We start from the raw sequence: 64,818 nt of genomic DNA on the forward strand, positions 1-64,818 counted from the left end.
CAGCAGTGTCATCACTGATAGGATCAGCAGTATCAGCAGTAACATCACTGATAGGATCAGCATTATCAGCAGTATCATCACTGATAGGATCAGCAGTATCAGCAGTAACATCACTGATAGGATCAGCAGTATATGCAGTACCATCACTGATAGGATCAGCAGTATCAGCAGTGCCATCACTGATAGGATCAGCAGTATCAGCAGGGCCATCACTGATAGGATCAGCAGTATCAGCAGTAACATCACAGATAGGATCAGCAGTATCAGCAGTGCCATCACTGATAGGATCAGCAGTATCAGCAGGGCCATCACTGATAGGATCAGCAGTATCAGCAGGGCCATCACTGATAGGATCAGCAGTATCAGCAGTAACATCACTGATAGGATCAGCAGTATCACCAGTAACATCACTGATAGGATCAGCAGTATCAGCAGTGCCATCACTAATAGGATCAGCAGTATCAGCAGTAACATCACTGATAGGATCAGCAGTATCATCACTGATAGGATCAGCAGTATCACCAGTAACATCACTGATAGGATCAGCAGTATCAGCAGTACCATCACTGATAGGATCAGCAGTATCAGCAGTAACATCACTGATAGGATCAGCAGTATCACCAGTAACATCACTGATAGGATCAGCAGTATCAGCAGTGCCATCACTAATAGGATCAGCAGTATCAGCAGTAACATCACTGATAGGATCAGCAGTAACATCACTGATAGGATCAGCAGTATCACCAGTAACATCACTGATAGGATCAGCAGTATCAGCAGTGCCATCACTAATAGGATCAGCAGTATCAGCAGTAACATCACTGATAGGATCAGCAGTATCATCACTGATAGGATCAGCAGTATCACCAGTAACATCACTGATAGGATCAGCATTATCAGCAGTACCATCACTGATAGGATCAGCATTATCAGCAGTGTCATCACTGATAGGATCAGCAGTATCATCACTGATAGGATCAGCAGTATCAGCAGTAACATCACTGATAGGATCAGCAGTATCACCAGTAACATCACTGATAGGATCAGCAGTATCATCACTGATAGGATCAGCAGTATCACCAGTAACATCACTGATAGGATCAGCATTATCAGCAGTACCATCACTGATAGGATCAGCAGTATCATCACTGATAGGATCAGCAGTATCATCACTGATAGGATCAGCAGTATCACCAGTAACATCACTGATAGGATCAGCAGTATCAGCAGTACCATCACTGATAGGATCAGCAGTATCAGCAGTACCATCACTGATAGGATCAGCAGTATCAGCAGTAACATCACTGATAGGATCAGCGGTATCAGCAGTAACATCACTGATAGGATCAGCAGTATCAGCAGTAACATCACTGATAGGATCAGCAGTATCATCACTGATAGGATCAGCAGTATCAGCAGTAACATTACTGATAGGATCAGCAGTATTGGCAGTAACATCACTGATGCGATTGGGAGTATCACCAGTAACATTACTTATAGGATTGACAGTATCAGCAGTAACATTACTGATAGGATCAGCAGTATCACCAGTAACATTACTGATAGGATTGACAGTATCAGCAGTAACATTACTGATAGGATCAGCAGTATCAGCAGTAACATCACTGATAGGATCAGCAGTATCACCAGTAACATCACTGATAGGATCAGCAGTATCACCAGTAACATCACTGATAGGATCAGCAGTATCATCACTGATAGGATCAGCAGTATCACCAGTAACATCACTGATAGGATCAGCATTATCAGCAGTACCATCACTGATAGGATCAGCAGTATCATCACTGATAGGATCAGCAGTATCACCAGTAACATCACTAATAGGATCAGCAGTATCAGCAGTACCATCACTGATAGGATCAGCAGTATCAGCAGTACCATCACTGATAGGATCAGCAGTATCAGCAGTAACATCACTGATAGGATCAGCGGTATCAGCAGTAACATCACTGATAGGATCAGCAGTATCAGCAGTAACATCACTGATAGGATCAGCAGTATCATCACTGATAGGATCAGCAGTATCAGCAGTAACATTACTGATAGGATCAGCAGTATTGGCAGTAACATCACTGATGCGATTGGGAGTATCACCAGTAACATTACTTATAGGATTGACAGTATCAGCAGTAACATTACTGATAGGATTGACAGTATCACCAGTAACATTACTGATAGGATTAGCAGTATTAGTATTGATAGGAGTAGGATATTTAACAGTGGAGCCCAATCAGCAGGAGAAGGCAGCTCAGTAGAAGAGCTTTACAGTAGCAGCAGAAAATGTTGGGGGGGTGGTTGAAAACAGGGAACACACACACACACACTTATAAAAATGTATGACATGAATGCACTGTAAGTTGCTTTGGATAAAAATGTCTGCTAAATGCCCATGTACTGATTATATTAAAATTATTGCTCTTAGTATTAGTCATAAAATCTTCAAAATGCTTAGTACTTAAATTAATTATATGACTGTTATTTCATCACCTGTGATGTTTCATGGTAATGTTGCAAGTTATTGATGACATTATAATTATGATTTATCATGCAACAGTGCAATATTCCATTGAAAAACAATTTACATTTTTGATTTTTTTGAGGTATTATGTATTTGTATGCATGTGTATGTATTGTAGGATCTGAAAAAAAAATTGTGTATACACATTGTAATACATCTAAAACAAACAATAATATCCATGTTAGCCAAGTCAAATTGCCCCTTTAATAATGACTTGAATTGTTTGACAAAGACAAGACTGGGGAGCAAACAAGACATGCCTTATAAACATCTATCAGGCCCTGATGAGAGCAACTCTTGATTGTGGATGTCTAGCAGCAGAATCACACTTAAAAAATATGGATATGGACCAAGCAAACCCACTTCTGATTTGTATTAGAGCTTTTAAATCATCACCAGTATCTGCATTACAGACAAATGCCTTTGCGTATCAGAAGGATTTGTCTAATGGTGACATATTGGATACATATACAAGCTCATGGAGCACATTCCTGAAATACAACATCTTACAAGAATGGTCAGAACATGATAGAACTAATTTATATAGTTTCAGATGGATAGGGAATGTAAAGGGACAAAAGGTAAACCTTTCAGCTACAAGTAACCCCCACTGTGCCAATATCATCAGTACCGCCCTAGAAATGAATATATTTAATCTACATTATGTAGTTGAACATCTTAGAATTACTGGGTTAATTGGTTGATGGGCAACGGGTAACAGAAAAAGAGTAATAAGGGGAGGAGAAATTGTAAAAGATACCTAAAAAGATGACAAGAACTGAGGTGATGGATCTGGATAAAGAAGGACAAGGCGACTTGAAACATCTTCACTTCTATATTTTCAACTGCTACTAGATTATCAATGATAATCTTAAATCTATAAATAACCTTATTACTACGTTTATTTATTTATTTTTTAGACTTGTTGTGTAAGCAACATCGAGCTTGTGCAGAGGCAGCAGCTTTTGCACGAGGAGAAATGGAATCCCCTGGTTGGGCCTGGGTTCTCCTAGGTTTTTTTCTCCATGGGAGTTTTGGGTTCTTTGTCACCATTTGCATACTGTTATGTACTGTTTGCCAGGCCGGGGGAGCTGCTATAGAATACAGAATAAGAATTTTTAAGTTTTACTTAACTATATTGAATATAGGAATTTATAGTCTATTTAATAATTTTCCTGTGTTTCTCTCTCATTTATCTTAAATTGGATTGGATTGGATTCAATTTATTGTCATTACACATATACAAGTACAGTCTAACGAAATGGATTTAAGAAGAAAAATACAGCATAACATGAGGAAAGTGGTGAGAAAAACAGATACACATACTACACCATAGACAAGACTTGCAACAGTGGAAGATAATCCAGCTCCGGCAAGCAGCCATGCAGTCCAGTGCCATTATGGCGCCGCTCACAGACCCTAATCCAATCAGCACAAGACCTGTTATCATGGTTCCGAATGGGTAGATATCTTCGATGTAAGATATCTTCAAAGGAAGATTTGATATTGGTCTGTAGTTAGACAGTAAGGTTTTGTCTAGATTGGCCTTTTTTAGAAGAGGTTTCACAACTGCATTTTTTAGGGACTCTGGGAAAGTTCCTGAGAGCAGTGAGGTATTAACTATTTTTAGGAGATCTGCTTCCAAACAGTTAAACACTCTTAAACACTCTAGTTAAACACTCGAGTTCCTCTTAACCTAACAAAGAGTGTATTAGAGCTTTTTAACTGTAGGACATTACCTTCACTCCTCTAAGAGGATTGGCTTTATCGGGGAATCCTGTTCACAGATAAATTGGCATCCCATTTGATGATCTCTGTAGCCACGAGTTAAACTAAATTTCACAATGAACATTGAGTTCATCATTCTTGGGTATAAAAGGTGCATTGGCAAAAGACTCAGGGAAGCTTCTGTAACCAGAACTTCCTACATTGCAACTGTGTGTGTCTCGATTTTACCAGGTATGATAAACTTTGTGGTTTTATTTTATAAAAATTAAGTTAATAATCTTTGCTTAGTAAATTATTAATTTCTTTGTATACACATTCTATGATTTTAATTAATGTTGTGCCTGCCTGGTATAATAAATTGTTATTGTTGATATTATCTGAATTCTTCAAATTATGTTATTACAAGTAGATTGAAAGGAACCTGTTCTGTTACCGCAAAATCGATGTGTCAGGATAGGATGGGTTAGTTTATACTAGGTTTTTTAAAGGAGCATTGCTAAAGCTCACAAGATTTCCACCTATCATCTGGCCTAGCCCAAGGCAGAGTCCTCACGGCCGGGCCGAAAACCGTGTGAGCCCCCTTGGCTGGTCCCAAGACAGAGTGAGCCCCCTCGGCTGGTACCAAGACAGACAGAGCGAGCTCCCTCCGCGGGACGACCCGGGGAGCAGACCGCCGACAACACCTAAGTCCCCACGGCTGGTCAACCCGAGGGGAAAATGCCATGCCGCTCAAAACCTAAGTCCTTTCAGGTTGACCAGCTGTTTGGTCGTCCGGAGGGCGCGGTCTGAAGTGCTTAGCCCGAAGAGGGGTGCTTAAGTCCGGGCCCACAGGGACCAGATGGTGCGCCAGGTACCTGGCCCTAAGCCTAAGTCCGCGGAGGAGGCGAGGCCGGGCCTGGGTGCACTAGACCCGGGGTGAGGTTGGGAGAGGGCCGGAGATCCGTGCCCGCGAAGACGGCAGTACCTCCCCGGGAAAGGCGCTCGCTTCACGGACGCTAAGTCTTGGGCGTCCCGCCGGGGACATTCGAGCGTGAATACCTCCGGCTACGGGCGTCGCAGCGGGACGAGGGATGTGTCGTCGGAGAGGTCTCCCTCGGGCCTTTTGAAAGAACAGCGTCTCGCCTCTCCGCGCACTTCCGTCGCGGAGATACTGACCGGTGAATGTGTGTTTTTCGATCCGATAAAAGCGCCTCTTCCTCGGCGTCCGCCAGGTGCGTTCCGGCGTCGATAGCTCCGGCCGCCTGGGTCGCAGCGGGACGGGACAGGTGTCTATGGAAAGGTCTGGCCGCGGCCTTTCCAACGAGCTGTGTCTCGTGCCTTAGACTCCAGGGGTTCGGGAGATAGGATTTTTCAAACCAGCCTGGGTACCGGGAGCCCTAGCTCCGGCCCCCGGTGTCGCAGCGACTCGAGTCGGGCGTCTTTCGAAAGGTCTTTCCGAGGCCTTTCCAACGAGCCGTGCCTCGAGCCGCTGGGCCGAGATCCGGCTACCGGGAGCCCGTGCACCGGCTACCGGGAGCCCGTGCACCGGCTCCCGGGCACGCAGAGACTTCGGGCCGGTGTCTTTCGAAAGCCACAGTCGAGACCTATCCAACGAGACCCGAGTCGAGCCCGAAAGTCTCGGGGATCGGGAGATATGATTTTTCAAAGCAAACGGCTACCGGGAGCCCGTGCACCGGCTCCCGGGCACGCAGAGACTTCGGGCTGGTCTCGCTGGAAAGCCACGGCGGAGACATCTCCAGCAAGCCGTGTCTCGGGAGCTATGGTTTAAAAAACCCTCACGTTTCGGGACTTAGGAAAAAAGTGGAAAAAAGCGGAGCGTTTAAAAAATCAGCAGCGGCCGGCTGATTTTGTCCGGGTTAGGTGCACCCCCTCGGGCACGGGCTCCGCGGAGGTCCGCTGGGTCGGTTCAGACCTCCGTGTCCGAACCGCAGTAAGTTTACAAGTGTTGTGGACTTAGGAAATATACGGGATGAAAAAAATCTCCGGAGCTCCGGTAAAATCAGTGGCGGCTGGCTGATTTTGTCCGGGTTTGGTGCACCCTCTCGGCCACGGGCTCCTCGGAGGTCCGCTGAGTCGGTTCAGACCTCCGTGTCCGAACGGCAGTGAGTTTACCAGAGTTGTGGACTTAGGAAATATACGGGATGAAAAAAATCTCTGAAGCTTTTGAAAAATCAGCTGTGGCAGGCTGATTTTGTCCGGGTTTGGTGCACCCTCTCGGCCACGGGCTCCGTGGAGGTCCGCTGAGACGGTTCAGACTTCCATGTCTGAACGGCCATAATTCCCATAGACTGGTGGCTTTCAGACCTATAAGAACACGGACTAGGAGGCTCTCCGGAGCTACTGAAAAATCAGCTGCGTTTGGCTCAAACCAGCCGACAGGTGGTCACCTGAGCGGACTGGGTGCTGATGAGGACCGCCAATGGCATCCCAAAGAACCGTGTCTGAACGGCCATAATTCCCATCGACTGGTGGCTTTAAGACCTATAAGAACACAGACTTGGAGGCTCTCCGGAGCCTCCTAAAAATCAGCTGCGCTTGGCTCAAACCAGCCGGCAGGTGGTCACCTGAGCGGACTGGGTGCTGATGAGGACCGCCAATGGCATCCCAAAGAACCGTGTCTGAACGGCCATAATTCCCATAGACTGGTGGCCTTCAGACCTATAAGAACACGGACTTGGAGGCTCTCTGGAACCTCCTAAAAATCAGCTACAGCAGGTTGATTTAGACTGAGTTTGGGGCACCCTCTCGGCCATGGGCTCGGTGGAGTTCCACTGAGGCGAAGCGGATTTCCCATGTCTGAACGGCCATAAGTCCCACGGACTGGTGGCCTTCAGACCTATAGGGGCAAAGATTGGAAGGGCTCTCCGGAGCTAATGAAAATCACCTGTGGATGGTTCATGGCAGCTGTCAGGTTGTGACCTGTCCGGACTCGTGGGCGGACTCGCTCCGCCATGAGAATCCGAAGAACCGTGTCTGAACGGCCATAAGTCCCACGGATGTGTTAGAGCTTGATGTGTGAGAGAGAATGAATATCGTTTACCCTATGCCTCATCAAACTGGGTCTGCTTACATTATGTGTTTTGGTGTACCGAGTGTTGGGACCTTAGGTGCTAGGCCATCTGGGTTTCCTGACATTAGGTGTCAGGGCCTCTGGGTTTCCTGACATTAGGTGTGAGGGCCCCTGGGTTTCCTGACATTAGGTGTCAGGGCCCCTGGGTTTCCTGACATTAGGTGTCAGGGCATCCAAAGTCCTGACCTTAGGGTAAGAGTTAGATGTGAGAGAGATATATATAATCGGTTACTCTACGCTCCCTCGAATCGGGTTAACTTGTATTGCGTGTTCTGGTCACCCAACTATCTTGATCTTTGGGTGTTAGATCCCCAGAGTTTCCTGACACTCGGGATAGGCCATATGGGTTTCCTGATATTGGATATCAGGCCATCTAGTGTCCTGACCTTAGGTGATAGAGCTTGAAGTGAAAGAGTGTGGCGTTCACCCTCTGCCCCTTTCAAGTAAGCCAAACAAGTCCCTGGGTATTTTAATCTCCAATCAGTACACGGCCAGTGGGATGCATATATATGTGAGTATATATGTGACCAGCTTGAGACTCTGGGTAAATCTAAACAATTCAGCCGACATGAAACCGGTGCTCCCGTTCAGAGGAGCTGTGGTCAGGACCCAGTGTTCTCATGAAGGATATGTAGGTCCTTTCTCTTAATGCCCCTACACTGAACTGGTATGGGGCTTTCCCGAGTGGGCCACTTTTCTGAGCATATACACTAGGACCCAACAGACCACAGCCCCCCATGGAAGTTATGCCACCGTATAGTCTTTATAGTGTATCTGACTAAAAACTGCCTTCGATGCGCTCACACGGATTTACCTCCTCTGGGGAAACATATACATATATACAATCATGGTAGAATGAACTTACCCTTTATTTGGTTTAAAAAATGATTTATCTTTCTTCATTTTCTGTAGTCTTGTGTCTCACGTCAAGTCCTCTCGGGAACTGAGTCCCTAACTTCTTAATCCAGGCCCACTCCTTCTTTAGCCTATCTCTTTTACTCCAATCGACCCCATGCTCCAACCCGGTCACTCTCATGTTCTGTACTCCGTGCCTAACGAAGTGGGATGTGATATGACCTTTGATCTTTTTCTCAGTTCTGACGCTCTACCTATGTGCATTCATCCTGGTGTTTATGGATGTGCTAGTCTCCCCCACATACCTCATCCCACATTTTCTGCAGTAATTAAGTAGACACAGTTGCTTCTGTTTAGGGGAACATTCCGTGGGATCCGGCAAAAGATACCCTGCTACCCGGTTCGAAGGCTAGCAGGTAGTCGTTCCCTGGTCCTATTCTTAATCCTCGCTGGCTGAAGTTTGCTGTGAACTAGGAAATCTCTGAGATTTTTGCCCCTGCTATAGGCTACCAGCGGTATAAAGGCGTCCCCAGACCAGGTCTCATCTGCCTTGTCATGGAATATGCGTTTTATCTTTCGGGCGACACTCGCATGGTATGTAGAGTAAGGAACCACCAAAGGTACGATTCGTTTATGTTGATCCGGCCGCTGTGGACCTCCCTCCTTCTCAGCCTGTACCTGGCGCCTCATTATATTCCTCAAAAAGGATCTGGAATATCCTCTTGGCTGTAAGGCCTTAAAAAGAACCTTCCTTGCCGCCACCTCGTCCTCCCGTCGGGTACAAATTCTGTTGAATCTAATCGATTGGCTTTTAACTATACCCTGGAAAGTGTGTTTGGGATGATAACTGTGTTTGTGTAAGAGCGCATGTGTATCCGTGCTTTTAAAGAAGACCTTGAGGTCAAGTTTACCGGTGTCCTGGAAATTCGGGCCTTTAAACACTGTCACATCTAGGTAATCAATCTGGTGTTCCGACAGGGTAAAGGTTAGCTTAATCGATTCATGATGGCTGTTCAGTCTACCCACGAAGTCGTGAAATTCCGGCTACGAATGTCCCCATAGTACCCAAATGTCATCCAAGTATCTAAAATACTGGAGCGGATTAATAGGACACTTTGCTAAGGCCTCATTCTCCCATTGTGCCATATATATGTCAGCATATGCTGGCGCAAACTTCTTGCCCATTGCCGTACCCTTAACCTGCAGATAAAATTCCCCATTAAACTCAAAATCGTTTTTGGTTAGACTCAGACGCAGTAGGTCAATGAGTGTGTCTTCCGGTCTATCAATGCTTGGGTATTTATGAAAGCAGGCTCTAACTGCCTTCAACCCCTTCTCGGTCTCTATATTTGTGTACAGGCTCGTAACGTCCATGGAAAAACTTTACCGGCTGCTTGATTACCAAGGCTTTAATTTTTGCCACGAAATCCCCGGTGTCTTTTATATAGCTACTGTGTCGAGTGGACAACGGATTGAGATAGTAATCTATGTATTCTGCCACCCGATAACTCTCGCTCCCACAATCCGCCACAATAGGTCTACCCGGTGGCATATCCTCAAAAGGCCACTTATTCTTAGGTTTGTGAATTTTTGGCAAGAGATAGAAACGCCTGGGTCAAGGGACCTCCATCCCCACTAGATAATCTCTCTGCCTCGGCTCCAGGTAGTGCTGAGCCACTAGGTTATCTAACAGACCTCGAATTACTGGGATCGAATTTAGGTAAATCGGTGCGTCAAGCTTTTGATAATATTCCGTGTCCCCTAACTGTCTCAACGCTTCCTTGACATATTGTGCTCTATCCATGACAACCACAACAGCTCCTTTGTCAGCAGGTTTAATAACAATTGAAAAATCATTACACAGTCTGTCCAGGGCCTCCTCGTCCCCCCTGGACAGATTGCCGGTAGGTACCGTGTGCCTGATAGCTGGAGGCCTGTACCTGTAGTTCCGGCATATTAAATTCACTTACTCTGGTGCTAGGAATAAACGTCAGCCCTTTCTGTAATAAACTGAGTTCCCCTTTATTTAGCTGAATTAGTTTGGAGAGGTTAACTACTGTACCGTCCGCTTGGTGTTGGTGGGCTCCTCCGTAGTTTAGGACATCCAGCCAGGACCTTGCCATGGCCATGGCTGTCTCGGACGTCCAGTGTGTCAGGTCCCGCTCGACCCTAAACTGTGACCCTGGCAGAGGAGGGCGAGACACTCCAGTCTCCTGGATGTAGTGGTTCAGTGATCTCAGTATCTCTCGTTGGGCTTTCGGGAGCCCGGTCGAGAAGTTAATTATTGGTGTCCGCACTCTGGCGTTGGGGAAGCGCTTCTCCGCTGCGGCCAAGGTCCCCACGACCATCTTGCGGAGGGATAAACACGCCCTAGCCCCCCTATCATTTATCCCAACCCGAAATGATGATCACCAGGGTTTCTGGGGATGTCGGTGTGTTGGCTGCAACATCCACAGGATGTTGGACCACTGAGCCCCCGGGTAGGACACCAACTGCACCTGGTTGTCCCCCAAGTCCGTGATCCTGCCGATGTTTGAATCACCCAGGATCAGAATCGGCCTCATGGGGTTCAGGGCCCACCTAGCCTTCTTATTTCCGTGGTGGTCTATTGTCATGTGTAGACTCTGTTTCGGCCCTCCCATCTGGACCGCTACACCTTCGGGTTTGCTCAGCTCGTCAGGTAACACCCCCACCCTTTTAGTAGCCCCCCTCTTACTGGGGCCCAGCAGCTCATTATCTCCCTTCCTTTTATCCCCCGGTTCTCCCTCCCCCTCTTCCCACGAGTCACTCAATAGAGCTTCCTCCTTGTCCCGGCAACCCCAGTCTGAGGTTCCTGAACCGCTAAACGAGTCTCCGCTTGGGGTAAATTTTCCTGAACCGCTATACTAGTGTCCGCTTGGGGTAAATTTTCCCCTGGGTTGGGTCCTCCTTGGGACTGCACGGAGTTCCCTGCCCCCTGCGTTTCCGTACTCTCCCCATCACTCCGCTTGGAAGGCGCCTGTTGCTTCCTTAAACGCTGGGGCAATGGTGTCTGTTCCCCCAGCAATTCGGCTCGGACCTCGGACCGCACTTGGTCTACAATCTCGGCCCTGAGTTCCTGTCTCAATTCTACCATCAATTCTTGTCTCAGCTTCTCCCTTTGTGCCGCCTCGGCCTTACTCTCCCCAGCTGTGGTCACCTCCATCCCGGTGCCCCCGGCTTCAGCCGGTGCCCTCCTGGCCACCACCAGAGCCCGTATTTCTGCCTCAGCTCGCTGCACCACCCCCTCTCGTGCATGAGGGAGGTTTCTGCGTAGCCACTGTTTGGCCACCTCCCAGGCTCTCTCTGCCTCCGAGAGGTCCAGAGTGCTCAGTTCCCTATGAAGGCCTCTCAGGGTCTCTTCATAATGGTCAGCTAGGATTTGTCGGCTGGTACCTAGCCAGTTCCTGGCGTTGCCTCACAGCATTTGGGTCATACCCTCTGTAGGCTGTGCCGGTCTCACCAGCTGTTCCAGCCATGCTGCAGCCCTATTTAGTGACCTTGGACCGGGGTCCCTTTCCGTCTCCGCAAGATGGTGCTTAGTTTTCAGAAATAGGAAAAGGACCCGGACCACCTTTTTAAAGGTTTCTTCGCGATCCATGATACCACTAAAAGAATATGAAAACAACCGTCATCAGCCAATGTCTCAAATGAAAATGTATGCATAAAGCCTATCCTAAACGCAAAAACCCAGAGGGGACTAATTCCAATCACCCGCATTGTTTGACTAGGTCGACCGACGGGACTGCGCCAGTGTAGGTAGGTCAGCAAACAATGCATCCCCCACCCTGATCTTAATCCCTCCTCAAAAACCAAGACACATACATACAAATCACCCGCATTGTTGATGAGGTCGACCGACGGGACTGCGCAAGTCGACCTAACCCTCGCCGGACTTGGCGTAGGGCTGCTCACCCACCAGATCCCTCGGAGGAGAACCCCCAAGGGACCAGGTAGGTCAGCAAACAATGCATCCCCTACCCTAATCCTAACTAGTCCTCCCAGAACAATGTACATCCATACACATCATCCACATCATCCAACTTTTTCTGGGGGAATCCCTGCACAGGGTTGATTCCTGGTGATGGATATGATATTCTCGCCTATCCTCATTCACCTGCTCTTAAAATTATGCTAATATTTTGTTAAGGAGCTCCGGGACCACATAACTGATTGTTAGAAATACACTTGTGCCATCACCTTCTTGAATTCTCTTTTTTTTGGCACATCTATCTTTGTTCTCTAATTTTCTTATTCAAGTTCTCTTCCTCCCTTGTTTTAGGAATCAGATCCTGCCAATAGGTGGGTCAATCGGTCCACCTGGTCCCTTCTCCCTATCTATAGGCAAGGGAGGCAACACAACTTTTTCTTCGATGAAAAAAGTATGAAGCAAAATATGAAACTGCCAAATAAAAATGAATTGAAGCCAATTGTACAAATGAATGAGTTCTCCAAACAAATGCACAAAAGGCACTGGATATTACTGGACATTTCAGTAAAGCCATTTTCATACAGATGTCCCTGAAAATATGCGGAAGGTGTCCCGGGATGACGGGATCGGTTGTTTTGGTTTACAATGCCAGTGACCTGCAATTAAAAGGCAATTATTTTGTTTTACTTGATTTTGTTTAGAAAAAACAAGCATGCTCAGGTAGGCTCGAATCAGTCTTTTAACGAAAAAAGGGCTCTTGTACATCAAGAGACGTACTTTTAAAGATTGCTAAACGTTCAAGTTAATTTAAGTGCTCTAGCATTGCAATTTTGTGTTGATCGATGAAGTCATTTAAAACTTGCTGCATATAGAGGCGACATAGCCAATTCTCTCTCAATTTCAGTGAACATGCTCAGGACACATACAAACTCCGAATACTACAGCGGATATTTCGGACCGCTGATCGAATCTCTGGTAGACCTCTACTGTTATCACTGCAAGAACTTTACTCATCCAGAGTGAGAGAATAAAATGGCTCGCAAGATCTCGCTAGACCCCTCACACCCAGCACACTATCTCTTTGAACTGCTGCCGTCTGGTCATCGCTACAGAGCACCAAAACAGCCAAACAAAGGACAAGTTTCTTTCCACAGGCCATCTACCCCATGAACAGTTAAACAGTTAAATGTTCTACCCACTGTGCAATACATATGTGCAATACTAAACTACTCACTCACACATTTATTATTATTATACATATGTTACTGATTTAATATATATTATAGCTATCCCATTACCTTACACAATTTTTATAGCACCTAATATCTTGTTTATATGGCAGATGCATAAAATATAGCATCCGGTTCTCCTTTGACATGTATTGGTTTTTTCATGTGTATTGTCTATTACATATTCATTTTTTATTATTTTGTTACCTGTGTCTTGTCACTTTTTGTGAGCTGTTTAGTAAATGTATTATACTACTACAGTATTTCTATGTGGGGAATTGTGGACAGACTTATCCCACATGATAATCTTGCAATATAGTCTACTTACGCTGCTGCCACTAAAGACTACGCTTGCTATTGTTAATGTATATAACAGGTATCATATAGTTTTGGCATGGCAAAGAGTTAGACAGTAAACAGAACAGTGTAGCGATAGCAGCAGAGATCATTCAGGAATGGGATAAGCCGAGATGACTGTAGAAATTACGTTTTATTTTGAATTAAGAATGACATAGAAATTCACAATGCTGATGATTCCCCTCACGTTAATTCTGCAATCGTTATACTGGTAGTACACCGACAGTTGAAAAAAAACGGAATTTAGCCCTTTGGTACATAAGCACAATAAAAAGGCTGGCAGCAGATCAAATCAGTCCCGACTCCCTAGTCACCGGGATTTTCCACTCCAGTCCGTGCACGCTGTTATCAAGTCATACACGTTTAAATACAGCATATATGTAACAATACGGACAATGTATATGAACACAAGCGATCATTACATAGTATAAAGAAGAGGCCATTATCATTTCTTAGTATAACACAGATTTTAGACCGCCACTAGTCGCCATGTTAGCTCCCTGAATCTTAGTGCATAGCAAAACGTTAGCTCCCTGAATCTTAGTGCATAGCAAAACATGATTGGCTGAAGTTAGAACGCGGCCTGTTGGACAACAAAAGCAGAAGTTAACCGATTGGCTTGCGTAGATAGTGGGCTGAGTCCACCTATTTGTGGATTGTGCGCACGATTTGACGTTAGAAATGTTTCAAAATCCACAAATGCACAGAGAGCAATCCACAAATGCGCGCACTGATCCACAAATGCGTCTAGCGATTCACAAATGCACAGAAAGCGATTCACAAATGTGCAGAAAGCGATCCACAAATGTGAAGAAGGCGATCTACAAATAAATATAATTAAAATACATTTGTAAATATTTTTTATTTGCAAATGTCATTGTATTTATATGTGAATTCCATTTATTTTTGTGGAACGTCAAACATGTATTTATGGTTCGCTTTTTGCGCATATGTGGATTTAAAAAATGTTTGTGAAATTGTCTATATTTATTTGCGAATCGTAGTTTATTTATACAGAATAATGAAACAATTCTGATCCCATATTACTACGCGCTGCAGCCGGACGAATCCACTGATATTGCTGGGCAGGCACAGCTCCTCACCTATGTCAGATATCTGCGGAATCATTGAGGCGATTGAGGAGGATGTCCTGTTTTGCCGGCCTCTTCAGTTGCACACTACAGGAGAAGCCATTTTCAATGTCCTTAATATTTTTATCCTTGAAAATGGTTTGGCTTGGGACCGATGCGTTGGCCTATGCACGGATGGTGCGCAGGCAATGACGGGGCATGAGCGTGGCCTAGCTGCTCGGTTTCAGCAAGTAGCTCCACTTGTGAAATGGACACATTGCATGGTCCATTGCGAAGCACTAGCTGCTAAAAAAATGCCGGTTCTTTTTGACTCCGTGCTGAACCAATGCGTGAAAAATGATAAATCTTATCAAATCACGGCCGTTAAACTCTCGCTTGTTTGGGGTCCTCTGCCAGGAGATGGGGTCAGGGCACGAACAGCTGCTTCTGCACACTGAAGTTCGCTGGCTCTCCAGGGGGCGTGTGCTACAGCGGTTGTATGAGCTGCGAGAGGAGGTGTAGTGGTTTTTGACAGAAATCAAATCAGATCTGCCTAAGCATCTGGATGACACTATGTGGTTTGCATCTCTGTCCTATTTGGTCGATATATTTGACCGCTTGAACGGCTTCAACCTGTCTTTGCAAGGCTGCGGAACTCATGTTTTGCTCCTTGCAGACAAAGTGCACGCCTTCACTCAAAAACTAGACCTCTGGCATGGCCGCATCAGTCGAGGGAACTGCAACATGTTCCCCAGCCTTGCAGACTTTATCACTGATGCAGGCACGTCACACGATTTCTCATCCCTATTTCAATCAGCGTCTGAGCACCTGTCAGCAATGAGATAACAATTTGCGACGTACTTTAAAGAGGATTATCGTCTTTTGCGTGGGTTCGAGATCCGTTTGTGTGCACAGCAAACGAGCTATCAATTGATATGCAGGAACAGCTTATTGAGCTGAAGAGTAACAGTAGACTGAAGGAACTCTTTAACTCCTGCCCTCTGTTGTCATTCTGGGCAGCATTGATGCAGGAATATCCTGAACTCTGTGACGTCGCCTTGAAGATTCTCCTTCCTTTCGCGTCGACATATCTGTGTGAGGCAGGATTCTCAAAAATGACTGCCCTCAAAACGAAATACCGCAATTGTGCACAAATCGAGGATGATTTGAGACTTTGTTTATCAAACATTGAGCCAAGAATTGGGGATCTTTGCAAGGCAAAGCAGGTTCAGGTCTCGCATTAACATCACGTACCTGCAAGCTGCTGTTACAAAATGCAGATGATACCTACTATTAGGCCTAATAATAATAACAATAATAAAGCATTCATTAATATCAGAGCTCTGGTGCCAATTCCCAATTATAGCAATAGCCTAGTAATGATAATAGGCCTATACTGATGATAATCAGTCAAAGGTCGCGCAGATGTTTCTTCCCTAGGAGACATGGAGGTGATCCTGGATGACCACGTGATTTCCCGTATTGATAAACTGAATTCTGTGTGTGCTGATGTTTCTCTTTCTCTCCCTATTCCATCAGATAAGCACACCCATAATTTCATTCCAGGCCAACCGGTGCTGATTCGGAGTCTGAAACCAGTCGCCGTGGGTGAACCGAGATATCTTGGGCCAGCTGTAGTTATCGCTGTAACGAGAACTGGAGTGTTAATGGATCATCAACCGCAGTGGACATCTGCCAACATCCGCATCACCAATTGACATTGTAGGGCCTTAGAAGCCTGCCCTTAGTGTGTGACAGGGCTCTGGTGAGAGAGCTTGTGCCAGAAAGAAGATCCTTGCTCTAGTAGTGGGCAAGGGGGCCATCTGTCAGCTGAACATAGGGCCTGGGCAAATTTTGTCCCATTTATAGTTTCCAGATCACCCCTGAAGGTTCCCCTGTTATACATTTGGGTCCAAATTGTCCAATATGTCAATCATATGTCTGGTATTGATACTAGCCGGTGCACAAGCAATTAAATTATTAGATGAGGACGATTCATGGTTGGACCATGACGATCCACCACATTCATATGCCACAAACCTGTGGTGGAGATTGGCTAATTACACGGTAAAGTCAAGTGACATGAAAGGTAATTGTTATGTATGTACTCTATTACCACATAGTTCCCATTCTACTAGACTTGATGTAAAGGTGCCAAAGTTAGAATATTATGTAGATTGTGTTTTGTCTGCAGTTACTCTGCTTCTAGACGTACAGAAATGGCGCTCTCCAATACATTGTTCCAATCCTGATAATCGCACAGATAAGTTAATCATGAGTATGGATACTGTCCCGCAAGTTGTATCTCCTATGGGGAGAGTAATATCTGTGCCAAAGGGACTATGGTGTGTAGAGAGAAAGACAGAGAGAGAAAATGATCGAGGACAGATCCCATTGTCACACTGTAAGGAAGTGTGGAATATCTCAACGGCTGGAGGATGTTGTGTAAATTGTCTATTAGCATACATGGAAGATCGACAGCAGGCAAAGGGGCTGACAGAACTCACGCTCTCTGGAACAAACCTGTGCCTGGTAATCAAGTCCTTCAGAGGATTACTAGCAACTTCAAGGCAGATGTGGATTGGAACCCTTACACTGTCTGACATAAATTAGCGCACGGCCGTTTCCATGTAAAGCCAAGCCTGGAGTCTCCAGTGTATGCAAAGCAATGTCAGAACTGGGATTTGAACCCACACCTCCAGAGGAGACTGCGACCTGAACGCAGCGCCTTAGCCTGGAGTCTCCAGTGTATGCAAAGCAATGACAGAAGTGGGATTCAAACCCACACCTCCTCCAGAGGAGACTGCAACCTGAACCCAGCGCCTTAGACCGCTCGGCCTTCCTGACAGTGAGGGCGTAAAGCCTCTCAGCAACCGTGCACACACGACTTTCGGAATGACCCTTAAATGGCACACAGGCCATTTAGAAATAACGTCCTGCCAGGAGCGCAATTCCCAGATAGAGGGGACCTTTCCTCCTCACTTTTTGACACTTCACTCTTCGATTTGATGCTTATTTATAAACCATGAGGTCTTGTTTCTATTTTTTTGCAAGAATTATATATATTAAACAAAATGCATTAATGATCAGCCTGTTAAGAGCATTTCCTAATGAACCCTGTTTTAATTGGGAAGATTATTTAGAATGTGTTCTGGTATAAATGGCATGGAATGGCGTCATTTTAGTAGCTTTGTCAGTAATTTGCTCGCGATGAATCCATTTAAATTGTCACACTTTGTTTGTATGTTCAGTAGATATTACTTTAAAAGAGAATATTGACCGCTTTAATGGTGGGGGGGGCACGGTGGCTTAGTGGCTTAGTGGCTTAGTGGTTAGCACGTTCGCCTCACACCTCCAGGGTTGGGGGTTCGATTCCCGCTTCCGACTTGTGTGTGTGGAGTTTGCATGTTCTCCCCGTGCCTCGGGGGTTTCCTCCGGGTACTCCGGTTTCCTCCCCTGGTCCAAAGACATGCATGGTAGGTTGATTGGCATCTCTGGAAAAATTGTCCGTAGGGTGTGAGTGCGTGAGTGAATGAGTGAGTGTGTGTGCCCTGCGATGGGTTGGCACTCCATCCAGGGTGTATCCTGCCTTGATGCCCGATGACTCCTGAGATAGGCGCAGGCTCCCCGTGACCCGAGGTAGTACGGATAAGCGGTAGAAAATGGATGGATGGATGGACCACTTTAATTGAACAGCCCTGATTCACGGTAAGTGCTATGTTTATGGCTTCATGATCCCAAGGAGTTTCCGTCCCTTTACCTGTTTCATAAAAAAAGTGAACCCTACAGTCATTTAAACTAAGTCCTGCTCCTTATGCGATGCACTAATTGCGCTTTCACAACTCATATGAAATTGATGAAACAGGTTTAATAAAAAGTTTTGTATTTTTATGGTAGTTGTTACTTTTATTTTTATAAAACATTGCATGCCGAAATATCAGGCTATTCTGTCACTGAAATGAAAACGGTCAGACCAAAGTTGCACCACTGTGTCCGGCGGACGCTTCCAAAGAGTGTAGCGCACAGTAGATTCCTAAATTTTCTCAGATTGTATCACATCATGGTCACAAGCAAGAATATCCATTATTAGAACTCCCCGCAGCCTGTTTATATGTGAAGTTCCCTTCCAAAACAAACGTTTGGCCGAAACCAAATGGACATCTTACCTGTTATATCAACAAAAGGCCTAGTCTTTTCACTTTTAACCTTTGCTGTTTACTTAGACATGCCGTGGTACGCCTCGTTGGTGCAGTTTGGCAGCGCGTCAGTCTCATAATCTGAAGGTCGTGAGTTCGAGCCTCACACGGGCAGCGTGGTGGGAAATTCTTTGGAACTGACTGACTGGCTCTATTAAGGCGACACATCTTTCCGGCTCCCGCGTAGGAACGTTCACGAGCGGGTGCTCCCTGGTGGTCTAGTGGCTAGGATTCGGCGCTCTCACCGCCGCGGCCCGGGTTCGATTCCCGGTCAGGGAATGCGCTTTTGGACACCCTCTGGCTGTTTTCGTAGGACTATGAAAAAACAATAACGTTTGAAGGTCTCCAAGGCTTAAAGAGACGCTTTCTTCGAGCCGGATTCGAACCAGCGACCTAAGGATGACCAGTGAGATGCCTACAGTCCTCCGCACTACCAACTGAGCTATCGAAGGCCAGGATACCGTCTATCGTCTGAGCTATTTTTGGGCCTTGTCAGCGGAAGCCCTCGTGGCACGAAAAGGAGCTGAGGAGCAACGAGCCAGCCAGGAGTCGAACCTAGAATCTTCTGATCCGTAGTCAGACGCGTTATCCATTGCGCCACTGGCCCTCTTTGAGGGCACACAGGAAGAACGCAGATCGAGAACAGGCAAAGGGGCTGAAAGAACCCACGCTCTCTGGAACAAACCTGTGCCTGGTAATCAAGATTACTTACAACTTCAAAGCAGATGTGGACCTTACACTGTCTGACTTAAATTAGCGCACGGCCGTTTCCATGTAAAGCCGAGCCTGGAGTCTCCAGTGTGACATGCAAAGCAATGTCAGAAGTGGGATTCGAACCCACGCCTCCAGAGGAGACTGCGACCTGAACGCAGCGCCTTAGACCGCTCGGCCATCCTGACAGTGTGGGCGTTCGGCCTCTCAGCAATCGTGCACCCACCACTTTCGGAATGGACCCTTAAATGCAGCCGTTCAATGGCACACAGGCCATTTAGAAATAACGTACCGCAAGGAGCGCGATTCCCAGATAGAGGGGACCTTTCCTCCTCACTTTTCGACACTTCACTCTTCGATTTGATGCTTATTCATAAACCATGAGGTCTTGTTTCTATTTTTTGCAAGAATTATATATTTTAAACCAATTGCATTAATGATCAGCCTGTTAAGAGCATTTCCTAATGAACACTGTTTTAATTGGGAAGATAATTTAGAATCTGTTCTGGTATAAATGGCAGGGAACGGATGCATTTTTACTAGCTTTGTCAGTAATTTGCTCGCGATGAATCCATTTAAATTGTTACACTTTGTTTGTATGTTCAGTAGATTTTACTTCAAAAAAAGAACATTGACCGCTTTAATTGAACAGCCCTGATTTATGGTAAGGGCTATGTGTATGGCTTCATTATCCCAAGGAGTTTCCGTCCCTTTACCTGTTTCATAAAAAAGTGAACCCTACAGTCATTTGAACTAAGTCCTGCTCCTCATGCGATGCACTAATTGCGCTTTAGCAACTCATATGAAATTGATGAATCAGATTTAATGAAAAGTTTTGTGTTTTGTATTTTGTGGTTGTTGTTACTTTTATTTTTATAAAACATTGCATACTGAAATGTCAGGCTATTCTGTCACTGAAAACGGTCAGACCAGAGTTGCTCCACTGCGTCCGGCGGACGCTGCAAAAGAATTTAGCGGACAGCGATTTCCTATGTTTTCTCAGATTGCATCACAAGCATGGTCACAAGCAAGAATATCCATTCTTAGAACTCCCCGCAGCCTGTTTATATGTGCAGTTCCCTTCCAAAACAAACGTTTGGCCGAAACCAAATGGACAGCTTCCCTGTTATATCAACAAAAGGCCTAGTCTTTTCACTTTTAAACATTGCTGTTTACTTAAACATGCCGTGGTACGCCTCGTTGGCGCAGTTTGGCAGCGCGTCAGTCTCATAATCTGAAGGTCGTGAGTTTGAGCCTCACACGGGGCAGCGTGGTGGGAAATTCTTTTGAACTGACAGACTGGCTCTATTAAGGCGACACATCTTTCCGCATCCCGCGTAGGAACGTTCACGAGTGGGTGCTCCCTGGTGGTCTAGTGGCTAGGATTCGGTGCTCTCACCGCCGCGGCCCGGGTTCGATTCCCGGTCAGGGAATGCGCTTTTGGACACCCTCTGGCTGTTTTCGTGGGACTTTGAAAAAACAATAACCTTTGAAGGTCTCCAAGGCTTAAAGAGACGCTTCCTTCGAGCCGGATTCGAACCAGCGACCTAAGGATGACCAGTGAGATGCCTACAGTCCTCCGCTCTACCAACTGAGCTATCGAAGGCCCGGATACCGTCTATCGTCTGAGCTATTTTTGGGCCTTGTCAGCGGAAGCCCTCGTGGCACGAAAAGGAGCTGAGGAGCAACGAGCCAGCCAGGAGTCGAACCTAGAATCTTCTGATCCGTAGTCAGACGCGTTATCCATTGCGCCACTGGCCCTCTTTGAGGGCACACAGGAAGAACGCAGATCGAGAACAGGCAAAGGGGCTGAAAGAACCCACGCTCTCTGGAACAAACCTGTGCCTGGTAATCAAGATTACTTACAACTTCAAAGCAGATGTGGATTGGAACCCTTACACTGTCTGACTTAAATTAGCGCATGGCCGTTTCCATGTAAAGCCGAGCCTGGAGTCTCCGGTGTGACATGCAAAGCAATGTCAGAAGTGGGATTCGAACCCACGCCTCCAGAGGAGACTGCGACCTGAACGCAGCGCCTTAGACCGCTCGGCCATCCTGACAGTGTGGGCTTTCGGCCTCTCAGCAATCGTGCACCCACCACTTTCGGAATGGACCCTTAAATGCAGCCGTTCAATGGCACACAGGCCATTTAGAAATAACGTACCGCAAGGAGCGCGATTCCCAGATAGAGGGGACCTTTCCTCCTCACTTTTCGACACTTCACTCTTCGATTTGATGCTTATTCATAAACCATGAGGTCTTGTTTCTATTTTTTGCAAGAATTATATATTTTAAACCAATTGCATTAATGATCAGCCTGTTAAGAGCATTTCCTAATGAACACTGTTTTAATTGGGAAGATAATTTAGAATCTGTTCTGGTATAAATGGCAGGGAACGGATGCATTTTTAGTAGCTTTGTCAGTAATTTGCTCGCGATGAATCCATTTAAATTGTTACACTTTGTTTGTATGTTCAGTAGATTTTACTTCAAAAAAAGAACATTGACCGCTTTAATTGAATAGCCCTGATTTATGGTAAGGGCTATGTGTATGGCTTCATTATCCCAAGGAGTTTCCGTCCCTTTACCTGTTTCATAAAAAAGTGAACCCTACAGTCATTTAAACTAAGTCCTGCTCCTTATGCGATGCACTAATTGCGCTTTCACAACTCATATGAAATTGATGAATCAGATTTAATGAAAAGTTTTGTGTTTTGTATTTTGTGGTTGTTGTTACTTTTATTTTTATAAAACATTGAATACTGAAATGTCAGGCTATTCTGTCACTGAAAACGGTCAGACCAGAGTTGCTCCACTGCGTCCGGCGGACGCTGCAAAAGAATTTAGCGGACAGCGATTTCCTGTTTTCTCAGATTGCATCACAAGCATGGTCACAAGCAAGAATATCCATTCTTAGAACTCCCCGCAGCCTGTTTATATGTGCAGTTCCCTTCCAAAACAAATGTTTGGCCGAAACCAAATGGACAGCTTCCCTGTTATATCAACAAAAGGCCTAGTCTTTTCACTTTTAAACTTTGCTGTTTACTTAAACATGCCGTGGTACGCCTCGTTGGCGCAGTTTGGCAGCGCGTCAGTTTCATAATCTGAAGGTCGTGAGTTCGAGCCTCACACGGGGCAGCGTGGTGGGAAATTCTTTTGAACTGACAGACTGGCTCTATTAAGGCGACACATCTTTCCGCATCCCGCGTAGGAACGTTCACGAGCGGGTGCTCCCTGGTGGTCTAGTGGCTAGGATTCGGCGCTCTCACCGCCGCGGCCCGGGTTCGATTCCCGGTCAGGGAATGCGCTTTTGGACACCCTCTGGCTGTTTTCGTGGGACTTTGAAAAAACAATAACCTTTGAAGGTCTCCAAGGCTTAAAGAGACGCTTCCTTCGAGCCGGATTCGAACCAGCGACCTAAGGATGACCAGTGAGATGCCTACAGTCCTCCGCTCTACCAACTGAGCTATCGAAGGCCCGGATACCGTCTATCGTCTGAACTATTTTTGGGCCTTGTCAGCGGAAGCCCTCGTGGCACGAAAAGGAGCTGAGGAGCAACGAGCCAGCCAGGAGTCGAACCTAGAATCTTCTGATCCGTAGTCAGACGCGTTATCCATTGCGCCACTGGCCCTCTTTGAGGGCACACAGGAAGAACGCAGATCGAGAACAGGCAAAGGGGCTGAAAGAACCCACGCTCTCTGGAACAAACCTGTGCCTGGTAATCAAGATTACTTACAACTTCAAAGCAGATGTGGATTGGAACCCTTACACTGTCTGACTTAAATTAGCGCACGGCCGTTTCCATGTAAAGCCGAGCCTGGAGTCTCCAGTGTGACATGCAAAGCAATGTCAGAAGTGGGATTCGAACCCACGCCTCCAGAGGAGACTGCGACCTGAACGCAGCGCCTTAGACCGCTCGGCCACTCAGCAATCGTGCACCCACCACTTTCGGAATGGACCCTTAAATGCAGCCGTTCAATGGCACACAGGCCATTTAGAAATAACGTACCGCAAGGAGCGCGATTCCCAGATAGAGGGGACCTTTCCTCCTCACTTTTCGACACTTCACTCTTCGATTTGATGCTTATTCATAAACCATGAGGTCTTGTTTCTATTTTTTGCAAGAATTATATATTTTAAACCAATTGAATTAATGATCAGCCTGTTAAGAGCATTTCCTAATGAACACTGTTTTAATTGGGAAGATAATTTAGAATCTGTTCTGGTATAAATGGCAGGGAACGGATGCATTTTTAGTAGCTTTGTCAGTAATTTGCTCGCGATGAATCCATTTAAATTGTTACACTTTGTTTGTATGTTCAGTAGATTTTACTTCAAAAAAAGAACATTGACCGCTTTAATTGAACAGCCCTGATTTATGGTAAGGGCTATGTGTATGGCTTCATTATCCCAAGGAGTTTCCGTCCCTTTACCTGTTTCATAAAAAAGTGAACCCTACAGTCATTTAAACTAAGTCCTGCTCCTTATGCGATGCACTAATTGCGCTTTCACAACTCATATGAAATTGATGAATCAGATTTAATGAAAAGTTTTGTGTTTTGTATTTTGTGGTTGTTGTTACTTTTATTTTTATAAAACAAGAGACGCTTCCTTCGAGCCGGATTCGAACCAGCGACCTAAGGATGACCAGTGAGATGCCTACAGTCCTCCGCTCTACCAACTGAGCTATCGAAGGCCCGGATACCGTCTATCGTCTGAGCTATTTTTGGGCCTTGTCAGCGGAAGCCCTCGTGGCACGAAAAGGAGCTGAGGAGCAACGAGCCAGCCAGGAGTCGAACCTAGAATCTTCTGATCCGTAGTCAGACGCGTTATCCATTGCGCCACTGGCCCTCTTTGAGGGCACACAGGAAGAACGCAGATCGAGAACAGGCAAAGGGGCTGAAAGAACCCACGCTCTCTGGAACAAACCTGTGCCTGGTAATCAAGATTACTTACAACTTCAAAGCAGATGTGGATTGGAACCCTTACACTGTCTGACTTAAATTAGCGCACGGCCGTTTCCATGTAAAGCCGAGCCTGGAGTCTCCGGTGTGACATGCAAAGCAATGTCAGAAGTGGGATTCGAACCCACGCCTCCAGAGGAGACTGCGACCTGAACGCAGCGCCTTAGACCGCTCGGCCATCCTGACAGTGTGGGCGTTCGGCCTCTCAGCAATCGTGCACCCACCACTTTCGGAATGGACCCTTAAATGCAGCCGTTCAATGGCACACAGGCCATTTAGAAATAACGTACCGCAAGGAGCGCGATTCCCAGATAGAGGGGACCTTTCCTCCTCACTTTTCGACACTTCACTCTTCGATTTGATGCTTATTCATAAACCATGAGGTCTTGTTTCTATTTTTTGCAAGAATTATATATTTTAAACCAATTGCATTAATGATCAGCCTGTTAAGAGCATTTCCTAATGAACACTGTTTTAATTGGGAAGATAATTTAGAATCTGTTCTGGTATAAATGGCAGGGAACGGATGCATTTTTAGTAGCTTTGTCAGTAATTTGCTCGCGATGAATCCATTTAAATTGTTACACTTTGTTTGTATGTTCAGTAGATTTTACTTCAAAAAAAGAACATTGACCGCTTTAATTGAATAGCCCTGATTTATGGTAAGGGCTATGTGTATGGCTTCATTATCCCAAGGAGTTTCCGTCCCTTTACCTGTTTCATAAAAAAGTGAACCCTACAGTCATTTAAACTAAGTCCTGCTCCTTATGCGATGCACTAATTGCGCTTTCACAACTCATATGAAATTGATGAATCAGATTTAATGAAAAGTTTTGTGTTTTGTATTTTGTGGTTGTTGTTACTTTTATTTTTATAAAACATTGAATACTGAAATGTCAGGCTATTCTGTCACTGAAAACGGTCAGACCAGAGTTGCTCCACTGCGTCCGGCGGACGCTGCAAAAGAATTTAGCGGACAGCGATTTCCTGTTTTCTCAGATTGCATCACAAGCATGGTCACAAGCAAGAATATCCATTCTTAGAACTCCCCGCAGCCTGTTTATATGTGCAGTTCCCTTCCAAAACAAATGTTTGGCCGAAACCAAATGGACAGCTTCCCTGTTATATCAACAAAAGGCCTAGTCTTTTCACTTTTAACCTTTGCTGTTTACTTAAACATGCCGTGGTACGCCTCGTTGGCGCAGTTTGGCAGCGCGTCAGTTTCATAATCTGAAGGTCGTGAGTTCGAGCCTCACACGGGGCAGCGTGGTGGGAAATTCTTTTGAACTGACAGACTGGCTCTATTAAGGCGACACATCTTTCCGCATCCCGCGTAGGAACGTTCACGAGCGGGTGCTCCCTGGTGGTCTAGTGGCTAGGATTCGGCGCTCTCACCGCCGCGGCCCGGGTTCGATTCCCGGTCAGGGAATGCGCTTTTGGACACCCTCTGGCTGTTTTTGTGGGACTTTGAAAAAACAATAACCTTTGAAGGTCTCCAAGGCTTAAAGAGACGCTTCCTTCGAGCCGGATTCGAACCAGCGACCTAAGGATGACCAGTGAGATGCCTACAGTCCTCCGCTCTACCAACTGAGCTATCGGAGGCCCGGATACCGTCTATCGTCTGAACTATTTTTGGGCCTTGTCAGCGGAAGCCCTCGTGGCACGAAAAGGAGCTGAGGAGCAACGAGCCAGCCAGGAGTCGAACCTAGAATCTTCTGATCCGTAGTCAGACGCGTTATCCATTGCGCCACTGCCCCTCTTTGAGGGCACACAGGAAGAACGCAGATCGAGAACAGGCAAAGGGGCTGAAAGAACCCACGCTCTCTGGAACAAACCTGTGCCTGGTAATCAAGATTACTTACAACTTCAAAGCAGATGTGGATTGGAACCCTTACACTGTCTGACTTAAATTAGCGCACGGCCGTTTCCATGTAAAGCCGAGCCTGGAGTCTCCGGTGTGACATGCAAAGCAATGTCAGAAGTGGGATTCGAACCCACGCCTCCAGAGGAGACTGCGACCTGAACGCAGCGCCTTAGACCGCTCGGCCATCCTGACAGTGTGGGCGTTCGGCCTCTCAGCAATCGTGCACCCACCACTTTCGGAATGGACCCTTAAATGCAGCCGTTCAATGGCACACAGGCCATTTAGAAATAACGTACCGCAAGGAGCACGATTCCCAGATAGAGGGGACCTTTCCTCCTCACTTTTCGACACTTCACTCTTCGATTTGATGCTTATTCATAAACCATGAGGTCTTGTTTCTATTTTTTGCAAGAATTATATATTTTAAACCAATTGCATTAATGATCAGCCTGTTAAGAGCATTTCCTAATGAACACTGTTTTAATTGGGAAGATAATTTAGAATCTGTTCTGGTATAAATGGCAGGGAACGGATGCATTTTTAGTAGCTTTGTCAGTAATTTGCTCGGGATGAATCCATTTAAATTGTTACACTTTGTTTGTATGTTCAGTAGATTTTACTTCAAAAAAAGAACATTGACCGCTTTAATTGAATAGCCCTGATTTATGGTAAGGGCTATGTGTATGGCTTCATTATCCCAAGGAGTTTCCGTCCCTTTACCTGTTTCATAAAAAAGTGAACCCTACAGTCATTTAAACTAAGTCCTGCTCCTTATGCGATGCACTAATTGCGCTTTCACAACTCATATGAAATTGATGAATCAGATTTAATGAAAAGTTTTGTGTTTTGTATTTTGTGGTTGTTGTTACTTTTATTTTTATAAAACAAGAGACGCTTCCTTCGAGCCGGATTCGAACCAGCGACCTAAGGATGACCACTGAGATGCCTACAGTCCTCCGCTCTACCAACTGAGCTATCGAAGGCCCAGATACCGTCTATCGTCTGAGCTATTTTTGGGCCTTGTCAGCGGAAGCCCTCGTGGCACGAAAAGGAGCTGAGGAGCAACGAGCCAGCCAGGAGTCGAACCTAGAATCTTCTGATCCGTAGTCAGACGCGTTATCCATTGCGCCACTGGCCCTCTTTGAGGGCACACAGGAAGAACGCAGATCGAGAACAGGCAAAAGGGCTGAAAGAACCCACGCTCTCTGGAACAAACCTGTGCCTGGTAATCAAGATTACTTACAACTTCAAAGCAGATGTGGACCTTACACTGTCTGACTTAAATTAGCGCACGGCCGTTTCCTTGTAAAGCCGAGCCTGGAGTCTCCAGTGTGACATGCAAAGCAATGTCAGAAGTGGGATTCGAACCCACGCCTCCAGAGGAGACTGCGACCTGAACGCAGCGCCTTAGACCGCTCGGCCATCCTGACAGTGTGGGCGTTCGGCCTCTCAGCAATCGTGCACCCACCACTTTCGGAATGGACCCTTAAATGCAGCCGTTCAATGGCACACAGGCCATTTAGAAATAACGTACCGCAAGGAGCGCGATTCCCAGATAGAGGGGACCTTTCCTCCTCACTTTTCGACACTTCACTCTTCGATTTGATGCTTATTCATAAACCATGAGGTCTTGTTTCTATTTTTTGCAAGAATTATATATTTTAAACCAATTGCATTAATGATCAGCCTGTTAAGAGCATTTCCTAATGAACACTGTTTTAATTGGGAAGATAATTTAGAATCTGTTCTGGTATAAATGGCAGGGAACGGATGCATTTTTAGTAGCTTTGTCAGTAATTTGCTCGCGATGAATCCATTTAAATTGTTACACTTTGTTTGTATGTTCAGTAGATTTTACTTCAAAAAAAGAACATTGACCGCTTTAATTGAACAGCCCTGATTTATGGTAAGGGCTATGTGTATGGCTTCATTATCCCAAGGAGTTTCCGTCCCTTTACCTGTTTCATAAAAAAGTGAACCCTACAGTCATTTAAACTAAGTCCTGCTCCTTATGCGATGCACTAATTGCGCTTTCACAACTCATATGAAATTGATGAATCAGATTTAATGAAAAGTTTTGTGTTTTGTATTTTGTGGTTGTTGTTACTTTTATTTTTATAAAACATTGAATACTGAAATGTCAGGCTATTCTGTCACTGAAAACGGTCAGACCAGAGTTGCTCCACTGCGTCCGGCGGACGCTGCAAAAGAATTTAGCGGACAGCGATTTCCTGTTTTCTCAGATTGCATCACAAGCATGGTCACAAGCAAGAATATCCATTCTTAGAACTCCCCGCAGCCTGTTTATATGTGCAGCTCCCTTCCAAAACAAATGTTTGGCCGAAACCAAATGGACAGCTTCCCTGTTATATCAACAAAAGGCCTAGTCTTTTCACTTTTAACCTTTGCTGTTTACTTAAACATGCCGTGGTACGCCTCGTTGGCGCAGTTTGGCAGCGCGTCAGTCTCATAATCTGAAGGTCGTGAGTTCGAGCCTCACACGGGGCAGCGTGGTGGGAAATTCTTTTGAACTGACAGACTGGCTCTATTAAGGCGACACATCTTTCCGCATCCGACGTAGGAACGTTCACGAGCGGGTGCTCCCTGGTGGTCTAGTGGCTAGGATTCGGCGCTCTCACCGCCGCGGCCCGGGTTCGATTCCCGGTCAGGGAATGCGCTTTTGGACACCCTCTGGCTGTTTTCGTGGGACGTTGAAAAAACAATAACCTTTGAAGGTCTCCAAGGCTTAAAGAGACGCTTCCTTCGAGCCGGATTCGAACCGGCGACCTAAGGATGACCAGTGAGATGCACACAGGCCATTTAGAAATAACGTACCGCAAGGAGCGCGATTCCCAGATAGAGGGGACCTTTCCTCCTCACTTTTCGACACTTCACTCTTCGATTTGATGCTTATTCATAAACCATGAGGTCTTGTTTCTATTTTTTGCAAGAATTATATATTTTAAACCAATTGCATTAATGATCAGCCTGTTAAGAGCATTTCCTAATGAACACTGTTTTAATTGGGAAGATAATTTAGAATCTGTTCTGGTATAAATGGCAGGGAACGGATGCATTTTTAGTAGCTTTGTCAGTAATTTGCTCGCGATGAATCCATTTAAATTGTTACACTTTGTTTGTATGTTCAGTAGATTTTACTTCAAAAAAAGAACATTGACCGCTTTAATTGAACAGCCCTGATTTATGGTAAGGGCTATGTGTATGGCTTCATTATCCCAAGGAGTTTCCGTCCCTTTACCTGTTTCATAAAAAAGTGAACCCTACAGTCATTTAAACTAAGTCCTGCTCCTTATGCGATGCACTAATTGCGCTTTCACAACTCATATGAAATTGATGAATCAGATTTAATGAAAAGTTTTGTGTTTTGTATTTTGTGGTTGTTGTTACTTTTATTTTTATAAAACATTGAATACTGAAATGTCAGGCTATTCTGTCACTGAAAACGGTCAGACCAGAGTTGCTCCACTGCGTCCGGCGGACGCTGCAAAAGAATTTAGCGGACAGCGATTTCCTGTTTTCTCAGATTGCATCACAAGCATGGTCACAAGCAAGAATATCCATTCTTAGAACTCCCCGCAGCCTGTTTATATGTGCAGTTCCCTTCCAAAACAAATGTTTGGCCGAAACCAAATGGACAGCTTCCCTGTTATATCAACAAAAGGCCTAGTCTTTTCACTTTTAACCTTTGCTGTTTACTTAAACATGCCGTGGTACGCCTCGTTGGCGCAGTTTGGCAGCGCGTCAGTCTCATAATCTGAAGGTCGTGAGTTCGAGCCTCACACGGGGCAGCGTGGTGGGAAATTCTTTTGAACTGACAGACTGGCTCTATTAAGGCGACACATCTTTCAGCATCCGACGTAGGAACGTTCACAAGCGGGTGCTCCCTGGTGGTCTAGTGGCTAGGATTCGGCGCTCTCACCGCCGCGGCCCGGGTTCGATTCCCGGTCAGGGAATGCGCTTTTGGACACCCTCTGGCTGTTTTCGTGGGACGTTGAAAAAACAATAACCTTTGAAGGTCTCCAAGGCTTAAAGAGACGCTTCCTTCGAGCCGGATTCGAACCAGCGACCTAAGGATGACCAGTGAGATGCACACAGGCCATTTAGAAATAACGTACCGCAAGGAGCGCGATTCCCAGATAGAGGGGACCTTTCCTCCTCACTTTTCGACACTTCACTCTTCGATTTGATGCTTATTCATAAACCATGAGGTCTTGTTTCTATTTTTTGCAAGAATTATATATTTTAAACCAATTGCATTAATGATCAGCCTGTTAAGAGCATTTCCTAATGAACACTGTTTTAATTGGGAAGATAATTTAGAATCTGTTCTGGTATAAATGGCAGGGAACGGATGCATTTTTAGTAGCTTTGTCAGTAATTTGCTCGCGATGAATCCATTTAAATTGTTACACTTTGTTTGTATGTTCAGTAGATTTTACTTCAAAAAAAGAACATTGACCGCTTTAATTGAACAGCCCTGATTTATGGTAAGGGCTATGTGTATGGCTTCATTATCCCAAGGAGTTTCCGTCCCTTTACCTGTTTCATAAAAAAGTGAACCCTACAGTCATTTAAACTAAGTCCTGCTCCTTATGCGATGCACTAATTGCGCTTTCACAACTCATATGAAATTGATGAATCAGATTTAATGAAAAGTTTTGTGTTTTGTATTTTGTGGTTGTTGTTACTTTTATTTTTATAAAACATTGAATACTGAAATGTCAGGCTATTCTGTCACTGAAAACGGTCAGACCAGAGTTGCTCCACTGCGTCCGGCGGACGCTGCAAAAGAATTTAGCGGACAGCGATTTCCTGTTTTCTCAGATTGCATCACAAGCATGGTCACAAGCAAGAATATCCATTCTTAGAACTCCCCGCAGCCTGTTTATATGTGCAGTTCCCTTCCAAAACAAATGTTTGGCCGAAACCAAATGGACAGCTTCCCTGTTATATCAACAAAAGGCCTAGTCTTTTCACTTTTAACCTTTGCTGTTTACTTAAACATGCCGTGGTACGCCTCGTTGGCGCAGTTTGGCAGCGCGTCAGTCTCATAATCTGAAGGTCGTGAGTTCGAGCCTCACACGGGGCAGCGTGGTGGGAAATTCTTTTGAACTGACAGACTGGCTCTATTAAGGCGACACATCTTTCCGCATCCCGCGTAGGAACGTTCACGAGCGGGTGCTCCCTGGTGGTCTAGTGGCTAGGATTCGGCGCTCTCACCGCCGCGGCCCGGGTTCGATTCCCGGTCAGGGAATGCGCTTTTGGACACCCTCTGGCTGTTTTCGTGGGACTTTGAAAAAACAATAACCTTTGAAGGTCTCCAAGGCTTAAAGAGACGCTTCCTTCGAGCCGGATTCGAACCAGCGACCTAAGGATGACCAGTGAGATGCCTACAGTCCTCCGCTCTACCAACTGAGCTATCGAAGGCCCGGATACCGTCTATCGTCTGAGCTATTTTTGGGCCTTGTCAGCGGAAGCCCTCGTGGCACGAAAAGGAGCTGAGGAGCAACGAGCCAGCCAGGAGTCGAACCTAGAATCTTCTGATCCGTAGTCAGACGCGTTATCCATTGCGCCACTGGCCCTCTTTGAGGACACACACGAAAAACGCAGATCGAGAACAGGCAAAGGGGCTGAAAGAACCCACGCTCTCTGGAACAAACCTGTGCCTGGTAATCAAGATTACTTACAACTTCAAAGCAGATGTGGATTGGAACCCTTACACTGTCTGACTTAAATTAGCGCACGGCCGTTTCCATGTAAAGCCGAGCCTGGAGTCTCCAGTGTGACATGCAAAGCAATGTCAGAAGTGGGATTCGAACCCACGCCTCCAGAGGAGACTGCGACCTGAACGCAGCGCCTTAGACCGCTCGGCCATCCTGACAGTGTGGGCGTTCGGCCTCTCAGCAATCGTGCACCCACCACTTTCGGAATGGACCCTTAAATGCAGCCGTTCAATGGCACACAGGCCATTTAGAAATAACGTACCGCAAGGAGCGCGATTCCCAGATAGAGGGGACCTTTCCTCCTCACTTTTCGACACTTCACTCTTCGATTTGATGCTTATTCATAAACCATGAGGTCTTGTTTCTATTTTTTGCAAGAATTATATATTTTAAACCAATTGCATTAATGATCAGCCTGTTAAGAGCATTTCCTAATGAACACTGTTTTAATTGGGAAGATAATTTAGAATCTGTTCTGGTATAAATGGCAGGGAACGGATGCATTTTTAGTAGCTTTGTCAGTAATTTGCTCGCGATGAATCCATTTAAATTGTTACACTTTGTTTGTATGTTCAGTAGATTTTACTTCAAAAAAAGAACATTGACCGCTTTAATTGAACAGCCCTGATTTATGGTAAGGGCTATGTGTATGGCTTCATTATCCCAAGGAGTTTCCGTCCCTTTACCTGTTTCATAAAAAAGTGAACCCTACAGTCATTTAAACTAAGTCCTGCTCCTTATGCGATGCACTAATTGCGCTTTCACAACTCATATGAAATTGATGAATCAGATTTAATGAAAAGTTTTGTGTTTTGTATTTTGTGGTTGTTGTTACTTTTATTTTTATAAAACATTGAATACTGAAATGTCAGGCTATTCTGTCACTGAAAACGGTCAGACCAGAGTTGCTCCACTGCGTCCGGCGGACGCTGCAAAAGAATTTAGCGGACAGCGATTTCCTGTTTTCTCAGATTGCATCACAAGCATGGTCACAAGCAAGAATATCCATTCTTAGAACTCCCCGCAGCCTGTTTATATGTGCAGTTCCCTTCCAAAACAAATGTTTGGCCGAAACCAAATGGACAGCTTCCCTGTTATATCAACAAAAGGCCTAGTCTTTTCACTTTTAACCTTTGCTGTTTACTTAAACATGCCGTGGTACGCCTCGTTGGCGCAGTTTGGCAGCGCGTCAGTCTCATAATCTGAAGGTCGTGAGTTCGAGCCTCACACGGGGCAGCGTGGTGGGAAATTCTTTTGAACTGACAGACTGGCTCTATTAAGGCGACACATCTTTCCGCATCCGACGTAGGAACGTTCACGAGCGGGTGCTCCCTGGTGGTCTAGTGGCTAGGATTCGGCGCTCTCACCGCCGCGGCCCGGGTTCGATTCCCGGTCAGGGAATGCGCTTTTGGACACCCTCTGGCTGTTTTCGTGGGACGTTGAAAAAACAATAACCTTTGAAGGTCTCCAAGGCTTAAAGAGACGCTTCCTTCGAGCCGGATTCGAACCAGCGACCTAAGGATGACCAGTGAGATGCCTACAGTCCTCCGCTCTACCAACTGAGCTATCGAAGGCCCGGATACCGTCTATCGTCTGAGCTATTTTTGGGCCTTGTCAGCGGAAGCCCTCGTGGCACGAAAAGGAGCTGAGGAGCAACGAGCCAGCCAGGAGTCGAACCTAGAATCTTCTGATCCGTAGTCAGACGCGTTATCCATTGCGCCACTGGCCCTCTTTGAGGGCACACAGGAAGAACGCAGATCGAGAACAGGCTAAGGGGCTGAAAGAACCCACGCTCTCTGGAACAAACCTGTGCCTGGTAATCAAGATTACTTACAACTTCAAAGCAGATGTGGACCTTACACTGTCTGACTTAAATTAGCGCACGGCCGTTTCCATGTAAAGCCTAGCCTGGAGTCTCCAGTGTGACATGCAAAGCAATGTCAGAAGTGGGATTCGAACCCACGCCTCCAGAGGAGACTGCGACCTGAACGCAGCGCCTTAGACCGCTCGGCCATCCTGACAGTGTGGGCGTTCGGCCTCTCAGCAATCGTGCACCCACCACTTTCGGAATGGACCCTTAAATGCAGCCGTTCAATGGCACACAGGCCATTTAGAAATAACGTACCGCAAGGAGCGCGATTCCCAGATAGAGGGGACCTTTCCTCCTCACTTTTCGACACTTCACTCTTCGATTTGATGCTTATTCATAAACCATGAGGTCTTGTTTCTATTTTTTGCAAGAATTATATATTTTAAACCAATTGCATTAATGATCAGCCTGTTAAGAGCATTTCCTAATGAACACTGTTTTAATTGGGAAGATAATTTAGAATCTGTTCTGGTATAAATGGCAGGGAACGGATGCATTTTTAGTAGCTTTGTCAGTAATTTGCTCGCGATGAATCCATTTAAATTGTTACACTTTGTTTGTATGTTCAGTAGATTTTACTTCAAAAAAAGAACATTGACCGCTTTAATTGAACAGCCCTGATTTATGGTAAGGGCTATGTGTATGGCTTCATTATCCCAAGGAGTTTCCGTCCCTTTACCTGTTTCATAAAAAAGTGAACCCTACAGTCATTTAAACTAAGTCCTGCTCCTTATGCGATGCACTAATTGCGCTTTCACAACTCATATGAAATTGATGAATCAGATTTAATGAAAAGTTTTGTGTTTTGTATTTTGTGGTTGTTGTTACTTTTATTTTTATAAAACATTGAATACTGAAATGTCAGGCTATTCTGTCACTGAAAACGGTCAGACCAGAGTTACTCCACTGCGTCCGGCGGACGCTGCAAAAGAATTTAGCGGACAGCGATTTCCTGTTTTCTCAGATTGCATCACAAGCATGGTCACAAGCAAGAATATCCATTCTTAGAACTCCCCGCAGCCTGTTTATATGTGCAGTTCCCTTCCAAAACAAATGTTTGGCCGAAACCAAATGGACAGCTTCCCTGTTATATCCACAAAAGGCCTAGTCTTTTCACTTTTAACCTTTGCTGTTTACTTAAACATGCCGTGGTACGCCTCGTTGGCGCAGTTTGGCAGCGCGTCAGTCTCATAATCTGAAGGTCGTGAGTTCGAGCCTCACACGGGGCAGCGTGGTGGGAAATTCTTTTGAACTGACAGACTGGCTCTATTAAGGCGACACATCTTTCCGCATCCGACGTAGGAACGTTCACGAGCGGGTGCTCCCTGGTGGTCTAGTGGCTAGGATTCGGCGCTCTCACCGCCGCGGCCCGGGTTCGATTCCCGGTCAGGGAATGCGCTTTTGGACACCCTCTGGCTGTTTTCGTGGGACGTTGAAAAAACAATAACCTTTGAAGGTCTCCAAGGCTTAAAGAGACGCTTCCTTCGAGCCGGATTCGAACCAGCGACCTAAGGATGACCAGTGAGATGCCTACAGTCCTCCGCTCTACCAACTGAGCTATCGAAGGCCCGGATACCGTCTATCGTCTGAGCTATTTTTGGGCCTTGTCAGCGGAAGCCCTCGTGGCACGAAAAGGAGCTGAGGAGCAACGAGCCAGCCAGGAGTCGAACCTAGAATCTTCTGATCCGTAGTCAGACGCGTTATCCATTGCGCCACTGGCCCTCTTTGAGGGCACACAGGAAGAACGCAGATCGAGAACAGGCTAAGGGGCTGAAAGAACCCACGCTCTCTGGAACAAACCTGTGCCTGGTAATCAAGATTACTTACAACTTCAAAGCAGATGTGGACCTTACACTGTCTGACTTAAATTAGCGCACGGCCGTTTCCATGTAAAGCCGAGCCTGGAGTCTCCAGTGTGACATGCAAAGCAATGTCAGAAGTGGGATTCGAACCCACGCCTCCAGAGGAGACTGCGACCTGAACGCAGCGCCTTAGACCGCTCGGCCATCCTGACAGTGTGGGCGTTCGGCCTCTCAGCAATCGTGCACCCACCACTTTCGGAATGGACCCTTAAATGCAGCCGTTCAATGGCACACAGGCCATTTAGAAATAACGTACCGCAAGGAGCGCGATTCCCAGATAGAGGGGACCTTTCCTCCTCACTTTTCGACACTTCACTCTTCGATTTGATGCTTATTCATAAACCATGAGGTCTTGTTTCTATTTTTTGCAAGAATTATATATTTTAAACCAATTGCATTAATGATCAGCCTGTTAAGAGCATTTCCTAATGAACACTGTTTTAATTGGGAAGATAATTTAGAATCTGTTCTGGTATAAATGGCAGGGAACGGATGCATTTTTAGTAGCTTTGTCAGTAATTTGCTCGCGATGAATCCATTTAAATTGTTACACTTTGTTTGTATGTTCAGTAGATTTTACTTCAAAAAAAGAACATTGACCGCTTTAATTGAACAGCCCTGATTTATGGTAAGGGCTATGTGTATGGCTTCATTATCCCAAGGAGTTTCCGTCCCTTTACCTGTTTCATAAAAAAGTGAACCCTACAGTCATTTAAACTAAGTCCTGCTCCTTATGCGATGCACTAATTGCGCTTTCACAACTCATATGAAATTGATGAATCAGATTTAATGAAAAGTTTTGTGTTTTGTATTTTGTGGTTGTTGTTACTTTTATTTTTATAAAACATTGAATACTGAAATGTCAGGCTATTCTGTCACTGAAAACGGTCAGACCAGAGTTGCTCCACTGCGTCCGGCGGACGCTGCAAAAGAATTTAGCGGACAGCGATTTCCTGTTTTCTCAGATTGCATCACAAGCATGGTCACAAGCAAGAATATCCATTCTTAGAACTCCCCGCAGCCTGTTTATATGTGCAGTTCCCTTCCAAAACAAATGTTTGGCCGAAACCAAATGGACAGCTTCCCTGTTATATCAACAAAAGGCCTAGTCTTTTCACTTTTAACCTTTGCTGTTTACTTAAACATGCCGTGGTACGCCTCGTTGGCGCAGTTTGGCAGCGCGTCAGTCTCATAATCTGAAGGTCGTGAGTTCGAGCCTCACACGGGGCAGCGTGGTGGGAAATTCTTTTGAACTGACAGACTGGCTCTATTAAGGCGACACATCTTTCCGCATCCGACGTAGGAACGTTCACGAGCGGGTGCTCCCTGGTGGTCTAGTGGCTAGGATTCGGCGCTCTCACCGCCGCGGCCTGGGTTCGATTCCCGGTCAGGGAATGCGCTTTTGGACACCCTCTGGCTGTTTTCGTGGGACGTTGAAAAAACAATAACCTTTGAAGGTCTCCAAGGCTTAAAGAGACGCTTCCTTCGAGCCGGATTCGAACCAGCGACCTAAGGATGACCAGTGAGATGCACACAGGCCATTTAGAAATAACGTACCGCAAGGAGCGCGATTCCCAGATAGAGGGGACCTTTCCTCCTCACTTTTCGACACTTCACTCTTCGATTTGATGCTTATTCATAAACCATGAGGTCTTGTTTCTATTTTTTGCAAGAATTATATATTTTAAACCAATTGCATTAATGATCAGCCTGTTAAGAGCATTTCCTAATGAACACTGTTTTAATTGGGAAGATAATTTAGAATCTGTTCTGGTATAAATGGCAGGGAACGGATGCATTTTTAGTAGCTTTGTCAGTAATTTGCTCGCGATGAATCCATTTAAATTGTTACACTTTGTTTGTATGTTCAGTAGATTTTACTTCAAAAAAAGAACATTGACCGCTTTAATTGAACAGCCCTGATTTATGGTAAGGGCTATGTGTATGGCTTCATTATCCCAAGGAGTTTCCGTCCCTTTACCTGTTTCATAAAAAAGTGAACCCTACAGTCATTTAAACTAAGTCCTGCTCCTTATGCGATGCACTAATTGCGCTTTCACAACTCATATGAAATTGATGAATCAGATTTAATGAAAAGTTTTGTGTTTTGTATTTTGTGGTTGTTGTTACTTTTATTTTTATAAAACATTGAATACTGAAATGTCAGGCTATTCTGTCACTGAAAACGGTCAGACCAGAGTTGCTCCACTGCGTCCGGCGGACGCTGCAAAAGAATTTAGCGGACAGCGATTTCCTGTTTTCTCAGATTGCATCACAAGCATGGTCACAAGCAAGAATATCCATTCTTAGAACTCCCCGCAGCCTGTTTATATGTGCAGTTCCCTTCCAAAACAAATGTTTGGCCGAAACCAAATGGACAGCTTCCCTGTTATATCAACAAAAGGCCTAGTCGTTTCACTTTTAACCTTTGCTGTTTACTTAAACATGCCGTGGTACGCCTCGTTGGCGCAGTTTGGCAGCGCGTCAGTCTCATAATCTGAAGGTCGTGAGTTCGAGCCTCACACGGGGCAGCGTGGTGGGAAATTCTTTTGAACTGACAGACTGGCTCTATTAAGGCGACACATCTTTCCGCATCCCGCGTAGGAACGTTCACGAGCGGGTGCTCCCTGGTGGTCTAGTGGCTAGGATTCGGCGCTCTCACCGCCGCGGCCCGGGTTCGATTCCCGGTCAGGGAATGCGCTTTTGGACACCCTCTGGCTGTTTTCGTGGGACTTTGAAAAAACAATAACCTTTGAAGGTCTCCAAGGCTTAAAGAGACGCTTCCTTCGAGCCGGATTCGAACCAGCGACCTAAGGATGACCAGTGAGATGCCTACAGTCCTCCGCTCTACCAACTGAGCTATCGAAGGCCCGGATACCGTCTATCGTCTGAGCTATTTTTCGGCCTTGTCAGCGGAAGCCCTCGTGGCACGAAAAGGAGCTGAGGAGCAACGAGCCAGCCAGGAGTCGAACCTTGAATCTTCTGATCCGTAGTCAGACGCGTTATCCATTGCGCCATTGGCCCTCTTTGAGGGCACACAGGAAGAACGCAGATCGAGAACAGGCAAAGGGGCTGAAAGAACCCACGCTCTCTGGAACAAACCTGTGCCTGGTAATCAAGATTACTTACAACTTCAAAGCAGATGTGGATTGGAACCCTTGGTACATGCCGTGGTACGCCTCGTTGGCGCAGTTTGGCAGCGCGTCAGTCTCATAATCTGAAGGTCGTGAGTTCGAGCCTCACACGGGGCAGCGTGGTGGGAAATTCTTTTGAACTGACAGACTGGCTCTATTAAGGCGACACATCTTTCCGCATCCCGCGTAGGAACGTTCATGAGCGGGTGCTCCCTGGTGGTCTAGTGGCTAGGATTCGGCGCTCTCACCGCCGCGGCCCGGGTTCGATTCCCGGTCAGGGAATGCGCTTTTGGACACCCTCTGGCTGTTTTCGTGGGACTTTGAAAAAACAATAACCTTTGAAGGTCTCCAAGGCTTAAAGAGACGCTTCCTTCGAGCCGGATTCGAACCAGCGACCTAAGGATGACCAGTGAGATGCCTACAGTCCTCCGCTCTACCAACTGAGCTATCGAAGGCCCGTATACCGTCTATCGTCTGAGCTATTTTTGGGCCTTGTCAGCGGAAGCCCTCGTGGCACGAAAAGGAGCTGAGGAGCAACGAGCCAGCCAGGAGTCGAACCTAGAATCTTCTGATCCGTAGTCAGACGCGTTATCCATTGCGCCACTGGCCCTCTTTGAGGGCACACAGGAAGAACGCAGATCGAGAACAGGCAAAGGGGCTGAAAGAACCCACGCTCTCTGGAACAAACCTGTGCCTGGTAATCAAGATTACTTACAACTTCAAAGCAGATGTGGACCTTACACTGTCTGACTTAAATTAGCGCACGGCCGTTTCCATGTAAAGCCGAGCCTGGAGTCTCCGGTGTGACATGCAAAGCAATGTCAGAAGTGGGATTCGAACCCACGCCTCCAGAGGAGACTGCGACCTGAACGCAGCGCCTTAGACCGCTCGGCCATCCTGACAGTGTGGGCGTTTGGCCTCTCAGCAATCGTGCACCCACCACTTTCGGAATGGACCCTTAAATGCAGCCGTTCAATGGCACACAGGCCATTTAGAAATAACGTACCGCAAGGAGCGCGATTCCCAGATAGAGGGGACCTTTCCTCCTCACTTTTCGACACTTCACTCTTCGATTTGATGCTTATTCATAAACCATGAGGTCTTGTTTCTATTTTTTGCAAGAATTATATATTTTAAACCAATTGCATTAATGATCAGCCTGTTAAGAGCATTTCCTAATGAACACTGTTTTAATTGGGAAGATAATTTAGAATCTGTTCTGGTATAAATGGCAGGGAACGGATGCATTTTTAGGAGCTTTGTCAGTAATTTGCTCGCGATGAATCCATTTAAATTGTTACACTTTGTTTGTATGTTCAGTAGATTTTACTTCAAAAAAAGAACATTGACCGCTTTAATTGAACAGCCCTGATTTATGGTAAGGGCTATGTGTATGGCTTCATTATCGAAGGCCAGGATACCGTCTATCGTCTGAGCTATTTTTGGGCCTTGTCAGCGGAAGCCCTCGTGGCACGAAAAGGAGCTGAGGAGCAACGAGCCAGCCAGGAGTCGAACCTAGAATCTTCTGATCCGTAGTCAGACGCGTTATCCATTGCGCCTCTGGCCCTCTTTGAGGGCACACAGGAAGAACGCAGATCGAGAACAGGCAAAGGGGCTGAAAGAACCCACGCTCTCTGGAACAAACCTGTGCCTGGTAATCAAGATTACTTACAACTTCAAAGCAGATGTGGACCTTACACTGTCTGACTTAAATTAGCGCACGGCCGTTTCCATGTAAAGCCGAGCCTGGAGTCTCCAGTGTGACATGCAAAGCAATGTCAGAAGTGGGATTCGAACCCACGCCTCCAGAGGAGACTGCGACCTGAACGCAGTTTGTATGTTTTGTTTGTATGTTCAGTAGATTTTACTTCAAAAAAAGAACATTGACCGCTTTAATTGAACAGCCCTGATTTATGGTAAGGGCTATGTGTATGGCTTCATTATCCCAAGGAGTTTCCGTCCCTTTACCTGTTTCATAAAAAAGTGAACCCTACAGTCATTTGAACTAAGTCCTGCTCCTCATGCGATGCACTAATTGCGCTTTAACAACTCATATGAAATTGATGAATCAGATTTAAAAGTTTTGTGTTTTGTATTTTGTGGTTGTTGTTACTTTTATTTTTATAAAACATTGCATACTGAAATGTCAGGCTATTCTGTCACTGAAAACGGTCAGACCAGAGTTGCTCCACTGCGTCCGGCGGACGCTGCAAAAGAATTTAGCGGACAGCGATTTCCTATGTTTTCTCAGATTGCATCACAAGCATGGTCACAAGCAAGAATATCCATTCTTAGAACTCCCCGCAGCCTGTTTATATGTGCAGTTCCCTTCCAAAACAAACGTTTGGCCGAAACCAAATGGACAGCTTCCCTGTTATATCAACAAAAGGCCTAGTCTTTTCACTTTTAAACATTGCTGTTTACTTGCACATGCCGTGGTACGCCTGGTTGGCGCAGTTTGGCAGCGCGTCAGTTTCATAATCTGAAGGTCGTGAGTTCGAGCCTCACACGGGGCAGCGTGGTGGGAAATTCTTTTGAACTGACAGACTGGCTCTATTAAGGCGACACATCTTTCCGGCTCCCGCGTAGGAACGTTCACGAGCGGGTGCTCCCTGGTGGTCTAGTGGCTAGGATTCGGCGCTCTCACCGCCGCGGCCCGGGTTCGATTCCCGGTCAGGGAATGCGCTTTTGGACACCCTCTGGCTGTTTTCGTGGGACTTTGAAAAAACAATAACCTTTGAAGGTCTCCAAGGCTTAAAGAGACGCTTCCTTCGAGACGGATTCGAACCAGCGACCTAAGGATGACCAGTGAGATGCCTACAGTCCTCCGCTCTACCAACTGAGCTATCGAAGGCCCGAATACCGTCTATCGTCTGAGCTATTTTTGAGCCTTGTCAGCGGAAGCCTTCGTGGCACGAAAAGGAGCTGAGGAGCAACGAGCCAGCCAGGAGTCGAACCTAGAATCTTCTGATCCGTAGTCAGACGCGTTATCCATTGCGCCACTGGCCCTCTTTGAGGGCACACAGGAAGAACGCAGATCGAGAACAGGCAAAGGGGCTGACAGAACCCATGCTCTCTGGAACAAACCTGTGCCTGGTAATCAAGATTACTTGCAACTTCAAAGCAGATGTGGATTGGAACCCTTACACTGTCTGACTTAAATTAGCGCACGGCCGTTTCCATGTAAAGCCGAGCCAGGAGTCTCCAGTGTGACATGCAAAGCAATGTCAGAAGTGGGATTCGAACACACCCCTCCAGAGGAGACTGCGACCTGAACGCTCGGCCATCCTGACAGTGTGGGCGTTCGGCCTCTCAGCAATCGTGCACCCACGACTTTCGGAATGGACCCTCGTTCCTTGGGGGGGATGTTCTTTAAACTAGCATTTAAAGCATTAAATGGTCTAGCTCCCTCTTATTTATCACACCTTTAACTTAATATAGGCCCATTGTTTCTCTTCGGTCATCAAACCAGAGATTACTGTGTATCCCAAACTCTAGGTTACGATATCGGGGTGATCGTGCATTTTGTATTGCTGCCCCCAGACTTTGGAATGCACTGCCCCTTTCCATTAGAACAGCCTCGTCACCTTCCATCTTTAAGTCTCTGATGAAAATATACTTCTTTGACCTGGCTTTCTGTTAGTGATCTTGTGTATGTCTTTTATATATGCTGTCTTTTCTTCTTCTTTTTTTATATAAATTTTAACTCAGTTTAAATGGTGCAGCACATTGGTCAACTTCAGTTGATTTAAATTGTGCTATATAAATAAACGTGACATTTCCACTGAAACTCTGAGAATACTGCTCGCCAGTGATAATGATCTCATGTTGAATTTTTAGTCTGTTGATAATTTTTACATATTTTAAAGCTTGAGGCTGAGAAGTGTTGGGCAGATGAGATTAAAGCACAAATTTCTTTAACTATTATATAACTCTTAAGAGCGTGTTGGGAAAATCACAGACATCAATAATTACCATATTAAACTCAATGACGGTGACAATCAGCAGAATGAAAACTTCCTGCTACAATGCATGCTGGGTAACACCATAATTCAAAACTCATTCATGACTCCCAGCATGCATTGCAGCATGAAGCTTCTTAGTTGGTTCTTACCATTGTTGAGGTTCAAACACTGAGTCTTGATGTATTTAATTGTTGCAATGTTTAAATTTAAAAGACATTTATGATTTCTGTTTGTGTCAGAACAGCTGAATCTCACTCTCGACTATCAAACAAATTGACATATTTCTCATGATTATTCACCCATGATTACTCACACATGAATAACTTTCCATACAAGACGTATTACTCAATATAACAAATGTGCTCTTTACAGGAAACACACAGTTATAGCAGCTAGAGGGAGAGAAGTCAAACACTGTAGAGTCAAGAGCTCAACTAGAGCAAACACTCAGCCACATAATGGTAACATCAAATGACAATCCAGTCACATCTAAACCTCAAAGATCACAATATCACAATAGATCACAATAGTAAGATCACAGTTTGAGCAAACAGTAAGTTTGCTGTGAGGTAACAGTTTGACCTCATCGTGAGTATTCTGAAAGTATTCTGAGATCACCGTGACATCATTGTGTTGAATGGTATTGTTGAGATCTTTTCCCCAGTCTTTTACATTTTTATTAGTTTAGCTGGCTGAAGACGCTTTGGTGGACATAAACTATTTATTAATTCATTGTTAGACATTAGAGCTGCACGATTAATCGTTAAAAGATCCTGATCTCAATTTGAACACCAGACGATCTCATTAATTAAAATCAATTAACTTACACCTCGGTCTAAAATCATAACGCTTCAATATTTGCTGTTGCTGCCGCAGAAGTTAAAATTATTATTATAAGGTATGTAACGACGTCACAAACAGTCTTTTCAAAAGACACACTATCATTATTTCTGTGTCAAATGATCACAGAAGTAACGTTACTGGGATTAAAGCAGAGAGTTGCCAACTCACACGCATGAGACTCGTTTACAAGCTTCTAGGCTCCCAAATTAATCTCACACCAATTAACATACCAACATATAAAGTAAATACAGCCTGACAACAAAACTGTTCTTATGAGTGTCTTTCGGGATTGTGATACAAATGTAGAGTTGAACTAACTACTTATATTCCACATACTATAAGTCTAACTTTACTAGAAAAATTATTTTGGGCTACCGTGTACTTCCTGTGGAAAGGAAGTAGAATAGTCATAGAAACAATAGGTACCTATACACCCTCTGTGCTTGACCCCTAATAAAATACATAATTCTCAATATTACATGGGTTCATGCCACACCCGACTTGAGTTCAGCCCTGATAAATTCAACTAGTTTCTTTCAACAGGACTTTGTCCTATTACCCAGAGCCTCCCACATCAGTATGTTCTAATCCAGGAGCTGAAGACCTGGGACGAGTCACAAACTCACTGCAGAAAGCACTTCAACCGGCATTGACGTAAGTGTGGTCTGGGGTATACAATGATATTAATAGCTGGAGATGGTCTTATCGAGATATATCAAGATATTATTATGGCAACTGTTATGATTTGGCGTGCGATTTGGAGTTCTTCTTTTTTTGCTACGACGGTAAGAGATATTGCACATATCAATAAATGATTGTAGTAGAGTAGGCGGGGCGAGACCGTGGTTCGAGTCCGGTGAGTAATTGTGAATTAGTGCCAGCTGTGCGCACACCGGGCTCGAATCACGTAGGAGATTGGGAGCATATAAAAGGAACGAGTGACCGGACCATCGAAGAGAGAGGACCGGGCCCGAACATGTGTTAAGTTTATATTTATGTTCTTGTGATTTGTATTTATGTTTTGTTTGCCGGCGGTCGGCAGTGAGGGGCCGCCAGCTTTTATTATTTCTGTTATTAAATGTTTAAATGTTTGCCGGTTCCCGCCTCCTTCCTTCCATGTCTGAATCTTATTACAATGATGTTAATGGATGACTATAGATTAACAAAGTTCGGGAGAAGCCAGAGCATATAATTATGACCGGCTGGTTTGCAACCAGCACATAAGTAGACGAAGATTCTTACCTGAAGCCAACTCTAAAGGATTACACATCACAAGAAGGACGTAAGGTATTCAAGGGATCATACGGGTTTGAAACGATGCAGTCACGCAGCAGGGCCGATCCGTGAGGCAACATTTCCAAATTTATCTTCCTGCAGACTCCGGAAGCGATTCCGTATCCCAGCTTGTTTACGTCTTGCAAGTCACCCCGTTCGTTCCCACATGCAATTGCTGCCGGCACGCTCTAGCTCGCTGCTAGACAAACTGTAGGGTTAAGCTACACAATGGGGCATGCACCAGTTACCAGTTGCTTAACCGCAAGATCTCTATGATATCTCGTCTGCCAACCTGAACACAAACGCATCTTGGAATTGCAACGCAGTCACAAAGTTAACTCTAAAATAATTAATTGTTTTTTGACCCACACAGTGCGCACATCAACTTGAAGATACATGAGCACTCCACAAGTCGGCTAGGCTAGGCTGCGCTCCAGGTGAGCCATCGTCGATGCCAGCTGTTCTCCAGTTGGGGGGCAGACGGGACTGTTCCTGCTCCCTCGCACGGCAACCGCCAGCACAGCTCTAGCTGGCCTGCAACAGCACTGTCCGGTCACGTTTAACCACTAAACATCATTCCTCCACCTACCCAAGCACCCGCCTCATGGCCAGCAGATCCACTACTAACAGCCGTCGCTTGCCAGGATGCCGTCACCGGTCTGAGGAAGTTGGCCGCTCCAGCAGAAGCCACAATTCAATTCAATTCAAGTTTATTTATATAGCGCTTTTCACAATGTGTATTGTTTCAAAGCAGCTTTACAGGGGCAAACAGGAAAAACAGAAAAGGTAAAACACAGCACAGTGGATGGTATTTATACAACGAGTAAGATCATTCTAAAAAAAAATATCTAATTTCTAAATAAATAAATAAATGCAGTCTCCTGGTGAGCAGGCCAGCACTGCCCTGCTGTGGCAAGGAACCCAAACTCCAATGATTGATTAATGGAGAAAAAAACCTCGGGAGAAACCAGGCTCAGCCGGGAGGGCCAGATCCCCTCTGACATGTCATAGCTGCTTTTTAGTTTAGCATTTAATATCAAATATTTTAACTTCAGCATTAATAAGACAAATAGTCCGTCTTTGCTCTTGGTTGGGGGTGTATTGGTGTGAGCTGGGATGGTCCGATTGTGATATTTCTCTTGGCTGGTGGTGGAATTTCCTTAGATGGAGCTGGGATGGTCAGTCAGTCTGCAGCTGTAGCTGGCGTAATCTCAAATTGGGGATGGCCATCTGTAGGTCTTCTGGACATAGTGGAACTTCTTCCTACCTCGGGATGGGCATCCCGAGGCAGAGGCGGAAAGAGAATAATTAGCGTAGCTGCTGTTCATTAACTATGCATTAAGTGAAGGCTTGGCTGAAAAGATTTGTCTTTAATCTAGATTTAAATTGGGAGATTGTGTCTGACCCTCGAATAGTATCAGGAAGGCTATTCCAGAGTTTAGGTGCTACGTATGAGAAAGCTTGACCCCTTTGGTGGATTTAGTTATTCTAGGTGTTGTCAAAAGTCCTAAGTTTTGAGATCTTAGAGAGCATCATGGGTTGTAACGTGATAAAAGCTCGGTTAAGTAAGTAGGTGCTAAACCATTCAGGGCTTTGTAAGTAATTAAAATTATTTTAAAATCAATATGATACTTAATGGGGGGCACGGTGGCTTAGTGGTTAGCACGTTCGCCTCACACCTCCAGGGTTGGGGGTTCTGTTTCCCGCTTCCGACTTGTGTGTGTGGAGTTTGCATGTTCTCCCCGTGCCTCGGGGGTTTCCTCCGGGTACTCCGGTTTCCTCCCCTGGTCCAAAGACATGCATGGTAGGTTGATTGGCATCTATGGAAAAATCGTCCGTAGGGTGTGAGTGCGTGAGTGAATGAGTGAGTGTGTGTGCCCTGCGATGGGTTGGCACTCCATCCAGGGTGTATCCTGCCTTGATGCCCGATGACTCCTGAGATAGGCGCAGGCTCCCCGTGACCCGAGGTAGTTCGGATAAGCGGTAGAAAATGGAATGGAATGGAATGATACTTAATGGGTAGCCAGTGAAGCGATGATAAAACTGGGGTTATGTGATCGTATTTTCTTGACCTAGTAAGAACTCTGGCAGCTGCATTCTGAACTAACTGTAGTTTGTTTATCGATGATAAAGGACAACCACTAAGTAGAGCATTACAATAGTTAAGCCGTGAGGTCACAAATTAATGAATAAGCTTTTTTGCATCAGCAACACATAAAATATTTCGTAATTTGGCAACATTTCTAAGGTGGAAGAAGGCTGTTTTTGTGATATTTGAGATGTTATTATTAAATGACAGGCTGCCGTCTAATATAACGCCTAGGTCTTTAACTGTATTTGTTGGAGTAACAGTGCAGCTTTCAATTTGCAGGTTATAGTCGGAGATATTCTGTTTACTTGATTTTGGTGCTATAAGTAATATTTCTGTTTTGCTAGAGTTTAAAAGGAGGAAATTACTAGTCATCCAATGTTTTATGTCTTTGATGCACTCTGCCAGTGTCGATAGCTTAAAGGAATCATCTGGTCTTGATGAGATATATAGCTGAGTATCATCTGGTAACAATGAAAGCTAATTCCATGTTTTCTAATAATGTTGCCGAGGGGCAGCATGTATATGGAGAAAAGCAAGGGTCCTAAAACCGATCCCTGAGGTAATCCATAATTTACTTGTTTAAGATTTGACAATTTCCCATTTAAATGGACCTATTGATATCTGTCTGTTAAGTAAGATCTGAACCCGTCTGTATTGCCCGTCCCTGAATACCGGTATAATTGTGTAAACGATCTAGTAGTATTTTATGGTCAACAGTATCGAAAGCAGCACTAAGGTCAAGCAGGACTAAGAGTGAGATGTTACCTTTATCTGATGCAATAAGAAGGTCATTTGTAATTCTAACGAGCGCAGTTTCAGTGCTGTGATGCGGTCTAAAGCCAGACTGAAACTTTTCGTGCATGTCATTATTTTGTATGAAGGTACACAACTGAGTGGAAGCTTCTTTTTCTAGTATTTTAGACAAGTACGGGAGATTTGAAATCGGTCTATAGCTTCCAAGTTCATTGGGGTCTAAGTTTGGTTTTTTAATAAGAGGCTTAATTACAGCCAGTTTAAAGGGTCCTGGGACATGTCCTAGATTAATTGACGAGTTGATTATGTTACAAATGGGCTCAATTACAGCAGGTATTAACTCTTTTAATAAAGTAGTCGGAATGGGGTCTAATAAGCATGTTGTCGGTTTGGATGTTGCAATAATTTTAAATTAAATCATCCTGATTTATAGGAGAAAAACACTCTAGCTTTTCTTTTTGGGTGACGGTTGAAACTAATTCTTCCGACACACTTGGAAGTTTGGTTTTAGCTATGTTGTCTCGATTTTTTTCGATTTTCTCAGTAAAAAACTTCATGAATTCATTGCTACCAAGGTGCGGCCGAATACCCAGGTCAGGTGGAGTCTGTTTGTTTGTTAATTTAGCAATTGTACTAAATAAAAACCTTGGATTGATTTTGTTATTTTCTATGAGGTTACGGAAGTGTTCGGCTTTTGCTGCTTTTAGTGCCTTTTTGTAACAGCTTGCACTCTCTTTCCATGCAATTTTAAAGACCTCTAATTGGGTTTGTTTCCATTTCGCTCCAGTTTACAGGTTTCTCTTTTTAGGGCGCGAGTGGTGTTATTATACCATGGTCCTATGATCTTTTAATTAATCCTTTTTGACTTCATAGGTGCGACCGCTTCTAAAGTATTAGAGAAAATAGTGCCTATGTTGCTGGTCATGTCATTGAGCGATTCTATATTATTTGGAAAGGTTATTAGAGGAGTCAGATTTGGCAAGTTCCTTACGAAACTATCTTTAGTAGTTGAGGTGATTGTTCTACCCTGTCGATAAAACCCCGTATTAAAATCTCCAACAATCAGTACTTTATCAACGTTAACCAATAGATCCGATAAGAAGTCTGCGAACTCTATCAGAAAACAAGTGTAAGGCCCAGGGGGTCTATACACAGTAACCAATGTAAGAGAGACCAATGATTTTTTACTTTTATTTGGAACAGTTATGTTCAACGCAAGCATTTCAAATGATTTAAACGTATGCATTGTTCTCCGAGTTACGGTAAGAAAGTCTCTAAAGATTGTTGATACACCACCACCTCGACCGACCGGACGTGGCTCATGAATATAAAAGTAGCTTGGTGTAGTAGACTCATTTAGACCGAAATAATCATTTGGCTTAAGCCAGGTTTCAGTAAGGCAGAGCATATCAAAACTGTTTTCTGTGATCATATCATTTACAATAACTGCCTTTGGATTTAGTGATCTAATATTAAGTAGCCCAAACTTTAGGCATTGGTTTTGGTCATTAAATATATTGTCTTTGGGTTTAATCATGATAAGGTTTTTTCTCTGACTTTTACATAAATTATTATTTGGTTGTATTATTTGGTGGACAGACACAGTCTCTATGCATTTGGAAGCAGTAACATTCTTAACAGTTTCTTAACTGAAATTTCTTAACAGAATTTCCGCTCCAATGCTGCTGGGGTGCAGCCCATCGGGGCGGAAAAGCCTTGGTCGCTCCCAGAACAGATCAAAATTATTTACAAGAGAAGCTTCTGTTCAATACACCATGACATTAACCAATTACCACAGCGTTGGATTTCGTCTCGCAGAGGGCGGCAAAGCGGTTCACAGAGACACTCGGAGTAGATGTGCACAGAAACACTCGGAGTAGATGTGGTAGGAGTATTACAATCACGTTAAAAACTTACCGCAGCTTTGCGAGCGTCAACCCGGGATGTTTCCAGCGCCATTTTACGATCTCGCAGATGTGTTTGCCTCTCGAGTAGATCGTGGATCTGCTTCTCCAATGCTTCTAGTTCTGACTGAAGTGCGAAGAAAGATTCATCAACTGCACTCAAAGGTAACGTTAAACACATATCTGAATCATTAGCCATTAGTGGTGTAATAATGAGAACAGTGGGTTAAGCAGTAAGAGCAATATTCAGAAACTAAAGGCTGGAAATGCTAACAGCCTGAGTGCTAATAGCGAATGATTGTATAAAACAATGGTATCTGTGCGTTATTTGACGATATTTGGTATAGGATACACTTAAGGATAAGTTTTACCCTCTTTGAGTTATCAATTTAGAACATAAATATTAAGAAATAACAGGAATAAACAATATATTTAGAAAAAGTTTGGCGGAGCTCTGTCTCAAACCACGTCTCTCAGCAAAGTCTACCCTCTACAACTACCCTCATCTCTGCGACTCAGGCACTGCCTCAGCATTCTTTGGCGACTGCTGTCCCCATGCCGATGCCTTCAAACGCTCCGGTTCTGGAACCTTCTCCGGTCTCTAACAGCAACAGGGAGCAGATTTTAGCAGATATTCATGTTTCACCTGTCATACAACATCCCCTTCCCGGATCCTTCCCTCCTCTCCATCACGTCATTCATCTCCTTCCTGAATAACACGAAGCATCTCCAAGCCAGCACCATCAATGGTTACTTGAGCGGGATTCAATTTTTCACAAATGATGTTCAAAGGACCTTCCCCAGACATAGGAAGTTCTCAGACATCCATGTCCCTCAAGGCCATCCAGAGAACCCAACCCACTCCCCGAGATGCCAGACAACCCATCGCCTTATAGGTCCTAACCAAATTAATCTCTAATCTTCGCAAGGATTGGAATTAACTACTACCCTTCAGTTCATCTTAACATTTCTGAATTGTCCATACCCCATTCTGACACAATCTCATTCATGATCAAGCAAAGCAAGCAAGCAAGTGAGACAGACCAGGCCAGAGGAGTTCATCTGCTAACCTATCCAGCCGTTAACAGGTTAAATCTCTATCTGACCCTCTCTTCATGGACGATTCTGATTGCCCCGCTTCTCGTTTTTGGTTCATCTGAAACATCTAAAATCGGTTCTGTCACAACTAGGCATCCCAGCGGATCCATTCTCCACCCATTCATTCCGCATTGGCGCGGCAACCAGTGCCGCCCAAAAAAGGCCCTCATGCAATCTCAGATCCAAGCGCTGGGCCGTTGATCTTCCGATGCATTCAAACGTTACATCAGGACCTCATTAGAGAAGCACACCGGACCATCCTCACCCACCTTGTTCAGCGCCAGGCTTCATCCACCCACCAAGCATCTCCTCTTAGATGAAGCATCATAACTGCGCCTCCCTTCACCAGAGGCACCTTCACTCTATGCCACTTGCTCTTTCATGTTCTGCCGCAGCAGCGCCAACTCCCCCCAGTAAATTCTTCCCTCGCATGCTCCCCTTCCCCCATCCCATTACCCAGAAGCCGGCATTGCATTGTGCGACCGCTTCATCCCTCACTCTGCCGCAGCAGAATGTCTCTCCTCCCCTTAGCTGAATCCCTGCATGTTTTCCTTACCTCTTCCCGGAAGTATTGTGCTTCCTCCCTCACTCTGCTTCAGCAGAATGTCTTCCCTTCCCCAAAATTCCCTTGCATGTCTCCCTTACCCCTTCCTCTTCCCCAGAAGCCAGCATCGCACCACGCAACAGCCCCCGCATGGGTCCGTGCTTCATCCCTCAATCTGCCGCTGCAGAACGTCTTTCCTATCCCCAGCTGACTCCTCCTTGCATGTTTCCTTTCCCCATTCCCCTTCTCCCGAAGCCAGAATTGTATTGTGCGACCACCCCCGCAGGGGCCTGTGCTTCATCCCTCACTCTGCGGCTGCAGAATGTCTTTCCTTCCCTCTGATAGAATCCCTCGCAAGTTTCCCTTACACCTTCCCCTGAAGTATTGTGCTTCTCCCCTCCCCCTATCATGCCCAAAGCCAGTATCGCCGCAGCGACCGCCCCCAACACGGGGGACCATGCTTCATACTTCTCTCTGCCGCAACAGAATGTGCTCCCCCCCAATACTAGAAGGGGCCATTGCTTCAAACTTCTCTCTGCTGCAGCAGAACGTGTTCCACACCCCCCCCCCAGGCTACAGCCAGTGTCACCGCAGTGATCACTCCCGGGTTTCCAACCCTGGCTCTACCGCAGTTGATGCCGAGAAGCACGAAGACAGCATCGCGTTAGCGAACACCCCCACAGGGGCACATTGGATTATACTTCTTTCTGCCGCAGCAGAATGTGTTCCACACCCCCACCCATGCCAGAAGCCAGTATCGCCGCAGCGACCGCCCCCGCAGGGGCCCATGCTTAATACTTCTCTCTGCCGCAGCAGAATGTGTTCCACACCCCCACCCATGCCAGAAGCTAGCGTCACCACAGTGAACGCCACAGGCTTTCAGTCTTCACTCTGCCACAGCAGATGCAACGCATCTCGAAGCTAACTTTGCCGCAGCGAGTGCCCAAGCAGGGGTCATTGCTTCAAACTTCGCTCTGCCACCGCAGAACGAGTTCCAAACCCCCACCCATGCTAGAAGCCAGAATCACCGCAGTGACTGCCCCGGTTCCAAACCATTCCAAACCATGCTCTGCTTCAGCAGCCGACATGCACTTCGAAGCCAGCATCGCTGCTGCAAACCCCCACTGGGGCCCATTGCTTCCTACCCATGCTCTGCCTCAGCAGACACCATTCATCCTCAAAGCCAGCATCGCCGCAATGACAACCATGCTCTGCCACAGAAGACGTCTTTCATCAGGAAGCTTGCTTCATCGCAGAGTTCATTTCCACAGTGGCCTATATTTCCATTCATGCTCTGCTGCAGCAGAGGCCATGCATGCTCATGCCAGAATCACCGCAACGACTGCCCCTGCAGGGGCCTGTGGTTCCAAATCGTGCTCTGCTGCAGCAGACGCCACGCATTTCGGAGGTAACTTTGCAGCAGCAAATGCCCAAGCAGGGGCCCATTGCTTCAAACTTCTCTCTGCCGCAGCAGAACGTGTTCCACCCCAACTGTGCAAGAAGCTGGAGTCACCGCAGTGACCACCCCTGGGCTTCCGATCTTTACTCTGCCGCAGCTGATGTCCCGCATTTCGAAGCTAACATGGCTGCAGCAAATGCCCCGCAGGGGACCATTGCTTCCTACTCACGCTCTGCCTCAGCAAAAACCTTTCATCCTCAAAGCCAGCGTCGCCACAGCGACTGCCCAGCAGAGGCCCATGCTTTCAAACCAATCTCTGCCTCAGCATACGCCTGGCATCAGGAAGCTTGTTTCGCCGCAGAGAACAACCCCACAGAGGCCCGTGCTTCCAACTAATGCTCTGCCACAGCAGACAGACAAAAGTCACCCTGCCGAAGCTAGCTAACCTTCCAGCTTCGTTGCTCCCCAGGAACATGATCCTTATTCACGATCACATAAGAACTCCCTCGGAAATCCACATCCACGAGGCCATGACAACATCTGCTACATCAGGACCTGCACGACCCACCAGCCCATGACGACCGCAAGACACCATCCAGGTGCTGTCCAACTCATATCCTTGCACTTTTTGGGGGGTGAGCTCTGGGTTCAGACGTTTCTGAGCTTGGCGCACTCGCCCCTATTGGGGGCAGGAGTGTTCAGGGATCGGATGGAATCGGCAAGCTCGGAACCTGCTCCCTGGACAGCACGCCAAACACGCATACTTTTACTACCCCTGCTATCTTCAATATCTGCTCAGGTGAACTCGTGAATGTCAATAAGTTGAGGAAGGATGTACTTTTAATCATGTTTTGAATTCTTCCCACCAAACAAGGGCATATCCAAAATAGGTCCATTCTACGTAGCTAGAATTAGCATTCTTAAAACGTCTTTTTATGACGTCTTCTGAGCGTTTAATTGAACCACAATTATCATGATCAGTGTTTGTTTAGTTGGGGTCTTGGTACTTGAATCTCATTACGTGAACACTCTTTCAGATTAGACATTCGCAATTTAAAAAATGACAGTGGCCTGGCAATAAGAGAGAGATGGTGGAGATAAGTTAGAGTTGCATTTGTGATAGTTGTAAATCCACAAAAAAATGTTGCAGTTTGATTAGATTAAGTTGGTCAGTTCAAGACTGATGTGAGTGCTTTCTGTGTCTAGCACGTGCACAAATGTTCAATCAAAATATACATCAATGCTTCCTTGATACACTGTGACTTAACAATTACATGAATATGAATTAACAAAATACTTCAAATTGACATATCAACTGCAATGCATACTGGGAATCATAAATGAGTTTGGATGTTGTTATCCAGCATGCATTGCAGCATTATTTTTTCTTCTGTTGATCGTCATCATTGTTGAGTTTCATACACTAATTCAAGACGTCTTTGTATCCTTAATTAAATTAACTATTGTATAATTTCTAAAAAGATTTGACAGTCATTTCACTGCTTTATCCACATCCTGTAGTATTAGATTTTGTTAATGATGTAGAAAAGACGTCTGTTGGACATGTCTTTGTTTGGTAGGTTTTATCTATGCTGAATATTTACCAGAATGGATTTTCACAGTGACTATTTGTCTCTTGCATCTTCTATCGATGGTTAATTTTTTTCTGTTTTTAATTTCCCAATATAATTATTTCAACAATCTTTAATTTAATTCATTCAGATTTTTGCACCTTTTGTTTGACCTACTAGTTTTAAACATTGCAACAAACTTACATTATGCTTTCTCTTGCTGACACACTTGCTTCAGTTCCTATAGCTAATATATTGGATCAGTTGTGTTTGAATTGGGAGATGTCCAAATGTGTACTGGTAAATGTCAAAATTAAACAGTGTTGAAACACTAACACTATACACTAACAACAGTTCTAACCTTAGCTTATCAACCCATACGAGATCAGCACTTTTTGAAAGTTGTTCTCTGTGGGGGGGGGAACTCATTCATAATTAATTCAAAACTTTTAATTGAGTGTAATCTTGTTAAAGAAAATCAAACAGGAACCAGCAGGTTTAATTTTGATCACAGATCTGGAGAGGACCTGGCATGATGCTCTGGCCTACTGCAGACAACACTACACCTGGCCATCATTCAGACTCTAGCCCAGCCAACATGTATATGTGGGCCCCATATGGTTTTTAGGGGGGCTACATGGGTATCAAGTGGGCATGGTCCCAATATGGGCATCTTATATGGGGCCCGCTTGGTTAAGGTAAATAGGTCCCACATAGGCTAACAAAAGTGGGCTCCCTATATAGGTCCTATATGGGTCATTTATGGGAAATAAGTGTATGGGTGCCAAATGAGCATCACATGTAGGGCCCTCATGGACAACCCAAATGGCTCTCACATGGGCAAACACAATCAGTCTCATATAGGCTACCCACATTGGCCCAAGGTAGGACTCACATGGTTGATCTGTATATGGGTTCTGAATGGGTAAACACATATGGGGTCCTCATGGCCAACCCATATGAGTCACACATGAGAAATCACACTTAGTCCCATATAGGTTGCCAAAATGGGCCCAAGATTGGACTGACATGGTTGATCTGTATATGGGTTCTGAATGGGTAAACACATATGGGGACCTCATGGCCAACCCATATGAGTCACACATGAGAAATCACAATTAGTCCCATATAGGTTGCCCACATGGGCCCAAGATTGGACTCACATGGTTGATCTGTATATGGGTTCTGAATGGGTTAACACATATGGGGACCTCATGGCCAACCCATATGAGTCACACATGAGAAATCACAATTAGTCCCATATAGGTTGCCAACATGGGGCCAAGATTGGACTAACATGGTTGACCTGTATATGAGTTCTGAATGGGTAAACACATATGGGGACCTCATGGCCAACCCATATGAGTCACACATGAGCAAACACAATCAGACCCATATAGGCTACCCAAATGGGCCTAAGTTAGGACTCACATAGGTGATGTCTGTATGGGTTCTAATTGGGAAAACACATATTGGACCCTCATGGACAAACCATATGGGTTTTACATGGGCAAAAAGATTAGTCTCATATAATGTGCCCACATGGGCCCAATGGACAATGCAGGACATAGGTGATCCTTATATGGTTTCTTAATGGGAAACAGTTATTGGGCTCTTATGGCCAACCCAAATGAGTCTCACATGGTCAAAGACAATCAGCCAGGCCCAGGATATATCCCACTTAAGTATTCTATGTGGGTTTTGAACCCAGCCAGCAATGACACGTGGGGCCCAGATGGGTTAACTACGGGTTCCATGGATACTGTGTGGGCATGGGCTTTGGCTGGGTGAAATCAACGGGTCCCATGTAGGTTTTGTAGTACGGGTCCCACATAGGAAGCCAATATGAGCTGATTACATGGGCCCCATAAGGGACAGGCATGGGCCAAGTGGGCATGGGTTTGATCTGGGAACACATATATGGGTCTTGCATGTCATATTTATGGGCCAAGTGGGCATGGGTTTAAACTGGGAACACATATATGGGTCTTGCATGGCATATTTATGGGCCAAGTGGGCATGGGTTTGAACTGGGAATGCACCTATGGGTCCTGCATAGAATTTTTTATGGGCCAAGTGGGCATGGGTTTGAACTGGGAACACATATATGGGTCCTGCATAGAATTTTTATGGGCCAAGTGGGCATGGGTTTGAACTGGGAATGCACATATGGGTCCTGCATAGAATTTTTATGGGCCGAGTGGGCATGGGTTTGAACTGGGAACACATATATGGGTCTTGCATGACATATTTATGGGCCAAGTGGGCATGGGTTTGATCTGGGAACACATATATGGGTCTTGAATGGCATATTTATGGGCCAAGTGGGCATGGGTTTGAACTGGAAATGCACATGTGGGTCCTGCATAGAATTTTTATGGGCCAAGTGGGCATGGGTTTGAACTGGGTACACATATATGGGTCTTGCATGACATATTTATGGGCCAAGTGGGCATGGGTTTGATCTGGGAACACATATATGGGTCTTGCATGGCATATTTATGGGCCAAGTGGGCATGGGTTTAAACTGGGAACACATATATGGGTCTTGCATGGCATATTTATGGGCCAAGTGGGCATGGGTTTGAACTGGGAATGCACCTATGGGTCCTGCATAGAATTTTTATGGGCCAAGTGGGCAAGGGTTTGAACTGGGAACACATATATGGGTCCTGCATAGAATTTTTATGGGCCAAGTGGGCATGGGTTTGAACTGGGAATGCACATATGGGTCCTGCATAGAATTTTTATGGGCCGAGTGGGCATGGGTTTGAACTGGGAACACATATATGGGTCTTGCATGACATATTTATGGGCCAAGTGGGCATGGGTTTGATCTGGGAACACATATATGGGTCTTGAATGGCATATTTATGGGCCAAGTGGGCATGGGTTTGAACTGGAAATGCACATGTGGGTCCTGCATAGAATTTTTATGGGCCAAGTGGGCATGGGTTTGAACTGGGGACACATATATGGGTCTTGCATGACATATTTTTGGGCCAAGTGGGCATGGGTTTGATCTGGGAACACATATATGGGTCTTGCATGGCATATTTATGGGCCAAGTGGGCATGGGTTTAAACTGGGAACACATATATGGGTCTTGCATGGCATATTTATGGGCCAAGTGGGCATGGGTTTGAACTGGGAATGCACCTATGGGTCCTGCATAGAATTTTTATGGGCCAAGTGGGCAAGGGTTTGAACTGGGAACACATATATGGGTCCTGCATAGAATTTTTATGGGCCAAGTGGGCATGGGTTTGAACTGGGAATGCACATATGGGTCCTGCATAGAATTGTTATGGGCCAAGTGGGCATGGGTTTGAACTGGAAACACATATATGGGTCTTGCATGACATATTTATGGGCCAAGTGGGCATGGGTTTGATCTGGGAACACATATATGGGTCTTGAATGGCATATTTATGGGCCAAGTGGGCATGGGTTTGAACTGGAAATGCACATATGGGTCCTGCATAGAATTTTTATGGGCCAAGTGGGCATGGGTTTGAACTGGGGACACATATATGGGTCTTGCATGACATATTTATGGGCCAAGTGGGCATGGGTTTGAACTGGAAATGCACATATGGGTCCTGCATAGAATTTTTATGGGCCAAGTGGGCATGGGTTTGAACTGGGGACACATATATGGGTCTTGCATGACATATTTATGGGCCAAGTGGGCATGGGTTTGAACTGGAAATGCACATATGGGTCCTGCATAGAATTTTTATGGGCCAAGTGGGCATGGGTTTGAACTGGGGACACATATATGGGTCTTGCATGACATATTTATGGGCCAAGTGGGCATGGGTTTGAACTGGAAATGCACATATGGGTCCTGCATAGAATTTTTATGGGCCAAGTGGGCATGGGTTTGAACTGGGGACACATATATGGGTCTTGCATGACATATTTATGGGCCAAGTGGGCATGGGTTTGAACTGGAAATGCACATATGGGTCCTGCATAGAATTTTTATGGGCCAAGTGGGCATGGGTTTGAACTGGGGACACATATATGGGTCTTGCATGACATATTTATGGGCCAAGTGGGCATGGGTTTGATCTGGGAACACATATATGGGTCTTGCATGTCATATTTATGGGCCAAGTGGGCATGGGTTTGAACTGGGAACACATATATGGGTCCTGAATAGAATTTTTATGGGCAAAGTGGGCATGGGTTTGAACTGGGGACACATATATGGGTCTTGCATGACATATTTATGGGCCAAGTGGGCATGGGTTTGATCTGGGAACACATATATGGGTCTTGCATGACATATTTATGGGCCAAGTGGGCATGGGTTTGATCTGGGAACACATATATGGTTCTTGAATGGCATATTTATGGGCCAAGTCGGCATGGGTTTGAACTAAGAATGCACATATAGGTCTTGCATGACATATTTATGGGCCAAGTGGGCATGGGTTTGATCTGGGAACACATATATGGGTGTTGAATGGCATATTTATGGGCCAAGTGGATAAAAATAAAAATAAAATAAGCTTAACTTAGGATATCATTCAAGCTCCTCTTGGCAAAGCAAAATCTGCTCATCACAACATGGCAGACAGAGCATCATTCTGCTTGCTTCGATGCTGGACAGGACAAGAGGAAAAAAGGACTTTCAGGAGGCCTCATCATCAATCTGTCTGCCACTTCTGTGTTGTTAGATGTCCTTGGACCAAGGAGTAGCATGTGTTTCTATCAAGGTGTAGCTCATACACCAACAATGACTGATGTGTTGGCTGTAAGAGGTACAGTAGATCTGTTTGGTTAGGCTATCTAAAGATCTTCAGGATGCATTGACAAAGAAGTGGGCCTGTAAGGACAGAGGCCCTTTCAATTTAAGTAAAAGAATAAAGCTGCAGAAAGCCTTCCGACAGTGCATGGAGCATTCACATAAACACTTTCATTGGTGCAGTGACACAGATTGGGACAGATTTATGGGGATAGGTGTAAAGGAGACAGCATTGCTACTGCTGACATTTCAATATTTACAATATTTATATTGTATGAATATTTTGCTAATTTAACTTAATGATATATGTATAACATATAGTTGCCTGTAGAATGTTGGGTAAATCCCTCCCTGAGGACCCATTTTGCTACCCAATTGGCTTTTGGTCAGTTTGCACATCCATCTACCACGCCGGATACCCAGATTCAAGACCCGCTTGGGGAGTGGTTTCTGGTATCAGAGGTGGAAGTCATTAATTGGCTCCTCATATCCAAAACAAAACAATATCCGAATCGATTCTTAATGCGTGCGCTTTAATTCTAGGATATCTGTATTTCGCCTTCCTAAGGATGTCGCAATCACTCGTGCTGATACAAATAAAACAAAATAAATCCAAATAAAAGTGGGAGAGGAAATAGGGATCATGGCGAAAGCTCGCGGTAGCCAATGGACCCCAGCGCCTGCAAATTAATGTCAGATTCACCTCGCGCTAAGACTACGCGATAGTTGAGAACGAGGGATTTCACAATCTAATCAATGTTTTGGAACCGAGACACGTGACACGCAAGTACTTCAGTGAAAGGCATAACATGTCACTATATCCTGGGATGCACATAAGTGATGCGCGTGCGTGACCAAAATTAAAATTGCGCTCTCTCAATAAGTTTTAGACCGCTTATCTGCGTACTGACATGGTTGAAACCTTTTGATGCCAACCACTGTTTTAGACCGACTAAATGTAATACTGGAAAAGATTTCCCTTTGAACTGAATGCTGCTCAAACTACTGCTATCTCGTTTGTTCCCGGTGTTAAATGGGACCTGGGTGTAAGTTATGAAAAACGGAGTATCGGTAGCTCCGCCTTCGTTGGTTCTGTGAATGTCTGGATCTGCACTGCGCTTCAGGTCCATGTGCGCTCGCAAGTGCATTTCCCAGCAACCTGCCAAAAACCAAAAAGTTTGACGTTTTATGTTTCAAATTTCATGTTGAACATTAATATTTACTAATTAAAATGAAAAAACAAGAATAAATACAATACCATTGTATTTGAAGTGTACTTTAAAGCATAAATATAGTATTATCCCACTATATTATTGTGTTTATTGTTCATTAAAAAGCAACTACTTTTTTACTTTTATTTTTAATAGGTAAACCAAACCGAAGTGCACCCCTAACTATATTGCAAGGATATACTTAAATGTGGATTCCATGCCTGCAAAACTAGCATTGTAATTGAAGTACTAATAACTAATCGATATTGAATCGAATCGAAAATCGAATCGAATCGAAACCATAAAAACAAGATTCGAATCGAATTGCAAATTTGGTCGCAAAACCCAGCCCTTATAAAAACATATTGCACATATTGAATAACACATACTTCAACATATTGCACTGTCCCCACCTTTTGCTCTAAGAATAAATTGGAACAAATCAAATCAAACTAAATGTGTAAGCAAACAGTCTCAAATGTTTTGGGCTTGTAAACATCATAATGTCGGTCTCCCCGGTCTCCCTGTGCATCTTGCTGGCTTCTATCATTAGTTGTAGTGTTGCAGTTACAACTGCACTAGCAGCTAATACAAAATGATGGATAAATATTGACTAAGGTTGAATTTTGTTTGCTTGCATAACCCAAAGAGCAAATATAGCTGCAGATATCTTATTATAAAAATACAAGAATTATTAAAACTCGTAAATATTCTGACAATGGAGCTAAATAAATGATAATTGTATAATAATAATATAATTACCTACATTTTAAGTATATGAAAGTAAAACAAGCACAGCCAATTTGATGAAGCTGAATTAATATCAGCCTTATCCCAGGAACATCTGAGTGGTTTGGCATCATGAGCATCAACCGTGATGTTCCTGGGATAAGGCTGATATTAATTCAGCTCCATCAAATTATACAATTGTCATTGAAATGATACAATTATCATTTATTTAGCTCCTCTGTCAGAATATTTTACGAGTTTTAATAATTTTTATATTTTTATAATAAGATATCTGCAGCTATATTTGCTCTTTGGGTTATGCAAGCAAACAAAATTCAACCTCAGTCAATATTTATCCATCATTTTGTAATAGTGCAGTTGTAACTGCAACACTACAACTAGCGATAGAAGCCAGCAAGACGCACAGGGAGACCGGGGCTCATGCCCCTTTTTATGTAGGTAAAACATGGCCGAGAGGGGAGAGGAGGGAGAGATAGGCCGATTCATACAAAAAGTAAATCAAAATGTAAATCTAAAACCAATTAGGCACAGTGTTCGGTCAGTATAGACATAAATCCATAAACAAATAAACATATCCATTTTTTAAGGACAGGCTAATGTGTTTTATAAAAAAAAAATTAAATCAAGTGAACATGTTTCATGTAAACCAAGGGCAGGCACATAGCAGCAGTTAAGCAGTGAACACAACAAATATTAAGTGAATTTTGTGAAGTACATTCAGTGGACAACTGCACAGTCTGTTGCAAAAGAACTTTACAATTCTCACCAGTCTGAAAATTATTCGCTGTATCCAGGCTAAAAAGCTCCCAAACTTTAGCTGCTGTATAGGACACCGCCATTACTGTACGCTACCGCTCGGCAGAGATGCTATTGTGCATGTGCAACTCACGGCAGAGATTGTAGTGAGATGCCTCACTCCGTTGGAAAAACATGTCTGGCGACAATTGTCCACAATGGAATTCATTGTCGACTATTTCTATTATCGGTTTTTGTCGAAAACATTGACGAATCATTGCAGCCCTAATACGCATATTGCTGAGTGACACGTGAGCCTTGCTTATCGTGGACGCTTGCACACACTAATGTCCCTGTGTGCTCTGCACGCATACACATGCACACAGACACACACACGCGCACACACACACACTAAGTGTCATGTATGCTGGTTATTTGATGTTAAATGGTTACTTATCTTTTTATTGAAAGCTCCTGTTGAACACTGATTTGCTCAATTTTTGTCTAATTTCATTAAGGTCTTGCCAGCCAGAAGACAGGATCCAACCAGACAAGAGGAGGAGTACCCTGTTGTTCATAAATATGGCGTAAGTTTCCATACATCAACCTAAAAGTTTCCTTTAAATGCTCCTGATATGTTACAAGACGTTGACAAATTATGTTAATTTCAAATGCTTATGACTTATATCACATTAGTTTAACCAGGATATTCTCATTTCAAAAGCAGAGGTGCAGCCCACAGCTGATATTGTTTACATTTGATATTTGATGAAAGTTCCCAATCAGGGAGAGGAGGGCTCTAAAGTATTCAGAATTTGGGTGGACATTTTGCTAATTTTTATCAATTTCTTACATGAAGGGTTTTTCCTCCATAGACATTTCAGTGGCGGCCACCACCACGTTATTTCTTGCCGCCACCGCCTCACGATGAGGAAATCCAAAAATTAATACTTCAAGCGCTGTCTGTCGGGTGCGCTGGGTTTTCTTATTCTGCGCGACCCATGCTATTTCTGGATCTTACAGTTACGCTAGCACCCCCCCCACTGTCGTAGCTATGATCGCACCATGCCGCGTGCTCCGCGAGGGGTTACCGCCACTCTCCTTTTTTGGCCAAGGAAAAACCCTGATATTGCTATCAGTTCTGGCCACAATCTTACCTATGACTCCTTCAAAGATACAATCACAGATAAGTGATGTGTCACGATCTTTGGATATTGGAATATATTATCTCTGAGCCACTATTAATTTCACACACAAATTTATGTGACAGTCAGCAGGTCTTAAACTTAAACACCTCAAAATGTCTGTCGGTTTTATATAGTACAAAAGCTTTGTATGTTACAGATCAAAAAGAAAAATGGATTATGATGACAGTCGTTGGACTAAACGAAGACGTGTTAAAATGAAAGTACAGGAGCACTTGAAGTTTTTGGAAGACTGCCATAATGACGAGGACATTGTGCCAACAAATATGGATTTAATTGCATCAGAGGAAGAGTTGGAGTCTCATGGAAGTAACAATTCAAATGACAGACAGATCTGTGGACATCATAGTGAAGAGTTGGGGTCTCAAAGTGATGAATCACATTCTGAAGTTGTTTCCAAACACAGTTTTGAAGCCACAAATGATCAGACTGATTCGGAAAGCACAGGTGACAAATCAGACCCTTGTAGGAAATTGGGAGACTGGGCAGTAAATCACAATATTTCACATAGTGCCCTGTCAGAGTTGCTGCACTTATTAGTGCAGTGTGGCTTAGAGTTACCAAAAGATCGAAGAACTCTTTTGTCAACCTCAACAACCTACGAAATCAAAGACATCGGAACTGGATGCTATTGCCATATTGGAGTGTCCAACTTTATCATTTCAGCGCTGTCAAAGGAAGCACATTGCTCAGCAGACACTATAACACTGCGCATTAACATTGATGGTATACCCCTCTCACGCAGCTCTAAACAGGAGTTATGGCCTATTCTGGCTAAGATCAAGGAACTTCCCAGAGCTAATGTTGGTGTCATTGGTCTTTTTGCAGGCCCAACAAAGCCTCAATCGGTTCATGAATACCTGAAGGATTTCATTGAGGAGTTGAAGCTATTAATGCGTGATGGTCTAGAATACAATGAAAGACATTACAATGTTGCTCTTCCAGATGCATTTATTTGTGATGCACCTGCTCGTTCGTACTTGAAATGCATCAAAGGTCACACTGGCTACAGCTCCTGTGAGCGATGTACTGAGTATGGGGTTCATTTAGGTACAGTTGTGTTTCCAGAATTGACTGCACCGCTTCGGACAGACTTGACCTTTGATCAGCAGCTTGATAGTGAACATCACCATAATGATATAGTCTCACCACTACAAGAGCTTGGCATTACAATGGTCTCAAGCTTTGTCCTTGACTATATGCATTTGGTATGCTTAGGACATGTTAGAAGAATTGTACATCTTTGGACCAAGGGACCTTTAAGTAGTCGTCTTTCTGCTTCCACAATCAACATGATTTCTGATCACTTGGAATCAATCAGAGCAAATCTCCCACAGAATTTTTCACGTAAGCCAAGGTCACTTCGAGAATACAGAAATTGGAAGGCCACTGAATATCGGCAGTTTCTGTTGTACACAGGTCCTGTGGTACTGAAAGGACGCCTACCAACAAGGCTGTACAAAAACTTTATGCTACTTTCAGTTGCAATGAGGATACTTCTCAGTCCAGCCTTGTGCTCTAAGCACTGTGAATATGCAGACAAACTACTGAAATGTTATGTGACAAATTTTGGAC

At 44.9% G+C, this 64,818-nt stretch overlaps 61 non-coding genes across 61 annotated transcripts; 26 read left to right on the forward strand and 35 right to left on the reverse strand.

The window, feature by feature from the left end:
* Nucleotides 1-19,034: 19,034 nt before the first annotated feature.
* trnam-cau (transfer RNA methionine (anticodon CAU)) lies at nucleotides 19,035-19,110 on the forward strand. The gene has a single exon. It is a non-coding gene; the product is annotated as a tRNA-Met (tRNA).
* Nucleotides 19,111-19,200: 90 nt separating this feature from the next.
* Nucleotides 19,201-19,272, forward strand: trnae-cuc (transfer RNA glutamic acid (anticodon CUC)). The gene has a single exon. It is a non-coding gene; the product is annotated as a tRNA-Glu (tRNA).
* Nucleotides 19,273-19,358: 86 nt separating this feature from the next.
* Nucleotides 19,359-19,445, reverse strand: trnay-gua (transfer RNA tyrosine (anticodon GUA)). The gene is given in 2 exon segments: nucleotides 19,359-19,394; nucleotides 19,409-19,445. It is a non-coding gene; the product is annotated as a tRNA-Tyr (tRNA).
* An 82-nt stretch (nucleotides 19,446-19,527) lies between these two features.
* On the reverse strand, nucleotides 19,528-19,600 carry trnar-acg (transfer RNA arginine (anticodon ACG)). Its single transcript has one exon. It is a non-coding gene; the product is annotated as a tRNA-Arg (tRNA).
* A 209-nt stretch (nucleotides 19,601-19,809) lies between these two features.
* Nucleotides 19,810-19,892, reverse strand: trnal-cag (transfer RNA leucine (anticodon CAG)). The gene has a single exon. It is a non-coding gene; the product is annotated as a tRNA-Leu (tRNA).
* Nucleotides 19,893-20,898: 1,006 nt separating this feature from the next.
* On the forward strand, nucleotides 20,899-20,972 carry trnam-cau (transfer RNA methionine (anticodon CAU)). The gene has a single exon. It is a non-coding gene; the product is annotated as a tRNA-Met (tRNA).
* Nucleotides 20,973-21,065: 93 nt separating this feature from the next.
* Nucleotides 21,066-21,137, forward strand: trnae-cuc (transfer RNA glutamic acid (anticodon CUC)). Its single transcript has one exon. It is a non-coding gene; the product is annotated as a tRNA-Glu (tRNA).
* An 86-nt stretch (nucleotides 21,138-21,223) lies between these two features.
* trnay-gua (transfer RNA tyrosine (anticodon GUA)) lies at nucleotides 21,224-21,310 on the reverse strand. The gene is given in 2 exon segments: nucleotides 21,224-21,259; nucleotides 21,274-21,310. It is a non-coding gene; the product is annotated as a tRNA-Tyr (tRNA).
* An 82-nt stretch (nucleotides 21,311-21,392) lies between these two features.
* trnar-acg (transfer RNA arginine (anticodon ACG)) lies at nucleotides 21,393-21,465 on the reverse strand. The gene has a single exon. It is a non-coding gene; the product is annotated as a tRNA-Arg (tRNA).
* A 216-nt stretch (nucleotides 21,466-21,681) lies between these two features.
* Nucleotides 21,682-21,764, reverse strand: trnal-cag (transfer RNA leucine (anticodon CAG)). The gene has a single exon. It is a non-coding gene; the product is annotated as a tRNA-Leu (tRNA).
* Nucleotides 21,765-22,768: 1,004 nt separating this feature from the next.
* Nucleotides 22,769-22,842, forward strand: trnam-cau (transfer RNA methionine (anticodon CAU)). Its single transcript has one exon. It is a non-coding gene; the product is annotated as a tRNA-Met (tRNA).
* A 93-nt stretch (nucleotides 22,843-22,935) lies between these two features.
* Nucleotides 22,936-23,007, forward strand: trnae-cuc (transfer RNA glutamic acid (anticodon CUC)). Its single transcript has one exon. It is a non-coding gene; the product is annotated as a tRNA-Glu (tRNA).
* An 86-nt stretch (nucleotides 23,008-23,093) lies between these two features.
* On the reverse strand, nucleotides 23,094-23,180 carry trnay-gua (transfer RNA tyrosine (anticodon GUA)). The gene is given in 2 exon segments: nucleotides 23,094-23,129; nucleotides 23,144-23,180. It is a non-coding gene; the product is annotated as a tRNA-Tyr (tRNA).
* Nucleotides 23,181-23,262: 82 nt separating this feature from the next.
* On the reverse strand, nucleotides 23,263-23,335 carry trnar-acg (transfer RNA arginine (anticodon ACG)). Its single transcript has one exon. It is a non-coding gene; the product is annotated as a tRNA-Arg (tRNA).
* A 215-nt stretch (nucleotides 23,336-23,550) lies between these two features.
* trnal-cag (transfer RNA leucine (anticodon CAG)) lies at nucleotides 23,551-23,634 on the reverse strand. The gene has a single exon. It is a non-coding gene; the product is annotated as a tRNA-Leu (tRNA).
* A 679-nt stretch (nucleotides 23,635-24,313) lies between these two features.
* trnay-gua (transfer RNA tyrosine (anticodon GUA)) lies at nucleotides 24,314-24,400 on the reverse strand. Its single transcript is given in 2 exon segments — nucleotides 24,314-24,349; nucleotides 24,364-24,400. It is a non-coding gene; the product is annotated as a tRNA-Tyr (tRNA).
* Nucleotides 24,401-24,482: 82 nt separating this feature from the next.
* On the reverse strand, nucleotides 24,483-24,555 carry trnar-acg (transfer RNA arginine (anticodon ACG)). Its single transcript has one exon. It is a non-coding gene; the product is annotated as a tRNA-Arg (tRNA).
* A 216-nt stretch (nucleotides 24,556-24,771) lies between these two features.
* On the reverse strand, nucleotides 24,772-24,854 carry trnal-cag (transfer RNA leucine (anticodon CAG)). The gene has a single exon. It is a non-coding gene; the product is annotated as a tRNA-Leu (tRNA).
* Nucleotides 24,855-25,858: 1,004 nt separating this feature from the next.
* trnam-cau (transfer RNA methionine (anticodon CAU)) lies at nucleotides 25,859-25,932 on the forward strand. The gene has a single exon. It is a non-coding gene; the product is annotated as a tRNA-Met (tRNA).
* Nucleotides 25,933-26,025: 93 nt separating this feature from the next.
* trnae-cuc (transfer RNA glutamic acid (anticodon CUC)) lies at nucleotides 26,026-26,097 on the forward strand. Its single transcript has one exon. It is a non-coding gene; the product is annotated as a tRNA-Glu (tRNA).
* An 86-nt stretch (nucleotides 26,098-26,183) lies between these two features.
* Nucleotides 26,184-26,270, reverse strand: trnay-gua (transfer RNA tyrosine (anticodon GUA)). The gene is given in 2 exon segments: nucleotides 26,184-26,219; nucleotides 26,234-26,270. It is a non-coding gene; the product is annotated as a tRNA-Tyr (tRNA).
* Nucleotides 26,271-26,352: 82 nt separating this feature from the next.
* Nucleotides 26,353-26,425, reverse strand: trnar-acg (transfer RNA arginine (anticodon ACG)). The gene has a single exon. It is a non-coding gene; the product is annotated as a tRNA-Arg (tRNA).
* A 216-nt stretch (nucleotides 26,426-26,641) lies between these two features.
* On the reverse strand, nucleotides 26,642-26,724 carry trnal-cag (transfer RNA leucine (anticodon CAG)). Its single transcript has one exon. It is a non-coding gene; the product is annotated as a tRNA-Leu (tRNA).
* A 704-nt stretch (nucleotides 26,725-27,428) lies between these two features.
* Nucleotides 27,429-27,515, reverse strand: trnay-gua (transfer RNA tyrosine (anticodon GUA)). The gene is given in 2 exon segments: nucleotides 27,429-27,464; nucleotides 27,479-27,515. It is a non-coding gene; the product is annotated as a tRNA-Tyr (tRNA).
* An 82-nt stretch (nucleotides 27,516-27,597) lies between these two features.
* On the reverse strand, nucleotides 27,598-27,670 carry trnar-acg (transfer RNA arginine (anticodon ACG)). The gene has a single exon. It is a non-coding gene; the product is annotated as a tRNA-Arg (tRNA).
* A 209-nt stretch (nucleotides 27,671-27,879) lies between these two features.
* Nucleotides 27,880-27,962, reverse strand: trnal-cag (transfer RNA leucine (anticodon CAG)). Its single transcript has one exon. It is a non-coding gene; the product is annotated as a tRNA-Leu (tRNA).
* A 1,004-nt stretch (nucleotides 27,963-28,966) lies between these two features.
* trnam-cau (transfer RNA methionine (anticodon CAU)) lies at nucleotides 28,967-29,040 on the forward strand. Its single transcript has one exon. It is a non-coding gene; the product is annotated as a tRNA-Met (tRNA).
* A 93-nt stretch (nucleotides 29,041-29,133) lies between these two features.
* Nucleotides 29,134-29,205, forward strand: trnae-cuc (transfer RNA glutamic acid (anticodon CUC)). Its single transcript has one exon. It is a non-coding gene; the product is annotated as a tRNA-Glu (tRNA).
* A 1,062-nt stretch (nucleotides 29,206-30,267) lies between these two features.
* On the forward strand, nucleotides 30,268-30,341 carry trnam-cau (transfer RNA methionine (anticodon CAU)). Its single transcript has one exon. It is a non-coding gene; the product is annotated as a tRNA-Met (tRNA).
* A 93-nt stretch (nucleotides 30,342-30,434) lies between these two features.
* trnae-cuc (transfer RNA glutamic acid (anticodon CUC)) lies at nucleotides 30,435-30,506 on the forward strand. Its single transcript has one exon. It is a non-coding gene; the product is annotated as a tRNA-Glu (tRNA).
* Nucleotides 30,507-31,568: 1,062 nt separating this feature from the next.
* trnam-cau (transfer RNA methionine (anticodon CAU)) lies at nucleotides 31,569-31,642 on the forward strand. Its single transcript has one exon. It is a non-coding gene; the product is annotated as a tRNA-Met (tRNA).
* Nucleotides 31,643-31,735: 93 nt separating this feature from the next.
* On the forward strand, nucleotides 31,736-31,807 carry trnae-cuc (transfer RNA glutamic acid (anticodon CUC)). The gene has a single exon. It is a non-coding gene; the product is annotated as a tRNA-Glu (tRNA).
* An 86-nt stretch (nucleotides 31,808-31,893) lies between these two features.
* trnay-gua (transfer RNA tyrosine (anticodon GUA)) lies at nucleotides 31,894-31,980 on the reverse strand. Its single transcript is given in 2 exon segments — nucleotides 31,894-31,929; nucleotides 31,944-31,980. It is a non-coding gene; the product is annotated as a tRNA-Tyr (tRNA).
* An 82-nt stretch (nucleotides 31,981-32,062) lies between these two features.
* On the reverse strand, nucleotides 32,063-32,135 carry trnar-acg (transfer RNA arginine (anticodon ACG)). The gene has a single exon. It is a non-coding gene; the product is annotated as a tRNA-Arg (tRNA).
* A 216-nt stretch (nucleotides 32,136-32,351) lies between these two features.
* On the reverse strand, nucleotides 32,352-32,434 carry trnal-cag (transfer RNA leucine (anticodon CAG)). Its single transcript has one exon. It is a non-coding gene; the product is annotated as a tRNA-Leu (tRNA).
* A 1,004-nt stretch (nucleotides 32,435-33,438) lies between these two features.
* Nucleotides 33,439-33,512, forward strand: trnam-cau (transfer RNA methionine (anticodon CAU)). The gene has a single exon. It is a non-coding gene; the product is annotated as a tRNA-Met (tRNA).
* A 93-nt stretch (nucleotides 33,513-33,605) lies between these two features.
* On the forward strand, nucleotides 33,606-33,677 carry trnae-cuc (transfer RNA glutamic acid (anticodon CUC)). The gene has a single exon. It is a non-coding gene; the product is annotated as a tRNA-Glu (tRNA).
* Nucleotides 33,678-33,763: 86 nt separating this feature from the next.
* Nucleotides 33,764-33,850, reverse strand: trnay-gua (transfer RNA tyrosine (anticodon GUA)). The gene is given in 2 exon segments: nucleotides 33,764-33,799; nucleotides 33,814-33,850. It is a non-coding gene; the product is annotated as a tRNA-Tyr (tRNA).
* An 82-nt stretch (nucleotides 33,851-33,932) lies between these two features.
* trnar-acg (transfer RNA arginine (anticodon ACG)) lies at nucleotides 33,933-34,005 on the reverse strand. Its single transcript has one exon. It is a non-coding gene; the product is annotated as a tRNA-Arg (tRNA).
* Nucleotides 34,006-34,214: 209 nt separating this feature from the next.
* Nucleotides 34,215-34,297, reverse strand: trnal-cag (transfer RNA leucine (anticodon CAG)). The gene has a single exon. It is a non-coding gene; the product is annotated as a tRNA-Leu (tRNA).
* Nucleotides 34,298-35,301: 1,004 nt separating this feature from the next.
* Nucleotides 35,302-35,375, forward strand: trnam-cau (transfer RNA methionine (anticodon CAU)). The gene has a single exon. It is a non-coding gene; the product is annotated as a tRNA-Met (tRNA).
* Nucleotides 35,376-35,468: 93 nt separating this feature from the next.
* On the forward strand, nucleotides 35,469-35,540 carry trnae-cuc (transfer RNA glutamic acid (anticodon CUC)). The gene has a single exon. It is a non-coding gene; the product is annotated as a tRNA-Glu (tRNA).
* Nucleotides 35,541-35,626: 86 nt separating this feature from the next.
* Nucleotides 35,627-35,713, reverse strand: trnay-gua (transfer RNA tyrosine (anticodon GUA)). The gene is given in 2 exon segments: nucleotides 35,627-35,662; nucleotides 35,677-35,713. It is a non-coding gene; the product is annotated as a tRNA-Tyr (tRNA).
* Nucleotides 35,714-35,795: 82 nt separating this feature from the next.
* trnar-acg (transfer RNA arginine (anticodon ACG)) lies at nucleotides 35,796-35,868 on the reverse strand. The gene has a single exon. It is a non-coding gene; the product is annotated as a tRNA-Arg (tRNA).
* Nucleotides 35,869-36,077: 209 nt separating this feature from the next.
* Nucleotides 36,078-36,160, reverse strand: trnal-cag (transfer RNA leucine (anticodon CAG)). Its single transcript has one exon. It is a non-coding gene; the product is annotated as a tRNA-Leu (tRNA).
* A 1,004-nt stretch (nucleotides 36,161-37,164) lies between these two features.
* On the forward strand, nucleotides 37,165-37,238 carry trnam-cau (transfer RNA methionine (anticodon CAU)). Its single transcript has one exon. It is a non-coding gene; the product is annotated as a tRNA-Met (tRNA).
* Nucleotides 37,239-37,331: 93 nt separating this feature from the next.
* trnae-cuc (transfer RNA glutamic acid (anticodon CUC)) lies at nucleotides 37,332-37,403 on the forward strand. Its single transcript has one exon. It is a non-coding gene; the product is annotated as a tRNA-Glu (tRNA).
* A 1,062-nt stretch (nucleotides 37,404-38,465) lies between these two features.
* trnam-cau (transfer RNA methionine (anticodon CAU)) lies at nucleotides 38,466-38,539 on the forward strand. The gene has a single exon. It is a non-coding gene; the product is annotated as a tRNA-Met (tRNA).
* A 93-nt stretch (nucleotides 38,540-38,632) lies between these two features.
* trnae-cuc (transfer RNA glutamic acid (anticodon CUC)) lies at nucleotides 38,633-38,704 on the forward strand. The gene has a single exon. It is a non-coding gene; the product is annotated as a tRNA-Glu (tRNA).
* Nucleotides 38,705-38,790: 86 nt separating this feature from the next.
* Nucleotides 38,791-38,877, reverse strand: trnay-gua (transfer RNA tyrosine (anticodon GUA)). Its single transcript is given in 2 exon segments — nucleotides 38,791-38,826; nucleotides 38,841-38,877. It is a non-coding gene; the product is annotated as a tRNA-Tyr (tRNA).
* Nucleotides 38,878-38,959: 82 nt separating this feature from the next.
* Nucleotides 38,960-39,032, reverse strand: trnar-acg (transfer RNA arginine (anticodon ACG)). Its single transcript has one exon. It is a non-coding gene; the product is annotated as a tRNA-Arg (tRNA).
* A 153-nt stretch (nucleotides 39,033-39,185) lies between these two features.
* On the forward strand, nucleotides 39,186-39,259 carry trnam-cau (transfer RNA methionine (anticodon CAU)). The gene has a single exon. It is a non-coding gene; the product is annotated as a tRNA-Met (tRNA).
* Nucleotides 39,260-39,352: 93 nt separating this feature from the next.
* On the forward strand, nucleotides 39,353-39,424 carry trnae-cuc (transfer RNA glutamic acid (anticodon CUC)). The gene has a single exon. It is a non-coding gene; the product is annotated as a tRNA-Glu (tRNA).
* An 86-nt stretch (nucleotides 39,425-39,510) lies between these two features.
* trnay-gua (transfer RNA tyrosine (anticodon GUA)) lies at nucleotides 39,511-39,597 on the reverse strand. Its single transcript is given in 2 exon segments — nucleotides 39,511-39,546; nucleotides 39,561-39,597. It is a non-coding gene; the product is annotated as a tRNA-Tyr (tRNA).
* Nucleotides 39,598-39,679: 82 nt separating this feature from the next.
* On the reverse strand, nucleotides 39,680-39,752 carry trnar-acg (transfer RNA arginine (anticodon ACG)). Its single transcript has one exon. It is a non-coding gene; the product is annotated as a tRNA-Arg (tRNA).
* Nucleotides 39,753-39,961: 209 nt separating this feature from the next.
* On the reverse strand, nucleotides 39,962-40,044 carry trnal-cag (transfer RNA leucine (anticodon CAG)). The gene has a single exon. It is a non-coding gene; the product is annotated as a tRNA-Leu (tRNA).
* Nucleotides 40,045-40,636: 592 nt separating this feature from the next.
* On the reverse strand, nucleotides 40,637-40,709 carry trnar-acg (transfer RNA arginine (anticodon ACG)). Its single transcript has one exon. It is a non-coding gene; the product is annotated as a tRNA-Arg (tRNA).
* Nucleotides 40,710-41,584: 875 nt separating this feature from the next.
* On the forward strand, nucleotides 41,585-41,658 carry trnam-cau (transfer RNA methionine (anticodon CAU)). The gene has a single exon. It is a non-coding gene; the product is annotated as a tRNA-Met (tRNA).
* Nucleotides 41,659-41,751: 93 nt separating this feature from the next.
* Nucleotides 41,752-41,823, forward strand: trnae-cuc (transfer RNA glutamic acid (anticodon CUC)). Its single transcript has one exon. It is a non-coding gene; the product is annotated as a tRNA-Glu (tRNA).
* Nucleotides 41,824-41,909: 86 nt separating this feature from the next.
* On the reverse strand, nucleotides 41,910-41,996 carry trnay-gua (transfer RNA tyrosine (anticodon GUA)). The gene is given in 2 exon segments: nucleotides 41,910-41,945; nucleotides 41,960-41,996. It is a non-coding gene; the product is annotated as a tRNA-Tyr (tRNA).
* Nucleotides 41,997-42,078: 82 nt separating this feature from the next.
* Nucleotides 42,079-42,151, reverse strand: trnar-acg (transfer RNA arginine (anticodon ACG)). Its single transcript has one exon. It is a non-coding gene; the product is annotated as a tRNA-Arg (tRNA).
* Nucleotides 42,152-64,818: the final 22,667 nt, after the last annotated feature.

The sequence above is a fragment of the Triplophysa dalaica genome, chromosome 5 (assembly GCF_015846415.1).
Source record: "Triplophysa dalaica isolate WHDGS20190420 chromosome 5, ASM1584641v1, whole genome shotgun sequence".
NCBI classification, from domain to species: domain Eukaryota; kingdom Metazoa; phylum Chordata; class Actinopteri; order Cypriniformes; family Nemacheilidae; genus Triplophysa; species Triplophysa dalaica.